A 72,089-nucleotide genomic window follows, 5' to 3' on the forward strand; every position below is an offset into this window, starting at 1 on the left:
GAGAGTGAAATAAGAGGGGAAATAGATCTTCGGTTCACTAAATTAATTTAATATTTAGTATATAAAATTTATTTATTCAACCCGTGTAATACACGGGGTTATAACCTAGTTTACGACATAAAAGAAATTAAAAATACCTTGTGACGTAAATTACAGAATTAAAACGTTAGTATTTTTGCAATATAACCTATAAGTATGATATAATTATCATATAATTTTCACTCAACTAATTTCCCATTTTAAATTCTCCATCCTGTCCATCTCAAAACTCAAACCCAACTTAAACTTTAGGCTTACAAGGGAAACATCATTTTACACACCTATAGATAGATTGTACAAAATAACCGGTTAATTAACCGTAACCGTAACCGATTAATAACTGATTTAGGAATAACCGGTTAGTGGTTATTTTTAACTCTAGGTTAGTAACCTGTTATACGTATTTAGTATAGGAACCGATTATTAACCGCTTTTTTTAACCGATAGACCGGTTAACCGAAAAAAATACTGAAAAATTTTAAAAAAGGCAAAATAACCGGTTAATTAAACGAACTGGTTAAAATTATTAACCGGACCAGTTAAAAAGTGACTGGTTAAAGTAATAATCGGTTAAAGTCAAAAGTCAAATTAACCGTTATAACTGATTCACCGGACCAATTATTAAAACTAACCCGTTTGTCCACCTCTACTTATAGATGCATCCACTTTTCAATTAATTTAGATCAAATTCAATGAGCTGGATGGGCCGGCCCCGGATGTTTGATTTATTGGGCCATCGTAGGTAAAAACATTGGGCCATTTCACAAAAGATAATTCTAGAAGGTTATCTCTGGACGAATCTAGCTTCTTTCTCATAATTCTAAAAGTTCTCCATAAACCCCTCTTTCTCCGTTTACCAGTCCACTTCACGCCTTTACCAAAGTGTTGGAACATACCAGAACCTCTTTTTCTCTCAACGTCGTCGTCACAAGGTACGATCTGTACAATTTGCCAGATCTGATTTCGTATATGCCTAATTTGTTAGCATCATATTTGTAGATTTCATCGATCTAAGTCTGTTGTATCATTAGCAACTTATTTGTGATTTTGAGCTTTGAAGAATTTAGATATAGTATAGATTTAGCAGGTTTTGGTGGTTTGAGTGTTGTTGCGAACAGAGATCTATGTTTGTTTTTCAGTTTTTGAAGGTTGCTACGCCTGTAGAGCTAATTGGATCAATGTATTTGCTAGAGGATTGCTTGATTTGTTGTTTAACATATGTTATTTTAAAGGAATTTGATCTTCATTATTGAAGCACAACAGAACTTACAGTTATTTTTTTTTTATTTTTTATTTTTTTAATATTTGTAATTTTAGCTTCATTCTGCGAGTTAATTTGTAAAACGTTGAACCGTTTGTATTACATGCTATTTTTAGCTGTAACCGGCTTAGAAGAAAGGTCAAGGTTGAATGTTATCGTTTAATAATTCGTAATGTAGAGGCTTGTTACTTCGATCGATACCAAAAATAAATTGTGTACTATGCATTATTAATTGCTTGATTAGTGGAAGTGCGAATTTCGTTACATGTGTTTGCATATGCTATGTAGATGACTAATGGCACATTATGACAAGTTTGAATAGCTTGCTTATACACAGGACCTAGGTTCATATGACTTTTACTTATTTTATGCTATGTAGTTAATACTGGTGATATCATCGGCGATGTTGACCAATATTTTACCAATATTTGACCGATATATCACCGATTTTCCTGATATCAGTACCTTTCTTCTTAGTTCTACCATTTGTCTTTCTTCTTATTGCTGTTGTTAGTGTTTTAAGTCTTAATCAGTTCTTACATGCTACAATTGTTAGTGTTTTGCAGGTTGTAAAAGGTTAATTTGTTAATGGTAGGAGAATATTCTAAATTGTTGGTGTTAAATTGCTATATTTATGAATTCTGCATGATATTAAAATTACCGATATCCCACCGCGATAACCTATATCTCAAATATCCGATTTTTTTTACCGCATTAACTACATAGATTTTATATGTTTCAGGTTGATTAGGTTGATTTTTGCGTAAACAAGGTACACTACTAAGCAAAGATGAGTGTGGTAGGATTCGATCTTGGTAACGAGAGTTGTGTTGTGGCAGTCGCCAGACAAAGGGGAATCGACGTTGTTCTTAATGACGAGTCAAAGCGTGAGACCCCGGCTATTGTATGTTTCGGTGAGAAACAGCGGTTCCTTGGAACAGCTGGTGCTGCAACCAGCATGATGAACCCGAAGAATACTATCTCCCAGATCAAGCGGTTGATCGGCCGGCCTTTCTCTGATCCTGAGTTGCAACAGGATCTTAAGGCATTGCCGTTTTCTGTTACTGAGGGACCCGATGGTTTCCCATTGATCCATGCTCGGTACCTTGGGGAAACGAAAACGTTTACTCCAACACAGGTTATGGGTATGGTTTTCTCAAACATGAAGACAATAGCAGAAAAGAATCTAAATGCAGCGGTTGTGGATTGCTGCATTGGGATACCTGTTTATTTCACTGATCTTCAAAGAAGGGCTGTCATGGATGCAGCTACTATAGCTGGATTGCATCCTTTACGGTTAATGCATGAAACAACCGCAACTGCTTTAGCGTATGGAATATACAAGACCGACTTGCCTGAGAACGAGCAGCTAAATGTAGCCTTTGTCGACATTGGGCATGCTAGCATGCAGGTCTGCATAGCAGGCTTCAAGAAAGGCCAATTGAAGATATTGGCTCATTCGTTCGATCGCTGTCTCGGTGGGAGGGATTTTGATGAGGTTTTGTTCCAATACTTTGCTGAAAAATTCAAGACAGAGTACAAAATTGACGTGTTTACAAACGCAAGGGCTTGCCTCAGGCTTCGTGCTGCATGTGAAAAGCTGAAGAAGGTACTTAGTGCAAATCCAGAGGCACCGATGAACATAGAATGCTTGTTGGATGACAAAGATGTTAGAGGTTTTATAAAACGAGACGAGTTTGAACAAATTAGCACCTCGATATTGGAACGTGTAAAGAAGCCTCTAGAGAAGGCTCTTTTGGAGGCTCAACTCACAGTTGATAATATATATGCTGTGGAGGTTGTTGGTTCAGGCTCTAGGGTTCCAGCTGTAATCAAGATTCTGACAGAATTCTTCGGGAAAGAGCCAAGGCGTACCATGAATGCAAGTGAGTGTGTTGCTAAAGGCTGTGCCTTGGAATGCGCCATTCTTAGTCCCACCTTCAAAGTTAGAGAGTTCCAGGTATAATCCGCTTTTCTTTTTATGCATATCAGTTGTGTCTGTATATATAAAGGACCTAATTTGGATTGTGTTTTGTTTTGAAGGTCCAAGAAAGCTTTCCTTTCTCAATTGCTTTAACATGGAAAGGATCTGCTCAAGATTCCCAGAATGGAAATGTGGAGAATCAACAAAGCACTATCGTTTTTCCAAAGGGAAACCAAATTCCCAGCGTGAAAGCTTTGACTTTCTACAGGACTGGCACATTTTCAGTTGACCTACAATACGCAGATGTCAGTGAATTGCAGGCACCGCCAAAAATTAGTACTTACACGGTACAATAAGCTGCTTTAAGACTCAAATTTTTACGAGTTTTTTTTTTCCAATATTTTTCATTGCCAATTTTTTTTTGTGGATGGTAATTTGCACAGATTGGTCCATTCCAAACAACAAAAGGTAACAGTGCAAAGATCAAGGTAAAAGCGCGTTTGAATTTGCATGGAATTGTCTCCGTGGAATCTGCACAGGTGGGTTTTATACTTTGATGGAGTTTTAGCCGATTAAGTTTTTGGTTTTCTTGTTCATTTGTGCTTAAATCATGACAAACATTTCTTTGACTTCCTTCACTGTAGCTTATTGAAGAAGAAGAAATTGATGTTCCGGTGACAAAAGAACCAACAAAGATGGAAGTGGATAATACTCCAGCTGATGCGGCTACAAACACCGAAACTGATGTCAACATGCAGGATGCCTCAGGGGCTGAGAACGGCGTTCCGGCTACAGGAGATAATCCTGTTCAGATGGAGACCGATGTAAAGGTTAGTGAAATACATGCTATATATATCACTGCATATAAAATTGTGGTTGCAAAAAGTTCCTTATGGTTGTGGGCTCTGTTGAAGTTATTAAATATTGGACTAGTGGTTATTGTAGATTTGCTGTTAGAATTAGGTTACTGATTAGCTATGCAGTTAATGCGGTAAAATATCGGATATCGGTCAAGGACCGATATTTGAAATATAGGTTATCTCGGTGAGATATCGGTGGGATATTGGTAACTTTAATATAATGCAGAATTTATATATATAGCAATTTAACACCAATAATTCAGTGATATATCAGTGATATATCGGTCAAATATCGGTGATATATCGGTTATATCGGTCAAATATCGGCGATATATCGGTTATATCGGTCAATATCGCCGATAATATCGGTACCGGTATTTTGACCGATATTTGACACCGATATTTTACTAAGGGACCGATATGACCGATATAACCAATATATCACCGATATTAACTGCATAGCTGATTAGGTATCTTGGTTTATCAGAATGTAAAACAGTTATGTTTTGGTACTTTGGCGTGCAGGTTGAAGCTCCAAAGAAGAAAGTCAAAAAGTCAAACATAACCGTTTCAGAGATGGTTTACGGGGCAATGCTAGCTGCTGACGTGCAGAAAGCAGTAGAAAAGGAGTTTGAAATGGCGTTGCAAGACCGTGTAATGGAAGAAACAAAGGACAAAAAGAATGCTGTGGAAGCCTATGTTTATGACATGAGGAACAAGGTATTTTAATATTTTATTACTCACTTAATTTATATTAAGAGTTAATTACTGTTTTCGTCCCTGTGGTTTGTCAAAAATCACTATTTCAGTCCATTAGTTTAAAAATTGCGATTTCAGTCCCTGTGGTTTCACTTTCGTAACCATTTCAGTCCCTGTGGTTTCACTTTCGTAACAATTTCAATCCATATTCTGTTAGGTACAACGTCTGAAATGGTTACGAGGCGGACTGAAATGGTTACGAAAGTGAAACCACAGGGACTGAAATCGTAATTTTTAAACTAATGGACTGAAATAGTGATTTTTGACAAACCACAGGGACGAAAACAGTAATTAACTCTTATATTAATAAGTATGTACTTATGGAAATACTGACTCACAATCTTCATTCTTTTCAAGCTTCATGATAAGCTGCACGAGTTTGTTACGGATTCAGATAGAGAAGCATTAATAGCTAAGCTTCAAGAAACAGAAGATTGGTTGTATGAAGACGGGGAAGACGAAACTAAAGGCGTATATATCGCCAAACTTGACGAGCTCAAAAAGGTTTACTTTCCACACTTCATCTTTCGCTTATAATATTTTACTTCTAACTCTGCATCTGACACCTGGCAAAACAAATTCAGCAAGGTGACCCCATAGAACAACGGTACAAGGAACACTCAGAAAGAGGATCCAATGTTGACCAATTGGTTAATTTTGTCAATTGGTACAAACAAGCTGCAGCATCTAGTGATCCCAAGTATGAGCACATCGACATGAGTGACAAACAGAAGGTAAATACTGTAAAGAGTAAAATGCCATTTTCGTCCCTGTGGTTTGGCCAGTTTTGCGACTTTCGTCCAAAGGTTGGTTTTTTAGCATTTGGATCCAAAAGGTTTGAAATCTTGTCATTTTCATCCGGCTCGTTAAACTCCATCCATTTTCTCCGTTAAGTCATGGGTATTTCCGTCTTTTTTGTTAACTTGAGGGGCAATTCGGTTTTTTTCACTATATGTACAAGCATTTAGCATAATGTAACATAAAGTGAAAAAGACCGAATTGCCCTTTAAGTTAACAAACAAGATGAACATACCCTTGATATAACGGAGAAAATGGATGTAGTTAAACAGCCCAGATGAAAATGGCAAGGTTTCAAACCTTTTGGATCTAGATGTGAAAAAACAAACCTTTGGACGGAAGTCGCAAAACTGGACAAACCTCAGGGACGAAAATGGCATTACACTCTACTGCAAATATTTAATCTTTTATGTGGAATTGGCATGATTCATCTTCTCGGTTATAACTCGCTACCATTTCTCAGGTCTTGAATGAGTGTTCGGAAGTTGAAAATTGGTTAAGGGAGAAAAAGCAAATTCAAGACTCACTTCCGAAGCATGCTGATCCCGTTCTTCTATCATCTGATATAAGAAAAAAATCAGAGACACTCGACAGGTATATTCTCGTTGGTGTTGATGTTTCTTTGAAGGAGAATACTAACCTAAGACTCTGGTTTTATGTTTGTGTTTACAGGCTCTGCAGGCCGATAATGACGAAACCGAAGCCGGCCCCACCAAAGGCGGCCGCACCTGAGACACCATCCTCACCTGCACCGGCTCAGGCAGGTGAGCAGCAGCCTTCTCAAGAGGCGGGGAATGGCACGAACCCCGACACCAATAACAATGTCGAGAATTCAGATTCAACGTCAGCTATGGAAACGGAGAAGCCTGAGGCTGCTGAATAAGGCCAGTGCTATTTTTATTTTTGTTTCTTTTTATATCTTGTGTGTCGTTATGCAGGAGAAGGTACTTTATTCTATTTGTATACTCGTCACGAATATAGATTTTGGTGGGCGAAAAGGGGAAGTCTTGTTAGATTTTGTTAAAAATGAGTAGACAGTTTCCCTTTGCCTTTGAGATTTAAAAGTCTGTTATTGTACTTGAAGGTGTTCTTGTATACGTTTGCGACTTATTTATTGGATTATGTAGAGATGCTGCATTTCATGCATAATTTCACAACTGTGTTGCATGTAGATTGCAATGATTGGTCGGGTGGGTCTTTCGGTTAAGCTTGGCAAATTGAGTTGGGCTGAAACTAGTTTGGGTCAAAATGGGCTCGGGATTTGAATGTCTCAAGTTGAAATGGGTTAGGAAAAAGAGTTGTTCAAATAAATTCACACTAAATATTCTTACATCTTGGGATGAAACGAGATTTAAAGAATGCAAAGGTGGTGGCGGTTGTGATAACGGAGATGGAGATGGTGGTAGGTGGTGATGGTAGCAGTGATTGCGTTGACGGTGGTGGCAGCTACAACCATTGTGTAGTCGGTGTGTTCGTTTGTTTGGACCAGTTATAAGTTAGCAAATTGACCTGAAGATCAAAATGTCTCGTGCAGTTTTTTCTTACCCAAATCATCAATTATTTACTTGGTGAGTCATAATTGTACATATTTACTTTGATTTGATCTTTGCTCTAGATTTGCCTCTCGTAACCATGGGTCAAGAGTGTGAGCTCATGTATTTTGACGTCAAAATCCAACTTTAGACTAAATCATCTTCGAGTGATGATTACAAAATATTCTGTAGGATGGCACAATAAGGATCGTCTAAAAATAAATAAAAAAATTTGTGTCCGGTGACGCGTAATTAATCAATCTAGGCTTGCTTTTTCATATGAAATTTTATACACCAATAACTGCCAGTTATTTCTAACACAATCATATAGAACTAGAGTATTTCTCCGCGCGTTGCGGCGGTACATTACCGCGAGCATTCAGTCGATATTGGTTCGATTTGTTATACTACATGTAAGATACATGCACTCGGTATAGAAATCAACGTTTGTTTCACATCGACCAAAAACAATAAAAACGAACGCGGATACCGCACCGATAATCGAATGATATCGATCGGTTTATATCGTTACAGTACTGGTACCAATATTCACTTATTGGCCATGTTCCTCATGAGGACCCAAAGCTCACCGCTAGGGGCACAGCCGAGCCGACCAGGCCAAACACTGATCGGCATGCACATCACACACGACTTTGCTTGTGTCGGTCTTCCCTTTCACGACTGCAACGACTACTTTTTTTCCCAACGCCCTCCCGGACGAGTTACCCGAGGAGTAGCTGGCCGCGGCAAGTGGTGATGCTTATGACGATGATGATAGCGCCGAGCCAAGCGACGCTCATCTAGACCAAGAGCTTACACCACCGCCACCGTAAAGGGTGCCTCAGTACTCCCAGCACATCTTGTACGACAAGCTACCATCGGCTGTCACGCTTGCGGGCGATCACGCCCGTACTGAGGCCCTTATGATGCGGGCGATCCAAGGCGACATCCAGGCGTGTATCGAGCGTGGTCAGACCCCCTTATCGATGCCGACGTTGTCGCCTCGACCTGGACATGATCCACAGCCGCTTGGCACCTTTCAGGATCCGAGGCCGTCATGGACCACTCAGGATCCGGATCCGACGGTTTAGGATAGGTTGTACTTTTTTTGTATTTTGACTGTTTACGTATTTTCGATTATGTCATGTATATACAAACTTATTATATAGCTAAATTTACAGTTTTAGTTTATTTATATTTGTGATTGTTTATTTACAATGTTTAGATTGGTTGTTTGGTTATATATAATGTATAATATGATATGACACATCATGATACGATACAAAATACAACTGCGATACGTCACGATAAAATATAATACAAAATACAGATACGATACAATACAATACAATACAAGTACGATATGATATAATACGATACGTCACGATACGATCAATACGATACAATATCATACCATAAGTCACGATAAAAATATAATACTAATTATAAAACACATATAACCACAAACAAACATCAACAACCACACCCAAAACACCAAACTTTAAACTTAAAAAAAAACTTGGTCGTAATACGGATCGTATAGCCCTATTCGATCCATATAAGTCCTGCCGCCAGACAAAGACACACCCTGTCAGTTTGTGATGTCTAAAAGTTAACCCTATACAGATCGTATAGAGCTATACATACGATCCGTATTGAAAAAGTAAAGTGTGGGGATAGATCTCCCGGTGTGCCAATAGACGTTCCTTTATAAAAAATATTCCCCTTAGCTTAATACTTAAAATCTTTGCTTTAATCAGACTCTTACCTTTATGGCTTTATCCGGTATTTAAGTATTTAATGTGAAGAACGATAAACACACATCCCATATCCTACTTATAAATTCACATCATTGCACATCATGGGGTGGGCGTGGACCATCAACTTCATCGAATGGGATACACCTTAATGTTACTAGACTACAAACCCTTTAGTAATTAACACTATTGATCAAGCATGATCGATAATTGATGAATGTTTTTTAAAGCTTTTGCGTTTGATGGAGTATTCAAGGGAGCATCATCATAGTTCTCATATTATATACACACACACGTCTTTGCATATTGTATTTCTAAATTAAAAAAATATTATTAATTTTGTAAAAAAAAAAAATAATAGTTACACTTTCTAACAAAAACTATAAATCTTGTTTAGATATTTTACAAAGTCTATACAAGTTCCCTTGTTTTGTGAACTCTTAAAAAATTAACAAATTTTATAAATTTTTAGAAATCATATATACACACTTTTTTATAATAAGCATCCCTTATACATACTCTACTAGAAAAGACACTCCAAAAATGAAAATACGGAAAGAAAATAAAATTTTGAAAATACGGAAAGAAGATAAAAATTTGGAATTGTTTCTTCGGTTATGACCGTCCACACGGATGCCATACCCACAGATGTGACTACACAACACGACGTTCATGGGTCTCTCGTCGAGTAACTACCCAGGGCCGTACCTAGAGGCTTCTAAATTTAGGCAACAAACTAGTGTCTCCAAAAAATAGGGCCTCCAAATATTTTAAAAATCTTTATATAGCATGTGTATTATGTATTAGGCTCAAATAATAACTCATTTTTAAATAAAAGAGTCCAATTCCAACTCCAACCACTATGCAATTCGTATTTAATTTAGGCCGCCATCGTTATTCTCACTTACCGTAACGTCGTACATGCTCATTTTGCTCAATGGTGTCGCCGACTGGGGAAAGGTTAGACGTGAAGAAATTAGGGGAAATTAATGGTGTCACAAGGATAATCCAGGTTGGTTAATGATTACTTTTTTGTAGTAATCTCTATATAATGCGATTCACTTAATCATTGTTCTCCCTAAATTCCTAATTGATACTTTGAATCTTTGAATTTTGATGTTGTGCTTGCGACTGATACTTAGAAGGAAGAGAGCAGAATCGATGATTTCTTTATACCCATTCAAAGGGCCCCACCTTTGAAGTTTGCTTAGGGTCTCCAAAACGTTAGAACGGCCCTGTAACTACCTGTGTGTTGTTCGCCGCAGTCGGTAGGATCCCACTACGGGTGTTCTTGGGCAGATCGGATTGACTTTACTATTGATTGTTTATTTCTTGACAGGTCATTTCTTTTTACTATACCCTCTACCCTGTTCAGTATTCACTTAACTACTTGACTATTAAATACAGTGGCGGAACTAGAAGAAATATTCAGGGGTATCCCAAATTTTTTTACGATACATTTATAGAACATAATTTTTTTTACCTGTATTACGGGGCGGGGCCGATCTTGAAAATTCAAGTGCCCTCGGTGAGCCAAAAAAAGGCTCTTAGGCCTTACCGAATTAAATTTTATAAACTAGTTTTTTTTTTAAGTTATTAGTATTTAGGTTAACGAATCAATATTGAGCATATCACATTTGGGCTAGGCTTTATGAATTAATATTGGCAATAAGTTTTTAGATATTAGATTGGGCTAGGTTTATTTTTAATTTTTAGATCGAAATTAAACAATTCAAGAACTCAAGAAGAAAAGAAATAAAGAATACTCACAACTCACAATCACAATTAGCACAACAATCTAATACACTATTGGGTTATTATTTGGTTATTTAGGCTAATTACTATTGGGCTATCATTTGTTTTTTTGGGCTAATATAATCAGTATTATTTGGGCTTGATTTCAGTTTGTAAATTTTTTTTTCAGGGTTGTCCTAGTATTTGTTGAGGGGTGTCCTTAGTATAAAAATCGAAAAAAAAAATAAAATTTTACACTACCGGAAAAAAGTTGAGCCGTAGCCCGTGCTACGCCCCAACCTACATTAGTTCCGCCCCTGATTAAATAATTGATATGCATAAAAAATTTACTTGTAAAATGTATCAATATAAATAAGTACTATTATTTTCAGCCGACTGCATGTTTCTGCTAAAACCTTTGAGTATTTAATGTTTGAATTTGGATTAGAATCTTAATCATGTTCACAAATGCTCAGTATCCTATGAACTTTGGACTAGCATGCTTATATAATACTCTCTCAACATATTATTCAATAACTAAATATACATATATTGGATTGGGTCTAATTGGAAAACTCATTGAAGTTAAGGTATTAATCATTTAATATGGTGTTGTTCCTCTTGAGATCAAGAGTTTGAGCCCCATCAAAGACAAATTTATAGGGTGTTTGGGATTACGTTTTGAAGTGATTATTTGATTATTGCGTTTGTAAAACATAAATAATCTAAAAAAGTGTTTGAATGAAAAAGTGATTATCTGCCTCCAAAATGCAGTTTTGTAGAAGGGTGTACATACATGCTTTTTTAAAACGCAGTTTTGAAAACGCAAAATCTATTTTAAAAACGCAACACCAAACACCCCCTTAATATAATTTAAGCCATTCAAAAAAAAAAAAAAACCTAATATGTGTGTGTATATATATTATAAGTAATTACTTAAAACTTTCATTTATACTTACATAATTAATAAGGTTTTACTCCATACATTTTAACCATGGTTGTAAAACAAGGTCTCCAAGGCCGAGTGCTCCCCGAGTAGTCGCTACAAGGTAGGCTACTGAGGCGACTTTCTTCAACTCCGCCTAATTACTTGGAATCGATCAAACGCGGTCAACCTCTGCCAGAATCGAATCTAGTAGGTCAACTAGGGCCGAGTTTGGCTTAAAAAATAAAACATAATTTCTAGGTCTATCACATTAAAGAATGGATATCATTTTCACGTATTTTTTATAAATATTAGTAAATTTATGTTATTTGACATATATTTATTTTCTGAAAACTAATTTCTTTATAATTTAACATGTCCGAGTACTCCCTGAGTAGTCTCTGCCTAAGCCGAGTACTCTTAACTCCCCGGTCGACCGACTAGGGAGCGCCTAGAGACTTTTGCAACCATGATTTTAACTACACATAAGATTAAATGCTAATAATATTTACATTATTTTATTTTGATATTACTACAAATCAATTACAACTAACTATTATGGACACGTTTTGTAAAACATATAAATTTTTTTTTGAAGAATAACTTTCATTAAAACCACTAAACCAAGACAAGCTATCACCAAGGCGGAAATAGCAAGCCGAAAACCACAAAAAAACAAACGTTCACAGTTACATTACATCAAAATTACACCATCTATCCCAATCCACCACTCCTTGTTTGAACCTAAGCTTGTACCATAGAAATCCCAAGATCTTGATATCAGCAATGATGTCCACCACATTTGGCTCCTTACGCGAGAAAACCTTGTTGTTCCTAGCCCTCCACAAGCGCCAACACGCAATTATAATCACCCTGTGAAGCACCATTTTCTTATTCCCCGACACGCCGCTTAACTCGTGCATATCCACCAAATCTTTAACATGAAAAGCAAAAATATCTCGGATTTGACACCATCTAGAAATCCCATGCCACACTCCCGCTGAAATACCACAACCTGTATTATATTTAGAAAAAAGAATCTAAAATTTACATTGTCTGTCTTATATTTAGAAAATTTAGAACCTTTAATAGTTTTCCATTATTGTAAAACAATTCATAATTAGTTAGGAAATAAGTTTAATTAGTATTTAGGACTCGCGCTTTGTGGCGAGACCGTTAAACCGACCAAAAAATAGACGTAAAAATGTTGAACCACGCACTTTAGTTTCGTTGTGTTAACTTGCAAAGTTAAACAAAAACGTAAAACGTATAAAAGAATAACCAAGTCGACATAGAACCCATGCATTGTGATATGAAAAGTACAGAGAAGCAAAGCTGAAAGTAGAAAAATATTCAGGTTAGAAATGAAAAAGAATTTTTGACAAATTTGTAAAATATGAAAAGTTTGAGGTTAACAGTAAAAAAAAGTTAAATAAAAAAATAAAAAAAGTCAAGAAAACATGAATAGTAAACATGTAAGTGCGAGAAAAGTTGTTAAATTATAGGTAGGTGATAATCGGTATTTTAAATATACTCAAAATTAACACTCATGATAATTACGAATCACTTTAATAATCAGTTACAAGGGTTGGGATATAATAGGAAGTTTTTTTGGCTAGGAACGTTAGTAAGTAATCTTGACCATCAATTGATTTAATCAAGGGCTAAGATTAAATGAGTGAAATTGAAGAGAATAAAAGAGGTGTGTGGATTAGTGTAAGGGCATTATAGTCAATCCAGAACAATAGTTTCTCTCCTCCAATTCCCCTTCATTTTTGAAACGTTAATAACTTTTTCATACGATATTATTTTTTTATAAAAATTGTACCAAAAAACGAGCGTTTTTTATCTTTAAAACGAGTATACTATTGCTATATTTTTGAAGTTTTTTTGAAAACTTAGTTGCGTAAAACGTAATGGAAAAAACCCAGTTGCGTAAAACGCAATGGAAAAAAAACATAAAATTGACTTTTTTCTAAAACGCAATGCACAAAAAAACACAAAGAAATGTCTTATTTCTAAAACGCAATGGCTAGAAAACACAAAGAAAATGTCTTATTTCTAAAACGCAATAGCCTAAAAACACAAAAGAAAGTATACTTTCTAAAACGTAATGGACTGAAAACACATAAAGTGTGTTTTACCTAAAACGCAATGCACAAAAACACAAAGAAATGTCTTATTTCTAAAACTCAATGGCTAGAAAACACTTAAAAATGTCTGTTTTCTAAAACGCAATGGCCTAAAAACACAAAAGAAAATGTACTTTCTAAAACGCAATGGCCAGAAAACACTTAAAAATGTCTTTTTTTTTTGTAAAACGCCATGGACTGAAAACACATAAAAATGTGTTTTACCTAAAACACAATGGACTAAAAACACTTCAAAAATATGTATTTCTAAAATGCAATGGCCAGAAAACACATAAAATGTCTTATTTCTTAAACGCAATGGCCTAAAAACACAAAAGAAAGTGTTTTCTCTAAAACGCAATGCACTATAACTAAAAACACTTAAAAAATGTGTTTTTTTCTAAAAACGCAATGGCCAGAAAGTGTTCTCTCTGTCTATGAAATGAGGCAGCTCGACCCCCGCCAAGGGGGCGTTGCCCCCTTGGAACCCCCGTAGAACGCAATGACTCAATTCAAAAACCCAGATCATAAAAATGCAATTTAAGAATTTCTTACATGGATCGAAGCCGATTTCTTCAACGATTGAAGAAATTTGAATGATAGAAACACTTATTAGCATCGAATCGAACGGATCGAGTGATTCGCTTCAAAATCACTGGAAAAAATGAGATATTGTATGAAGTTAAACTTGGTTTCTTCAAAAAAGGCTGAAGAACACGTTGATTGGGTGTTTGAATCATTGATTGGTGACGAAAACCGTACTATACTGTAGTGATTATTGAGATAGAAAGTGAAGAAAAGGTTGAAGATGTAGGATTTTGAAGTTACTGGAGGAGAAGAAAGAAGAAGATTGAATATGATTGACTAAAATACTCTTCCTCTTTATTTTAAGACAAAATTACACAAATTGTCCTTTAGTTATCAATCAAATTTCATCCTCTGTCCTTTGTCTTTAAAATGCACACTCCATGTCCTTTACGACTAAATTAAGCACACTCCATGTCCTTTAAGACTTAACCTCTGCCATGTGCCACTCATGTGAGAGGGCAAAAACGTCATTTTCAACTATTTATCTTCCCAAACTTCATTTATACAGACTGATTACCAATTTTTAACCAATTTCGCTACACTTTTCGCTGCACTTTCGCTGCACTTTTCGCTGCACTTTCGCTGCACTTTCGCTGCACTTTTCGCTGCACTTTCGCTGCACTTTCGCTGCACTTTTCGCTGCACTTTTCGCTGCACTTTCGCTGCACTTTTCGCTGCATTTTCGCTGCACTTTCGCTGCACTTTTCGCTGCACTTTCGCTGCACTTTTCGCTGCACTTTTCGCTGCACTTTCGCTGCACTTTGGCTGCACTTTCGCTGCACTTTTCGCTGCATTTTCGCTGCACTTTTCGCTGCACTTTGGCTGCACTTTTCGCTGCACTTTGGCTGCACTTTCGCTGCAAATATCTGATGCAGTATTGGCTTCACTTTGGCTGCAAATATCGGTTACATTAGACTCTTTAAGCATGCCGCAGAATCTGATACATCACTTTGGCTGCACTTTGGCTGCAAATTGCTATGATGATTACTTACATATACTGAAACACATATCGTAAATAGGAATATGTATAATATAATAGCATAAAATTGCTGAAACACATATCGTAAATAGGAATATGCAACCAGTTAATTAAGAAGCTAAAGTTATAATATAATAGCATAAAATTGCTGAAACACATATCGTAAAGAGGAATATGCAACCAGTTAATTAAGAAGCTAAAGTTATAATATAATAGCATAAAATTGCTGAAACACATATCGTAAATAGGAATATGCAACCAGTTAATTAAGAAGCTAAAGTTATAATATAATAGCATAAAATTGCTGAAACACATATCGTAAAGAGGAATATGCAACCAGTTAATTAAGAAGCTAAAGTTATAATATAACAGCATAAACTCATCACAGATAAATGGTTTAAACCAACCAAAAGACAGTTTTAAGCCATACATAGAAAAAGTTTTTAAACCGAAAGACATACTAAAAGACTACGGTAACATCCAAAACATGGTTTAAACCAACCAAAAGATAGTTTTAAGCCATACAAACTGCAGTAACATCCTAAGACTGTTCTTGTCCCTTGCAGGTCCTGCTATTATGCCTTGCTTTGCCACACTTGGAACAAGTCTTTATAGTCCCCCTCTTTGAAAGTCTTCCACCTTTTGTTGCCTCTTCCAACTCAATTGTTGACTTCTTTCTGGCCTTTTTGGGCCTACCAATAGGCTTGTGATACTTGGGTGCTGTCAGAATGGTTGGGATATTAGTCTTAGGCCACAATGTCCTGCCATTGATTGGATAAATCTTGAACCTATACACCTGCTTCCACCTCTCCATTGTGTAAACTGGATGAACATATGTCTCTGGCAGTTCTATTCCTCTACCACCATACATATTCTTGTTCCATATAGCAGCAACTACATGTTTACATGGCAACCCTGTGATCTCCCATTTTCTGCAAGTACAAGATCTCCTTTTCAAATCCACCACAACACCAAAACCAGTTGGGCCTTTAACCCGATAATGGTCTTCTCCATTCCAGATGACTGAACACCTACTTGCTTGATGTTTTATCTCTTCAAACTTTTTGTTACCATACGGTGTTAACAATCCATCACAACCATCTTGAACTCTAAGTACATTCTACTATCTAATTTATCATTATCTAACACATCTTCATCATGGTTTTCCACAACTACATTGTTATTGTCCTCAACTCCCTGATCAATGTTAAGCCTAAAATCTCTAATGTCTACCTCTACATCATCCTTCCCTGTATCATCACCTACAAAGTCACTATCACTTTCATCTTCATCATTCATTTCATCTGAACTCTGAACTTCATCATGTATAACAGTTGACTCAACAAAGTTTTCATTGTCATTGTTGATCATGTTTGTTTTATGACCTAATAAAGGATCAAATTCATTCATGAAATCTGAAAAGAAATTTGTACCTTCTTGTGCTTCCCTCTCTTCTGCAGTAATACATCCCTCGAAATCCTTTTGTGACTCACCATAGTACTCATCAACTTCTTCTTGTTGAATGTTTGTACGAGTGTGACTCTCCATTTTCGTCCAGCTCTCAGAATGGTTGAACTAGGTTTTTGTGGAGTATTAATTGTGAAATTGGTAATCAGTGTATAAATGAAGTGTGGGAAAAGAAATGGTTGAAAATGACGTTTTTGCCCTCTCACATGAGTGGCACATGGCAGAGGTTAAGTCTTAAAGGACATAGAGTGTGCTTAATTTAGTCGTAAAGGACATGGAGTGTGCTGTCACACCCCAACCGATGGCGGAATCATCGGGGCGCGGCACTGAGCGAAACAGATTGTTCAGAAGTTTCCACAACAACTATCATACAATTCAGTTATATAACACGTCCCATACCGTGTCCCAAACAATAACCAGTTATCATAGAAAGCAACTAAACAATATGGGAACTGTTCCGACCACTCGGATACTTAATTATTACAGACCAAATGTAAATATTGTTTTAAGACCTCTAGACGACTACTGTGGATCTTACTGACTACAAGTGCCAGTGCAAGATCTACAGATAATTATGGCCCTGGAACAGGTACGTGGACACCGTCCTACGGACACAGACTCCTAGAAGTTTATTATGGTCTCGCTTCCCTAGCACGCTAGTAGCTTAAACACCTGTCACATACGTTAAAATAAAAGTCAATACATATAATGTAAAGGTGAGTACACAAGTTTGATATAGCATATAAAGTTCGGATAGTTTACGCATAACCAAGCACGTACACAAGGGCAAACGATGCACGTAAATTATCAACATGGGACCATCGATACCAACGACTTCGGGTTGACTGTCCGAGACAGTTCGCAATGCATGATTACCACCGTAATCCATGCAAGTAATTGTCCTTAGCAACCCCCGTGTGAACGGGTGCTGAGTCCAAACTATAGTACTATGTTGCTAAAGCAGGTAGATAGCACTCCACGTGTAAACATAATAAACAGCAATCATTTAGACAAGTAATACATGCAAATAGGTTAGCGTTCAAATAGTTGTATTGATTGTGATTTTGATAGTTTACGTATGTAACACCCAAAAGTGCTAAAAGCAAAAAGGGATCGAGTATACTCACAGTGATTGATTGTGGATTGAAGGGAGCACTGAGAATAGGTTAGCCTGAATAGTTCGATAACACAACGATGAGTAACGCGGAAAAAGTAAACAAAGGGAAACTGGATCGGATAGGCCAATCGATCGGACAGCAGTTCGATCGAGTGGGCTGTTCGATTGGTTTGAAAGTCCGTTCGAATATCCATTCGATCGGCTGGCTGGCTCGATCGGCTGGTTCCTTCAAGTGGATTGTTTCTTCCTTTGATGTGAAGGATGTGTTTGTGTATGATGGTTTGTACTACCTTTCAAGTTGGTCGATCGAACTGCTGTTCGACCGGTTACCCCAACCGATCGGTTAGCACTTTGCTGCTTTCAAGTATGTCACTCGATCGGTTGGTATGTTCGATCGGGTGACATTCCAATGCTTTGAAAAGTCTAAGTGTTTTTAAAGTATAGTATCTCATGATCCGAGCAGTAATGATTACAATCGAATGGCGTAGCCGATCGAACAGTACCTCGTCAATACTACACTTTGTGAGTTGGTGAGTCTAAGTGCTGGTCGATCGGTTAGCCTAGTCGATCGGCTGGCATAGTCGTTCGGTTGGGCTGTTCGATCGAACAGCCTAGCCGTTCGGCCAGCTTCTCGATTTGGTTAACTTATCACCTAACACTTGGTTATTCCCGTTGTTTGTTGGTGTTTTAGAGATATTTTGACTACGAGTTGAATCACAAAACTGAAGTCCCTATTTAGCCTACTGACTTGAGCAGGAATCACCCAGACTCGGTCAGAGACGGTTTGGAACCCAAGTTTAAGTTTAACCCGGAATCGGTATATCTCTTGGTAGAACTCGAATCTTGAACCATGTGTTTGTTTAGGTTGATTTGTAAATCGGTTCAAGTCTCGTTTTCACCTTCTTGAGTGTAAAAGAGTTGAAAGATAGATGAAAACCCATCTTCCAATCCTTTTCCACCGTGAAATGTTAAGATCTATGGAAGATTTTAGGTTATTGATGTAGAAATCGGTCAGATCTAGCTTATTCATGGTTGAATGAAGTCAAGAACATGAAGTTCTTGATGAACACCAAGAACACCATGATGACATCACTCAAGAACACCTAGATCTTGGTGATTTCATGGATGAAAATCGGATTTTGAAAGATAGAAAGATGGAGAATCGATTAATGAACAAAAACGTACAGAGATTGGAGTGAAATACTTACCGGTTTGAGAGAAATCTTGGATTTAGTGAGAAAAAGTGGCTGGTCGGTCAGAGCTTTTCCAAAAGTGGAAAGCTTGACAAGGACAGCCCTATTTATAGGCTTCCAAAAGAGGAAAGGTCAGCTGATCGAGCAGCATTCCTGATCGAGCAGCTGTCCGATCGAACAGTCCTGTTCGATCGGCTAGCCTGTTCGATCAGGTTGCCCTGTTCGATCGGCTAGCCTGTTCGATCAGGTTGCCCTGTTCGAACGGCTTGCCTGATTTTGAGTGTTTCGCGACGATTTTCGATATTTCGAGTTCGATGAACGATAATTTGAGAATGATAGAATTCCTAATCAAATTACTTTTAGTCCTAACTACTATATCTAACATACAAGCATCCTTACAACTTGTTTCCAAAGTCGGTCTCGATTGAGTTTGATTCACCTTCGAGTCTTGATTGATTTGATTGATTCACCACACACTTTAACATAAAAGTAAACATGCACAAATAACACATAAGGCACACACACACACGTATAAAAAGTACTAAAATCCCCACACTTGAGTTTGATGATTGATTTGATTAGCTTGATTATTGATTGACTAGCTTTATTGCGTTGTTACTTCCTATCACACACAATCGGTCGTTGATTCACAGTTCGATTATCGGTCGATTTGGTTTAATTATACAACACTTACTCCAAATAATACGAAAATCAAAATGAAACTAAAATGAAATTAATCTTTATTAATCTTTAATTCCAATAACAGTCAACACTTGATCTTGACTTTGACTTTGGAAAACACGGGGTGTTACATGTGCATTTTAAAGACAAAGGACAAAGGATGAAATTTGATAGATAACTAAAGGACAATTTTTGTAATTTAGTCTTATTTTAAATTTTGCCACATGTCATAACCATATTGCTTTCTATCCAAAACAAACTTCCTATTTGATCATCTCCTATTTATCAATAAAAAGTTTATTTTGCCTAAGTATGATGAGAAGGAATCTTAGCTATTCATTTTTCAAATCAACGGTTAAGATGAAAGTGTAGGAGAAAGGAGAATTGAAGGGTATCTTGGGAAAATCCTATTTATGGATTTTCTCTATCCACATGCAAGGCACATGCATATTCTACCCCTATTTTTTAAACGTTCATAACTTTTTATACGACATTATTTTTTCATAAAAATTTCACCGTAAAATCGAGCGTGTTTTTATCTTTAATTCGAGTACCATATTGCTATATAAAATATGAAGACTAAAAACACCCACTAAAATGTGTTGTATTTCTATGTTGTATAACATTTTTTGTGCTGGATTTTTTTACTATATTTTTGTGCTAAATATTTTGTGCTGAATTTTTGTCTTAATTTTTTTTTCTCAACTTTTTGTGTTGGATTTTTTTGTACTGCATTTTTTTGCTGAATTTTTTCGTGTTATATTTTTTTGTACTAGATTTTTTTGTGCTATATTTTTTGTAATACATTTTTGTGCTATATTTTTTACTAGATTTTTTTCTACTAGATTTCTTTTGTTGTATTTTTAAAAAACAAAAGGGGTGCCACATGTCATTTTCACTTCTATTTATAATGACCAAAATGTCATTCATTTCTACTTATTAGGAGTGCCACGTGTCATCATCACAATCCTTCTTTGGCTACTTAGGCAAAATCGATGGATCCTTCCTCTTATACATATACTAGTTTTTTTTATATATACACACATATATAATTTCATCATTTGTGTTGTAATCATAAATATGTTTATACAGCTACATTAAATAAAAATGTTACACTTCTTTTCTAAACTAGGCATAAGCGCGTGTGTTTGGACTAATCGGTATGGTTAGGCTCATCCCCAAGGGGATGGGCCGTCACGTCATCGAGAGTGAGGATGGCCCTAAAGGGGATGGACCAAAGAGGTGGAGGATGGGGCCCCACACTATTTATAAAAACAATTAAAAAATATAATTGATTTGATTTTTTAGAGAGAGAAAGAAGAGAGAGAGAGAGAATGGTGGCCCGTCGTGCTCGTTGCTGGGGAGACGGAGAAGTCGGGACGCTCCAAAGGGGGGCGGTGTCGGGGTGCGTCGCCGGGCCAAAGCCGGCCCCCCATACCATTTAGTCTAACTAGTCAGTCTTGAAAAACTCAACAGACTCAACCCATTTCCGCAAGTACAATAATGCCAAGCATTATATTTTTTTACAAATTAATAACAAAAGATATAGAAATATAAATAATAAAATATACTCCCAATCAATGTTTAAAAATTTCGATTGCCTCAAAATCGATCCTAGATTGGTAGGATTAATCAATCAAATCACCAACTATATTCAAACCGTTACAAGTCTCCCAATAATTAAAGGAATATTATTTATTATTTCAAATTTTTTATTCTACCTATTTTATTATAATATTTTTACAAGAAAACTGATCTAGTACACACCATGAGCGCACGAAACATGTCACATGCCTTCACACATGTTCACTCACTTGCCTGAAATGATAAACCGATATCAACATCTTTCATAAACCATACGCTTACAAAACATGATTAAAACTAAACGATACATTTTAATTGCATAATTAATTTTGTTCAAAAAACAATCCATAAATTCTAAACCTTCCAATCTTTAAATCAATCATCTCTTGCGGTGAAACATTGCAGAATTAGGAGCAGCAAAACGGGCCGAAAACGACCTCGATAAATCATCCGAATCGTGCGACATTAACCCGTGATCAAAGTTTTGTGCATACTCACCAGCCTCATAGCGAAATCGCGTCGAATCTGAAAATCTGTAAATATTTTTCTTTGCTCTCTTAATTTTTCTTAACAAAATTCTCCAAATAATACGTGCTTTGGAAGTCGAAACGGTCATTGTTACGAGCTCGTCGTAGTCGGTGGGTCTTCGGCTCCAACAGCGGCTCAGGCTACCGGAGTTGTACCAGCTGACGGTGGTTTCCATTGTGGAAATGGGGTGAAGAAGTGGTATAAGAGGGATGTAGGGGACTAAGAAGAAGTAACAAACTTGTTTACTTTTGTGGTTTATGAGGAAAACATGTTGTGGGTCATGTGGCCTTTTATACGGAGTTGGTGTGGGTGAAGTTTATCGTTATATGTCGTTTTATGTATTGAATAAAAATATATATTACTTAAAAATAAAAATAACATTTAATACTTTAGATTGTGTTATGTTATAATCATGCTTTTCATAATTGAACCGGATTGGTGGGTTGGACTAGAAACCGGCTAGGCTGTATGGTGTGCTCTCAAACAGTGTGCTCTCGTTAGTTGGCCGGTCAATCACATTCCTCTTTCTTTAACGCTCGTTAACCTATTCAGAATCCCACCTTGGCGCCCTTGTTTAGTGGGGCGGTGTTTGAGCTTGTGGTAGGGGCGTCGGACCACACCGTACAGCCTAATGGTTGCGGTTGAGTTCATTTGAAGTGTCATTGAGTGTTGGAACGAAGTTCAATATTTTTATTTTCTGTTATTTAACATCTTATTTTTTGATTTATTTACTACTTAGCTTTTATACTTGTTTCTTTCAGACTTGATGTTTTGTAAACATTGAAAATCCATACGAGAAGACGAAATGACTTGATATATTAGTTTGAATTTTTTATATATTATCGCTTTAATATAGGTTGTTATTTGGTTTTTGAATTTTTGGTATAAAAATATCGGTTTTAATAAAACTTTAATGTAAGATTTTTTATTTTAGAGAACGTTTCTTATGCAAATTAACAAGGTGATCTAGTTTTCTATTTATAATATGAAGAAATTTTCTTGTCTAGAATAAACGGAAATAAAACTTTATATTACTTCTATATAAAAAACTAAATTACCTAAAAGCATGATTTGTTTCTTGTATGTGGGAACAATTTACCGTTAAGAAATAGAAAATAAATAAATAAAGTATAAAAAAGGTTAACTACAGATCTCAAATTAAATTACTTTTTCTTTGGTTAAAAAGGTGTAAACTACTAAAAGTTGATTATTTTTAAGACTAAAAGCTTAACGTGTGTTTTAAATACGAACTAGAATTACGACCCGCCGCAATGCGGCGGAGATTCTTTAGTTATAACTAAATCGATTTAGGATAAGTACGTTATGTTGAACCCGTCAAACGGGAAAAACGTAGATGATGTAAAAATGTTCACCCACACACGCACGTTGCGTCTTGTTAACTCGCAAAATTTAGAACGAAACGTAAAAACGCTAAACCAAAGACGCACGTTGCGATGTGTTAAGTCACAAAATTTACAACGAAGCATATAGCGAAAAATTTGCGGAAAATGAAAACTATAAAGGACCAAAGTTGAAAGTAAAAAAAGTTGTGAGGATAGATTGCAAAAGATAAAAAGTTTTGTGTTAAAAGTAAAAAAAAAAACAAATAGTTTTGGGTTAAAAGTAATTTATGAAATACTTTTGGGTGAAAAGTAAAAAAATCAATTTTTTTTAAAAACCTCCAAAGCCAAGGTTACAACAACCATATGTATAATCATTTTTTCTTTGAAAAAACCTCCAAAGTCAAGATTACAACACATAAGTAAAAAAAAAATCAAAGTGGTTAAATCGCAAAAGATGGAAACTTTTGAATTAGAAGTAAAAAATCAAATTAATCAAAGGGGTTAACTTACCAAAAATTAAAACTTTAAAGTTAAATTGTCAAAGATTAAAACTTTAGTGTTAAAAAGGAAACAAAGATTAAAAATTTTAAACTTAAATTGTCAAGTATTAAAACTTTAGGGTAAATTGTCAAAGATTAAAACTTTAGGGTTAAAAGAAAACAAAAATTAGAAATTTAAACTTAAATTGTCAAACATTAAAACTTTAGGGTTAAAAAGAAAATTTTTCCTTTTTTTTTGAAAAACTCCCAAAGCCTAACTTACAACACATATATGCATATATAACTTGCTTCTTTATAGTGTGTTTAATGAGTTTATTTCTTGAAAGATTAGAGACCCTGAATATTGTTTTAATATTAGTATAATTCAACATGTTTTGTAAAATTCAATAAGAAATAGTTCTTAATATGTAAATCTGTTTTATATTCAAAGAAACAAATTTAATGATAGTTAAATTAAAATATATATTTACAGATTAAACAGAAAATAACCACTTTGTGCAATTTTCCATTTTTTTTTGAAAAACTCCCAAAGCCTAACTTACAACACATATATGCATATATAACTTGCTTCTTTATAGTGTGTTTAATGAGTTTATTTCTTGAAAGATTAGAGACCCTGAATATTGTTTTAATATTAGTATAATTCAACATGTTTTGTAAAATTCAATAAGAAATAGTTCTTAATATGTAAATCTGTTTTATATTCAAAGAAACAAATTTAATGATAGTTAAATTAAAATATATATTTACAGATTAAACAGAAAATAACCACTTTGTGACAAGTCATGAGAACAATACGCAGTGTCTTATAGACAAGTTTGTCTATACAAGTACAAATACGTTTTATACTTGTATAGACAAACTGGTATAATATATAACAATATAAAATACTTATTCCAAGCTTAATAAGTCTAAATGATGCTTTAGTTTTTTTTTTTTTGATTAAAAAACACCTTGTGAACCTTGATTATACTTGCAAAGTTACATCAAAACAGAAGGTAGACGGCCAACAAGTTGCGTCGTCACCCCTTTCTGAATTGCAAACCTTAATCTACCAAAGACAAAACCCTCTCCCCTGAGGCTGAACAATTGCTGTGGATGACCTGTTGGACCCTGGTCAGAAATTGGATAGCCTCTGGCGCTAGGGAGCTAAATGTGTCAAAGGCAAAAGGGACAAAAACATGATGTTTTAGTTAAAATAGAACTTTTTAGACTAGTAGAGAAGTAATGTAAATTATTTTATTATCTGTAATTATTTATGTTTTGTTTGTAAATTTATTTGAAATTTAGTTTTTGTTTGTGTTAATAATAATGATAATTCTTAACAAGTAAAAGACAAAATGAAAAAACACAAAACAATTAAAAACTGAAAGGATAAGAAAGACAATAACAAAAATAATGTTAGACATGCTAAACCTAATTTAAATTATTTGATCAAAGAAATATATAATATAGACATGTTATATCGAAACTTAAAACAAAAATTAAAAGGTATATTAAATGTCATGATAGTAGCATTAGGAGAACGAAATAGAAATACTATTTGCCATGACATATTCAATAAGTGGAACATGGAATGAGTGTGGTTCTCTGGCAATTTATTATGTTTTATTTAATAACAATAATAATTAAGCGGCTTAGAATAAGAGTTTAATTAATACAAATAAAAAATATAATGTATGAGTCGTTAATTTTTCTTTTCTCGTATTGGCGGATCCATAAATTATTTGCTGCGGTGCGGATGATGGGTTTCTTTTTTAACGGTAAATTTCTTTTATTCCTTGTTGTCAGTGAGACTGAAACTCAAGACCTTCCCCTCTCCTAAAGTGTTTAAAGGTTTTGCTTTTGCCAATGGACCACCACCCATTGGTTTCGGATGAGAGGTTTAACCATATTTTTAAGGGGTGCGATAGAGTTTTTTATCAAAAAAATACACTAATTTTGTTTTCAAAGGGTGCGTCCGCCCAACCAACATAACACTTGGGTCCGCCCATTCAACCTTTTTATTTACATCAATTGCTTAGTAAATCTTATCATGTACTCATAGTCTCATCTAAAAACAACTTCTCTATCTTTCTAAATAGAGACATGGTTTACTTTTATCTTCGTATTTAACTCTATCTAGGCCTGACTTTTTGAACGGAGTTCTAGCTGATACGTTTGTTTATTTATTTTTTTATTCATGCTTTAAATCTTTATACCACCACTTTATTTTAGTTTTAAAAAAAATTGAGTTTGACTAAGATGGTAACTTTGAATTTGACATCCAAGTGGCTGTGCACATGACATATTCAGAACACAAATCTTATCACGTGATGACTACTACTCGATCTACATCTTTTTCAAAAGAAAGTCAAGTGTTCTACTGGTTTCCTGTAAAAAAGTCACAGTTATACAATTTAATATTTTTATCACATATTTAACTTTTACGTATAATAAAAGATAAGATAAAATGAAATGACAATACGTAAAATCAATTTTAAACTTTATATAATCGAAATCAATTTTAAACTATATTATCATCGATTGAAAAAATAATCAAGATTAAAGAATACATAGAGAAGTATTCCATTTTTTAAAGGAAAGGTATTAACGTTCACAATTCACATAACTACAGTAGAAACTCGATAAATTAATACTTGATTATTTAATAAACTCTCTAAGATAATATTTTTGCCGATCCCGACTCGGGGATAGGGTGCTAAATAATAATTCGCTAAAATTATAAGATAATACATTTTTGATAATTTCTTTAAACCCCATATAAAATATAAATTAATAATTCCTTATATATAGCATATTACATGAATGACTTATGAAGGTTTCTTGAAAAATGACTCAATTGTCTTTTGTTTTTTTGTTGAAATCAATTTCCCCTTGAATCTCGTCTCTAATTTTCCTTAGTATGGTAAGAACTTCTGGTGTTGTTTTCTCATAGCTCAACAAGAAATTGTTCAATGTGATGACGCTTTAATAGCTTCGTTTCGCGAAGGGGGCTCCATTGTAGAACTTTCATCATCTTCTTCATCGATATCATCTTTATTAATTCCAATAACGCTTTCAATAATTTCTTCATCAGTCGTCAACAACTGTGCAACTACATTTTCTTCTGGGTGAGTCAGAACATCTTCGACATCCATTGCATTGCGATAACCCAACTCTTTGATTAAATTCTGGAGTTCTTGAGGGCTTTCACCACCTTCATCTGAGTTCTCAAAAGTCATGTTATCTGTTGATCGAAGTTTACAATGACGAAAGCAGTTAGCAATTGTATTTGCACGAACATCCATAGTCCATGCTGAAATTGCAAGATTCATTGCATCTAATACATTTATTTTTGCTGGATTTGGAACCCCTAATTCATAACCCTCCAAAAGACTTCTATAAAATCGACGACGATAATGCATCTTAAAAGCTCGCATGATCCCCGCGTCACAAGGTTGAATTTTTGAAGTTGTGTTTGGTGGCAAAAAAGTAAAGTCTGGAGTGTCTACTGGATACATATCTTTCATGAACTTTTTCGCCTTCTCGATGATTAGTTCACCTGTCATATTCACATGTTCTTGATATTGAAGAATCCATTCATAAAGAGATTTTTCTAGGTCAGGAAATTTTGCTGGTTTGTGCCGCTTAACATCGCCTCTTTCGGGAGCAAGTGAGAGATACTCTAAAGACCGCTTAACTGTATTCGATATTGTCGCTTGACTCACCTGCAAACCATAGTTACTATGAACCCATTCTTGCAATTGCTTTTGAGTGAGACTTGGATTATCCTTGTTGTGCTTGCATAATGCTCTTCGAATCTCGTCTGTCATTGTTGTTTTTTTCACACCTTTAAGATGGGAAGCCATGTTGTGTGTATGATTTGTTTGTGTTAAGCTATTTTGATCTTGTATTTATATAGAAAATATTTTTAATGCCCATAAAGTGATACATTGAACACAAGAAGCATAATAAGGTGGGAGATTGAAGGTTTCTTTCAAATTGGGTCGTTCATTTGATATACATGCATTGTATACAATAATTAAGTGGAAGCTTGAAATGTGTTTGTAAACTAAGTATTCTACTATAAATTAATAAAATATTAATTAATATATAAATTAATAATTATTAATTTATCGATTAATTAATAACTCTTTTAATTAATAAATTTTGGTGGTTCCAAGTGTATTATTTTATAGAGTTTCTACTGTACATAACTTGGGGATTAGAATCAAATACAAAGGATCCTAATTGTAAGAAGGGTACAAAAGCTCCTAAAAAACCCACTACAAAAAAAAAAAAAAAAACCTTAAACATCCACCACCACCCAAACACCTAAACCGTCACCCCCACCCACCCCTCCCCCATCACCGCCCCCCCCCCCCCCAAAAAAAAAAAATTGCCGAGGGGGTGGGGGGTTTAGGTTTTTGGGTGAGGGTGGGTGTTTAGTTTTTTTTTTAGATTCTTTTTAGTTTTTTTTTTTTTTTTTTTTTTTTTTGGGGGGGGGGGTTAGGTTTTTGGGTGGTGGTGGGGGGTTAGGTTTTTTTTTGGGTGATGGTATCTACACATCCCCTAAAATTTTTGTACATCCCTCAATAGAAACCAATCAACCATATAGGCCAATACGCTTCCTATAGGGTTTGAAGCATTAAATGGACACCAATAGGAAGCGTATTGGGCAATACGGTTCTATGACCCAATAGGAAGCGTATTGCCCAATACGATTCCCATAAGTTTAATAGGAAGCGTATAGGGCAATACACTTCCCATAGGGCTTGGGTTGGTGAACGCATTAAATCAATAGGAAGCGTATTGGGAATACGATTCCTACTGGTATAATAGGAAGCGTATGGGGCAATATAGTTCCCCTAGACCCAAAGTATAGGAAGCGTATGGGGCAATATGGTTCCCCTAGACCCAAAGTATAGGAAGCGTATGGGGCAATATGATTCCCCTAGAGCCAATGTATAGGAAGCGTATGGGGCAATATGGTTCCCCTGGTCCCCTAATCTGAATCATTTTTATAAAAATGTGTCAAAAAAACGTTTATATATTATTTGTATAACTTAAATTCTTTTAATTTTAAATTTGCAGATATGGCGTCAGATGATGAGATGGATCGCGCGGGAGATTTCGATCCATGGGCCGGTGACGATTGTTCACAATATCTATATATGATATACCTTTCCCAAACGTATGAAGCGAAACGGTTCAATAAACTTAGGGAGATGAAGGTAGGGTGCATGAGAGGGATACATTGGGATTCGTTAGAGACATGCGGGGTGGCGGACACTGTTCGACAGGTATTTGAGATGTAATGGGTATTTTGTTTAAATTCTTATAGCCTTACGACCCGTCCTATACTCAGCCAGACCTTTCCTTGCCACATTTTCCTCGGTCCGGCCAGACCATGCCGCTCTTTCCTCTGTCCGACCTTTCCATGCAGGTATGTTATTTTGTTTTATTTCATTTTCTACGAACAATTTTAATGTTATGTAATGAGTATTTTGTTTGAATTTTTTATAGGCTCCAGGCACGTCCTATAGACGGCACAGCCCGTCACCCTCTACTAGGTGTGGCCCGAACTTTACAGAGGAGGAGCTCGCTGAGTCTGACGAGGAGTCTGACGAGTATTGATGATGATAGTGGTTTTTATTATCATATTATGTAGTACTGTATGAATAATTGAATTTAATTTTAAGTATTTGTAATATTTGTTTAATTTGGATATGTTTAATTTGTTTGGATTGCTTAATTTCACTACGTCTTTTATAAAATTTATAACAAAAAAACTAACATCATTTTATAACAAAAACACAACTTAATTAATGTTTAAAAAATAAAGTTCAAAAAGATACTAATAACAATATGCTGTTCTTGCAAAAAAAAAAATAAATAAATAAAATTCCTCCAGGGAACGTATGGCCCTATATAATTCCTCTTGTCTTTTGAAAAAAAAAAATCATTAAGGGAGCGTATGGCCCTGTACAATTCCTTTTAGCTGACCATCTTTTGAAAAGTTTGGTACACATATATGAAGTGTATTGCTTAATACGCTTGGACCTAGAGGAACCGTATTGCCCTATATGCTTCCTCTGGTCCCCTAATCATTAGCTGACCATCTTCTGAAAAGTTTGTACTTCAAGTATACATATAGGAAGTGTATTGCTCAATACGCTTGGACCCAGAGAAACCGTATTACCCTATACGCTTCCTATAGGGTTCAAGGGATGTGCAAATAACCAAAGGGGATGTGTGAATAACCAAGCCCTTTTTTTTTGGGGGGGGGGGGGGGGGTTAGGTTTTTGGGTGGTGGTGGGGGTGGGTGTTTAGGTTTTGGGTGGTGATATAGTGGGTTTAATTTTAGGTTATTGGACACTTGTCATTCTATAAATCTTCTTACACTTCTTACAATTAGGAGCCTTTATAGAATAACTTAATCCCTGGGGATAAATACACAAATGAATTCAAACTTTAATGACTACGTATAAAAGAATTGTGAATTCTCATGAGCATTCACAATAATGGTTAAGTCGAGACGTTACGCAATTGTTACTTAAAAGAGTAAATAAAAGAATAAACATCATCGTTAACTTTTTATCTGGTTTCATATATTTTAAGGCCAAATGTCTATGAAAGCCCTAATAGGACTAAGTATTAGACGCCAAAGAAATGTACCTATTGATTTCAAAACACACGTTGGAGCCAAGTTTTGTTCACTAGACAAAGTTATTTTCATGTACGAGGAGTATGCTGAGAGAGCTGGATTTTGTACGCGGTGGGTATTACAAAAAAATAAAGAAATTAAAAGAAGGAAGCTTGATTTCGCCACACGAGAGTTTATTGCTAATTGTCGCAATGCTAACATTGACTCTACAAAAGCTCACAAGCTTCATGTGGTTTTAAAGGATGGCATCATAATGTCCAAGGTACGGTAAAGGACTAAAAGAATTGGGGTAGTGATATATACGATTTTATCGGGATAGAGACGCTCAGATGAAAGTTGATAAATTCACACCGCGGTCCAAGAAAGGTTATACCTTTGAATACTGAATAGTGGGCACTAGCACTGATCTTCAGTATTTGTTATGGGTGGGTAAGGTTTCGAAAACAAATTAAGAGTCATTTGGTGATGTGTTAGGCCTTTGATGCTACATACCACACTAACATGCAAGTATTTTAGTCATATTATGTGATCCAATTGGTTGTTATTTTTTAACACATATGAAGTTTTTAATTAATGTGTAGGTACGAATGATCTTTGTTTCTTTCACCGGCGTTGATCATCACAAGAAGTGCACCATTTTTGGAGTCGGGTTGTTGCATAATGAAACCGTTGAGCCATACACATGGCGTCTTCAGAAGTTTTTCGAAGCTGATGGAAAACAACTCACTTTGGTTTTAACTAATTCATGTGAAGCTGAAACATGCTATGAATAACGTAATGGATAGGTCAATTCCTAGATTGTGTATGTGACACATTATGAAAAAAAAAACTAACAAAGGTATGTATTTCTAATGCTAAATAGATTTGTATTTTCTTCAAACATATATTAATTGCATCAACGTTACATATGTGAGGAGAATAATTCTTCAGTTTCTAATGTACACATTTGTACAGTCAATATTTACATATGTGTTTATATATTAAAAATAACATTCTTTACATTTCTCAATACATACAACTACATTGAGGGAGACAAATTAAATAATCTAAAGCTTCGTCAAAAGATCCACAAGCTTTTGTGGAATGTTTTTATAGAACCGACTAAGGGGCTGTTTGACAACATCTGAATGGTTAAGTGCTGAACCAGTAAAAGGTCTGAACCATTAAGTGCTGAACCAGTAAGAGGTCTGAACCATTAAGAGCCTGTATAATGCTTAACCGTTCAGAGGCAAATGTCTGACCAATTCAGATTATAGGTCTTAACCATTCAGACTCTGTATAATGCTTAACCATTCAGAGGCAAATGCCTGAACCATTCAGACATTTGTTCATGAAACAAACAGTCTGAATCATTAAGTGCTGAACCAGTAAGAGGAACCATTAAGAGCCTCATTAAGAGGTAAACAAACAACCCCTAAGATTTGAAAAAAAAAGATGGAATTTATTGGTGGCATAATATTGTTTAGAAGACCATGCATGGATGTCTAAAGTGTATGCAATTCGGGGACAGTGGATTCCTTGTCATTTTCAAAATTTACCTATGTGTTGTTTAATGAAGACAACATCTAGATGTGAGAGTGCCAACCATTTGTTTAAAGCAAATTCTAATGGGGCAAATACATTGATACAGTTTATGTTGTGTTATGTTACATTTATTGAAGGAATACGTCACGACCAACATTTACTCGAGCATTCAACAACTACCAATCCGACATTTAAAACAACATTACCCATAGAGCATCACGCGAACAAGATTTATACCAAGACAATATTTACAACATTGTGTTAAATTGCAGAACGAGGTATTGTCAATGGAATATATACACCTCGTTCTGCAATATAACACAATGTTGTAGATTTGTATAACTCCTTTTGAACATAAAAAATGGCCCTCATATAAATCTCATTCATGTGACATTCTATAGGTAGTGGAGTTTTAATGTCAGATTGGTAGTTGCTATTGAATGCTCGAGCAAACGTTGCTCGTGCCGTATTCCATCAATAGTTGTATCTTAACATAAACAACTTATACCAACGCATTTGCCTCGTTAGAATTCGCTTTAAACAAATGGTTGGCACTCTCACACCTAGATGGTGTCTTCATTAAACAACACAGATAAATCTCAGAAATAACAAGGAATCCTCTATTTCCAGATTGTATACATTTCAAACATACATACATCGGCTTCCAAACCATATTCGGCCATCAATAAATTCCATCTTTTTTTTTTTCAAATCTAGACGGTTCTGTATAAACATTCCACACAAGAAAGGTGTGTATTATTCAATTTGTCTCAATCAATTTAGTTGTATGTATTAAGAAATAAGGAGAAGGTTATTTATGAGATAAAAAAAAAAAAAAACCTAATACGTAAAACTAGTGTACATCTATATAGCATTAAAAAAACCTAATAAAAAAAAACCTAATATGTAAACACATATGTAGGTAAAGAGTATGGTACAAATTACCTAATCGCACATTACATACGCGGCGATAATAGCCATACACGTGTCCTGATTCGTTTTTTCATATATAAGGTTAAATCAGGCAATTAATTCAATCAACTGAGGGCAAATTCGTCTCTTCATTCAATCAACGAGCGAGAAGTTCGTTACACTAATATCCTGGTAATTATCATTCGAATCAGTTTCAAATTTTTCATAATTCTCAAATTGCAGTTTTCGTTTTTCTGTTAGGGTTTCATTCAATTGTTTTTTTTTTTCGATGGATCCACAGAGCAGCACTGGACGAGCAAATGTTGATTTTGAAGAAAGTCGACCGATCGGTGATCATGCTCAATTATCTGCATATCAGAGAGTTTCCATTGAGGATGTTTTAAATCCGCGACCTGCAAATCCAAATCCAATTGCAAGTTCAAGTGTTGTAAACGATTGTTCTAATTGTAATTATGTTAATTCAGATCTCTAAATTGTTCGTATACTTGTTTTTTGTTTAATCGTACCACTGATTTTACATTGTTGTAACTGTTTTTGAAGTTTGAATGTTGAGTATATTTTTCACATGAAAGCAACATGTACAAATTCGCATGTTATGAGTCTTTCAATTCGCATTTGATTTTTATTTTCTTTAAGTATTTCGCATGTATAAAACAGATTTATCAAAATCATCAATTTCATATTTTTTCCCATAGATTTCGCATGTGTTGGCGTTCTTTAAAATGAAATTATCTTGTTATTAATATATCGCATGTAAATAGTCCGATAATTCGCATGTTTTTCTGTTTTGATTCATTTAGATGAAAGGGTTTACACTCCGGAGGTTCAAGCATCAGCTACACCTGTTGTTGGAATGCAATTTATCTCTATTGAACAAGCATATGCGTTTTACCAATCATATGCTAAGTTAGCTGGTTTTTCTATTCGGAAAGGTGGTGAAGTGCACAGTGGTGGTATAATCAAAACTAAGTATTTTGTTTGTTCTAAAGAGGGACATAAGCCACTGTGTATTGACGATCGTTATTCGAAGTCAAAGAAGCAATTCAAAACAAGGAACAGGGGGACTATTAGAACTGGATGCAAAGCTCAACTTATGATTTGCACTGTGGATGGTAGATTATATACAGTAAAGAGATTTGTTGATGGCCATAATCATAAGTTTGTATGTCAAAATGATATTCACATGCTGCCATCTTACAGACAATTGTCAGATGTCCAGGAGGAGATGGTATGGGAACTAGGCACTTTAAACCTTGGTCCTGTCAAAGCTTTTCATATAACGATGAAACGTTATGGTGGTCTCGAGAACGTTGGTGCCACGGTTGATGATTGCAAACATTTTAGGAAGCGAATTAACAGCTATATAGGAGAATATGATGCTGATATGGTGATTAATAGGATGACTGACAAAAAAACAGTATTTAGCTGATTATTCGTTTAAATATTCTGTTGATGATGACAAACGGTTAACTGGTTTGTTCTGGGCTGATGGTTTATGCAAGCTTAACTATATGGAATTTGGGGATGTGATATCGTTCGATGCAACTTTCAAGACAAACAGGTTAGTGTTTCAAGACAAACATGTTTTTTTACTATTTTCGCATGTTATATGTCTTCATGAGCTTGTAATATCGCATGTGTAGAAGTGGTGTTGAATATATCGCATGTTATACTTTTTGTTTTCGCATGTGGTTTTTTATAATTAGCATGTTTTCAACGTGTTTTCGCATGTGTTGTTCAGGTACAAGATGGTGTTTGTTCCGTTCACTGGCATGGATAATCACTGTCGAAATGTAACACTTGGAGCTGGGTTGTTGGCATCGAAGAGCATTGAATCATATAAATGGCTTCTGAATTCATTCTTAAAGTCATTTGGTCAGCAGCCAAAGGTTGTAGTGACAGATCAAGACCCTGCTATGAAACAAGCTATTGAGGAGGTTTTCCCTATCAGCAGACACAGATTGTGCATGTGGCACATAATGAGAAAAGTGGCAGATAAGGTATAGCATGCTATATTGTCTTCTGTTAGCGTTATTTTTTTATATTATATATTTTTGTCATAGGCTGATATAAAAAACATTTATTGTTTAGGTTGGACACGAGTTGTGCAATAACGATGAGTTTAAAAGGAGGATGTGCGACATTGTATGGACTGATTCGATTGAGCCCGAAGAATTCGAGAGACAGTGGAAGTTGGTGATGATTGAGTTCGGTCTCACAGAAAACAAATGGATTGATGATATGTTTGTGATGAGATCCATGTGGATTCCGGCTTTTTACCGTCACGAGCCAATGTCGGGACTTATGAGAACAACTTCAAGATCAGAGAGTGAGAACCATTTTTTCTGCCAGGTGGCTAATTCACAACTCACTCTCGTAGAGTTTATGAATCATTTTGATGGTGCAATGGATGTCCAACGTTTTAATCATAGAAAGAACGATCATATTTCAAGATATACTGAGCCTGCTGATTGGAGCGAAACTACTTTGGAAAAAGATGCTGCCAAGAGATTCACCAGGTCTATATTCTTTGATCAGCAAATAGAGATTTATGGTACAATTTCTGAATGTCTGCTGATGGACACCAAAATAGAGGGTCCACAGATCATGATAATGTTGAAGGACTTTAAAGCCCATGGAGATGGTTTATTGGAGGCATTATAGCATATTTATTTTAAACATGCGATTTTTGATAACATACATGCGAATTTCTTTTTTTTTTTCAGATCATCATCTTGAAATATGCGATTTTGGTTTTTTCTCATGCGATTTTAAAATTTATTCATTTGCATGATTTTTTTAGACATGCGAAATTGTTATGTTACACATGCGATTTTAATTTTTATTATATATATATATATTTGGTTTTTCCTAGGTGTGGTTCAAGAATCTTGAAAATGATGTAACTGCACAGTGTAGCTGTTTGCGTTTTGAGCAGTATGGGCTGCTATGCAAACACATTTATTTTCTTTTCAAGATGTTTGGTGTTAAAGAAATACCAAACAAATATGTTACGGACGAAGGATGTGGTGCCGAATGAGTTAAATGTGAAGTACAATTTAAATGTGGGTGGCAAGGATGTGCAACACAAGGCTAAACGGATTGCTCATGAAATCATCCACACAGGGGAGTATTTGGTTAGTAATTTGATTTCTGACCTTGATCAACTTGTTTTAGTGAGGGATCAAATGATGCAGCTTAAAGAGAGAGTTGATCAGAGTCGAATAACCAAGCAACTTGATCCAAAATTTGACCGATTTTCAAAGTTGATTGGTTATCAACATCCAGTAACTAATGCTCCTGCTACTGTCCGTGTGCCGGCTGGTATAAGAAACAAAGGTCGCGGCTCGCATAAAAGGATTAAATCTAAGAAGGAACAAATGATCAGCCGCAAAGGGAAAAGATCAAGGACATGTAGCGTATGCAATGAAAAAGGTCATAACATTCGGACTTGCGAGGAGCTGAAAGCCAAACAAGGTAAACAACAAAAAAAGAAGACGAAGGGCGTCCAGATCGAAAATGTTGCCAGAGACAAAGACAATGAGGTCGAAGACGACGAAGAGGAAGATGAGTTTGAAGATTACAGTAGTGATAATGGATCTGAAGAAGAAGATCAGTGGGAGGAGGTTTCGGAAGATGATGAGGATGAGTAGTTTTTTTCTAAATGAACATGCGAATTTATACGAAACACATGAGATTTTTATATTCATCTGTTTATATCATTCTTACATGCGATTTCAGTATATAAACATGCGATTTTATAAGCTTCGGTTTATAATCATTCTTACATGCGATTTCACTTTTATTACATGCGATTTTTGAGTTACCTTGTTTTGTTCTGTGACAATGATGGCTATATCATTCATGCGATTTAATATTATAAGCAAGCATAATATGTGTTCAAAACATGTACCCAAAATATAAGAATAGTTGTTATTGTCTAACACAGCCACAACTACAAAACGATTAAAAAGAGATTTTAGTTACTTGAAGCAAATATTTTGTCACGTTCAGAAGAGCTGAACTCCATCTTCTCCTTCACAGTGTTCAGAGCATCTGTCAGGAAAGAGAAGGCTAAGTCATCAGCTCGAGATTACTCCTTTATGTGATCCAAAGCTCTGTCTCTGAAGCTTGATGATGGTTCTTGAAGTAGTTTTTCCCATACATCTTGATTTTTCTTGATTTGTTCAAGAATTTTGCCCTCCACATCAAGAACCAGATGAGAAGAGGTGATATCAGTGCTTATTTCTGTCAACGTGCGAGTTGACAATAGCTCTTTGATTGCAATGTTTTTGATTTTTTCTGAATCTTCAGATGCCATTTTTGTTGGTCTGGTTTTTGTGTGTGTTTTTTTCGTCTTCTATGTCTTAATATGGAAGGTAGTTATATCTAGGTTTTTTATATTAATATAGTAAATTTATTATGTAGGTAGGGTGGTAAGTTCAGTAGTATTTATTGTAAAATTGATAATTACATGTCAAATTACAGTCACATCGGTAATAAATTAAGTTTTTTTTATATAAAATACTTCTATTTTTAGTTTTTAAGATTCGTAATTTGTTTTTTTTTTTGTTTTTTTTTTTTTTTGCATTTTTAGGACAAAGTAATTTTAAAGTATTTTGCAGTGTTTTTATTCAAAATCGCATTTGAATCGAAAATAAATTCGCAAACTTTAAGAAACCTAAATATAATTATCTTTTTTTCTGATATCGCATGTGTAAAAGCATGAATTCGCACACTATATGAAATTTCAAAGAATTCTTAACTTTTTACTGAATCGCATGTGCATTGTCATGAATTCGCACACTATATGAAATTTCAAAGAATTCTTAACTTTTTACTAAAATCGCATGTGCATTGTCATGAATTCGCACACTATATGAAATTTCAAAGAATTCTTCTTTTTATTGAAATCGCATCTGCATTGTCATGAATTCGCACATTATATCACACCCTGCATCATCTTCTTCGATAGTCGGTCCATCGATTTGTTTCAGTTCTGAATTTCCAAATTCATCGGAAGTTCAATTCACAGAAGGATTTGGTGAATAGGAATCGATCGATTTTTGATTAATTGTTATAATTTCGATTACGGTTTTGATTTAGAATCTTACGTTATGATTTTTAAGGTTTTGTTTGCTGATTATCAGGGGTTTTGATCTCGCATTTGACGATTTTAACCTTGGCGGTTTCTTTTTATTAATTTTAATTTGATAAATTTAATAGTAAAACACGCTGTTTAAATGAGATGATCTGACGGTTGTGGATGAAGCGTACATAATGTACGATTAGTTGATTTGTATGATAACCGGCCTCCACATATGTAATAATGTGTACATATGTGTACATCTAAACTGAAAAATTATTCTTCTTATACACATATGTAATGTTTATGCAATTTGTATATGTTCAGGGGCGGAACCAGTGGGGGGTCAAGAGGGTCCACTGACCCCCCGGACATAGAATTTGTAAGATTTTTATATGTACAATATGAGATTTTTCTAGGGAAAAACATGTTTTAGGCTCTCTAGTTGTAGCCGGTAGAAAAGAGAGTCTTATGATGACCCCCTGAAAAAGAAGTTCTGGTTCCGCCACTGTATAGGTTAGAAGAAATACAAATCTATATAGCATTAGAAATACATACCTCTGCTGGTAGTTTTTTTTGATAATCTGCCACATACACAACCTATTCACAACTTGTTTATAGCACCATCCTAATCAGTTAAAACCAGTGGGCTGTTTTCCATGACCTTACTTCCGAAGAAGCCATGTGTATGACCCAAAGGTTTCATTATGCAACAATCCAACTACAAAAATGGTGCACTACTTGTGATGATCAACGTCAATGAAAGAAACAAAGATCATATCATACCTACACATTAATTAAAAACTCCATGTGTTCAAAATAACAATGAATTGAACCACATAATATAACTGAAAGACTTACATGTTAGTGTGGTATGTAGCATCAAGGGCTACACATCACCAAATGACTGATAATTTGTTTTCAAAACATTATCCACCCAAAACAAAGACCGAAGCTTAGTGGCCGCTATTCGGTATTCAATGGTATAATCTTGGATATTCTTGGACCGCGTTGTGATTTATCAACTATCATACGCTAGGTTCTCCCTATGGCGCTACGCATCGTTCCCTTCGGTCGAGAGAGCGTCTCTAGCCCCGATAAAATCACGTATATCTTTACCCCAATTCTTCTAGTTTGTTATCGTACCCCGGACATTATGATCCTACCCTTTAAAACCACATGAAGTTTGTGAGCTTTGTTAGGGCCAATTTTAGCATTACGGCAATTGGCGAAATATAGCTTCCTTCTTTTACATGTCAAATCGAGGATGTCGGGGAAAACAAAATCGTGGTTGTGAATTTCAACAAAACTGTAAACCTCATAATCTGAAGAAGACTTTTTTCACACGCCTGATTTTAACACAAGCTTTGCAACCAACTACCTTAATGTTTGTGCGACAAGAAGGGGAAGTAGATAATGTAATTTGTTTGATGTCATTATTGGGCATGTAACAGCAATAGGATTGTATATTAAAACAAGGGCAGAGCCTTCCAGTGAATAGATGGATCATAGTATAGTAAACCAGGAGAACAAAAAGGAATAGAAACCAAAAGAGCCCATTCACGATTTAGACACAACAGAGAGGATGGCTAACACATTGAGACCAGCACAAATCTCTGTCTTTGGATCGATTCTTAATCCATTCAAACAAAGCTGATAGTGTTTTCCACCGTTTTGTCGACTGAGCTCTGTACGTGTCTAAAAATTCTGCCATTCCGTTCAATCCAAATGCACCAAAGAGACGTGTAAATAATTCCCATCATAATCTTCTTATTAACTTTCTAAGAACTCAGGCCAAGGTTGTTGTGAGATGTGGTGGGCAGTATGGCTCTGACAGAGAGAAAAAAGGTGACAACAGTGCGGTTTCACGGTAGAAGTCAGTCTACACGGACAACCATAGACCAAAGAGAAGGGAGATATCCTTGGGGCTTCTTCACACGTACGAACGTAGACGTCTGTCGACTTAAAACTGTCTGCAGATGGCAGATTCCCCAAGTCTTAAAGATTATTAGTTGTGTTCGTTTGCTGACGCACAGCAAGAAACCACAAGCAAAGAGAAATGTATAAAATCTCCTTTTAGTGTTAACAGATTAATTTAGTGGGAGCTCTTAATATAAGTTTATTATGTTCTCGTTTTTAGGTACTCTAAACAACTCACCCACACATACATTAGGGCATTAAACATGTAGGCAGACGATCCAAACCTATGCAGTTAATATCGGTGATATATCGGTTATATCGGTCATATCAGTCCCTTAGTAAAATATCGGTGTCAAATATCGGTACCGATATTATCGGCGATATTGACCGATATATAACCGATATTTGACCGATATTGGTGTTAAATTGCTATATATATAAATTCTGCATTATATTAAAATTACCGATATCTCACCCAGATAACCTATATTTCAAATATCGGTCCTTGACCGATATCCGATATTTTACCGCATTAACTGCATAGATCCAAACATTACGGGGCTCTTGGCCGGCACTCTGGTTGACGGGCTTTAAAAAAAAGCTCTTGTATATAGGTTTAGCATCACCATAACCGACAAGAGCTCGATAGCATGACAAGCCTTGGTCAAGGTCATAAGACTCCGCTCAAGTTCTAATCAACCTTTTCGAGCATTGTGTGGCTGTGTGCTATGCAAATACTTAAATATACCCTATACATACAGGAATTAGCTATATGAAAATTATTATAAACTATAGCAGCAAACAAGTCGAATTTTTATCAAGTTATTCAAGTTCAAGTTCACTCGGAACGAACTACATCAAGCTCTCACATAGAGCTTATATCGAGCTTGCATAAGCGAGCATAGTTTTCTCTTACAATATCTAAAATATCCGAGCTACTCGAAGTCTCAAATCAAGCTTGAATCTTCCTCGAGACAAGCCCAAACTTGCATCACAACGGTTCATCAAGCTATTATGTTGAGTTCAAGCGTAGTCGAGCCTTGTCGAGCTCGGTTCTAGCCGTTTGAAACCCTAAACACGACTACACTATCCACTAACAGGCGGTGTGATCAATATTCACAAATCTTATCATGCAGGAATACATATGAATGATTAAGACGACTAGGAATCAGTACCGTGTAAACCTAATAACAGCATATAAACCAGAGTGTGTAATGTTATATTTACATCAGTTATCATATGAAGCAGATGTGAGTCAATGATCACCAAAGAACAGAAGCAGAAATGTGAGACTAATTTAACGAACATTTACCGAAAAACCTTAGCTTATAACATAGCCTGATTCTTTGCCGCCACAATAGTCTTTGCTGGTGCATCACTGATCACAAACAAGACTAGCATTAGCTCACTGCAAAGGGGAAGCTCAGGATTATGTTCAAAGCTGAAAGGAGAATTTAATATGATGAAAGTTGAAAAAAAGGTTTCATTTTACCGCGGGATAACAATCTTGTCGTTCAATTGTTGAATTGTGCGCGTTCACGACAACCTCACATGATAACTTGGCCTGTTCATCAACAAGAAGTTGTGTAACATACTTAGAAACAAATATTTGCCTCATGATGATCAATGATTAAATATGGAACAGAATAGTAGATATGCATGAATCAAACTAGCTAAACTTTCATCGAAAACATGAATATCCACATTCCACTATGATTTAAAAGCTAAAGCGATTCCTTAACAACAAGAACCAAAGAAATGCACAAGCTGGCATGCACCAACTGCAGATTCTTTTCATGTAGCCTGAGTATACATTAAAGTTCAAAGATCATTGCAAACCTATGCTAGTTCGAGAATAGAGACTGACAATGAAATCCCAATTTCTACCAAAAAACTCCTGAGCTTAATACGTACCCTACTACCCTGAAATTTCAATTTTAAACTGGTAGATAGTTCACCAAATCCTTTAATTACTCAAGAGTGATAAATGTGATTATAAAGAATGCAAACATGAGCCCAAAAACTAATCATTATCAACAAACAAACTGCAATGAGTTGTACTAAACCGTCCACGCGTCTAACCTCCAGTAGATTAGTAGATTGGCTGACACGTAAAACAAAAATAAAAAACCAACAGGTGAGACCCTAATTATGCACTAAATACTTATAAGTAATAATACGTGATATTAACTACTAAAATTCGGTTTAGATAGATTATAATGGCATAGATCACACCAGTGGTTCAAGTTTAGATTACATCGATGGTCACATCAGTAGTGCAACATCTCCGACAATCAAAGACGAGCTCACATAGAGCAAACCTAATGGGATGTAAGCTCAATACTAAGCTCAATAATAAAAACTCTAATCTGATGTATATTCCAATACTTTACTTATCAATAATAAAACACATAAACTACCAATATGATACTGTTCTATAACATAAATCAAACAGGAAACTCACACAATTTCACAAGGCATCCTAATTAGTACCTACAACTTACAATTAACAATAATTTGTACAGATCAATCATCAATCAACTATACAATTGGTCAATTGCTTATAATACGATGCATTCACACATTATATGTCAATCAAAGAAACACTATCCATACCTCAATCGGAAGATTAAAGAGCAGAATTCCAAGACCACCGCGAATCTCCGAAGTCGTCGTAAACGGAATCGAACCTTTAATCAAATCCTCAATCAAATGAATCGATTCAGAAATCACTTCAACTCCGTTTAACACAAGCGTGGCATCCACATACGAAGTACCAAACGCCTTCACGCTTCCGTCATCCGACGTCACAAACCCTAGCTGTTCACCTCTATACTCAACCGAAACATTAAGCGACTTATAATCAAGCGAGTAAACATCTGGATTCCGCACCTTGATTCGAACACCTAGCTCGATATCGAGTGAGACAGGAGCCGCGTGTACTTTGAGGCGATCGAGGCGGAGGTTGACGACTTTTATGTACGGATCGGATGGCCAGAGGAAGTAGATGGCGGCGGCGAGGAGGAGGACGGTGATGGCGGAGGAGATGTAACGGCGGCATGTGCGGTGGCCGGAGGTGGAGGAGAAAGGTAAGAGGATGAAGATTTGTGGTGGTTGTGGTGGTTGGGGAGATGAAGGAATAGCGTCGTATGGGTAGTTAGATGACGACGGTGGCGTTGAGGGTTTTGCGGATGTCATGGTTTGAGAGATTGATTAAATGTTATGTTGAGATGGGAAACAGGGGATTTTATAGGTTGTGCTGCCTTGTTTTTCTCAATTTTTATTATTAGGCCTATCCATTTCATACTTTTAAATCTTAAATTTTGAACGGTCTTTCGATCAATAACTTATAACTTACAAACCTATCACGAAATTTACAAGTTTGAATTTATATATTGATATTGAGAATTGATAGATCTAGTAATACATTTAGTTAAACAAGTTGTGTTTTGATCAACCTAGCAAGTTTACATGTTTATTTTATAAGTCACAAATAAAGATGATTAGATATTTTAAACCAAAAAACTAAAGATAAATAAGCATATATGCTCGCGTGGGTTCATACATCTAACAAGATTTTCAGGTTTGTATCAAACTAGTAGATGCCCCGCCCGCGTTGCGGGGCGATAGCCGAATAATTCCCAATCAATTAAAAAAACGACTACTATAATTTTGCTATGGAAAAAAAAAAACAATGATAAGACCGTAATTTTGGGGTCAGGGCAAAACTGTAATTTTTCAGGACTAATGAGCCAGTGTTAGGCAGCTAGAGTTATGCGTCGCCCGCGTTGCGGAGCGCTAAACTGAGTATTTCTTAGGTTAATATCATGTACTATGTCGGTTAGTTATACATGCTACCTATAACACGATATCAAAAAAGATACATCAAGTTAACCAGTTAAAGAAAAAAAGTACCATAGTTATGATAAAAAAATTTAACTAAAACGATGACAAGCGTGTAATTTAGCAATATTTTAGCTGCGGACGAAATCATAATTTTTAGCTGGATGCAAAATCGTAATTTTAATCTGGGAACCAAATCGTAATTTGGCAGGACTTTAGCTGTTGGCAAAACCATATTTTTATTTTGAACTGAGAGCAAAAGTGTATTTTTTAACTGAAGGCGAAATCGTAAATTTAGGCTGGGGGCAAAAGCAAAATTTTATTTTGAATCAAGTGCGAAATCGTAATTTTACACCTGGGATAAAATTGTAATTTGACATCACCTATAAATAACTATTATATGGAAAAAAGAAAAAAAAAAAAAAAAGTCAAATAGCCGCCCAAAGGTGGCCAACCATTTGAGACAACTATTCCCTGACGTCATCTGAAGTTGAGATTGTATATGTTGATAATTACTTGGTCGTGTCAAACGCCTCATTTTTCACCCTAAATTTTAACTTGTTCGGTTTTCAAAAAGAAATACAACTCATGTAACAAAACTAAGAGATGAAAGTGAGAAAACGACGACTTCATATATCAAAGAATGAATAACCAAAAGTACAATGATTGAATGTATTTTTTAAATAACGTCAAATTTTATCTATCATGTTTTCTTTAAAAGGATTATCAGTTTTCAATTAAATTAATAACCGAAACCCAGCTATTAACTCAATTATTTTCAGATGTGATACAAGTTTGGGATATTGGCCTCTAATAGTCCTAAGTAGACGTCATTGGTCATTCGCAGACCCACCTTTTTTTATTCCCCCTGTCAGTCCCGTCTTTCAACTATCTTTCCTCCACCGGTCCTCAGTTAAAAACTTACCTCGAAACGATGCTCCAAACGACTAGATTTTTGTTAATTGAAGTTTAAACACCCGGATTGAAACACCGTTTTCATTGTTTGGAGCGCCATTTCAAGGTAAGTTTTACATCAGTTTGTAATTCGGAAAAAAAAAAACTTAACTCTGTAAAGTTTTTTTTAACTAAGAACCGGTGAAGGAAAAATAGTTGAAAGGTGGAACTGTCAGGGGGAATAAAAAAATAGGAGACTGCCAATGCCAATGACGTCTATTTAGGATTATTAGAGGCCAATGTCCCTGTAAGTTTTTGCCTTTTTGGCAAACTATGCACATCTAACTTCTAAGGAAATACTACACATCGAGTACCAAAAGAAATCGCATTTGGCATGCAACTTTCAACAAACATATATTAAAGCTTATACATAAAACAATTAACATTTACCAAAACATTACAGGCAGATTATACAATGACAATGCTCACGAATTTACATCATACCTCATGACATACTTGCCTTTGATTGTCTCGTTTTGGTGCGAGAACTCAAGCTTTTATACATTTGTGAACAAGCCCCAGAAAACTCATACATGGCCCGGAAAACCTCGGGCAAACCCGTCTTCAAATTCATCAAAGATTTATCCCTCACTTGAATACACTGCCTCTGGTACCCTTCTTCTTCCTCCTCTAACCTCTTCTTCAATAACTCAACTGTAATCTGCTGTTCAGCAATCACTTCTTTATCATTTTCCATCTCCTCATCAGCTCTTTTTTGCATATATTTATTGTACCAATCTTCAAATTTCCGGGCTTTTCGTTGCAAGTCCCTTCTTGTTTCTTCGCAACTCTCTTTCATCTTCATTTCATCGTTTTGGTACTGACAAATAGTGTCCATGACCGCTGCAAAGTTGTGAATGGCGGTTCTTGCACCTTCTTCCGGAAGCTTCTCGAGAAAGTCATGCCATGTTCTTAGAAGTGTTTGAATCGGTGGCGTTTGCGGTCTTTGAGGAGACGATACCTTTTCTCTTAGATTGTTGTCGATGGGAATAAGGTTAAGTTTTAGCCAATTGTTTAAAGATTTGATGTATTCTTTCTGGTGTAGCATGAGTTTTTCAAACTGGCTAGCCCACATTTGAACATGAACATGAAGCTGTTGCGTGTTATTGTAGTGGTGCTCGCTCGTCTCTTTTGGTGAATGTGAGATGTCGAGAGATCTTAGAGCCTGCACGATTTTTGATTGGTTATCATGTTGCACTCTCATCTGTTCCCACATTGACGCCATCCTGTATGCAAGTGTTTTCATCAAAAACAATTCTGAAATAACGATGCTAGAGCACATGTATACAAATTGAAAACTTACCCGTCAACAAGTTGAACAAGTTTTGGGTATAATTGTTCATCGCGAAGGCGGTTAATCTCTGAAACAGTGGAATCCATTGACTGCATGTCTACAATGTATCTTGTGTGCAGGTGACTTACTGTTGCTTTTGTTCTCTCCAAATGATCAGTGCTCGCCCCGCGTTTCTTGAGTCTGTTTAATGACGCAATCTTTTTTTGATACTCGAATTTCATCAGTTCCCCTGCCTGTTGATCATCAGTCATAAAGTAAGTAACACTTTGGTCAAAAACCAAATTCTTTAACTGAAAAAGCATTATAACTTTGAACAAGTATTCCGGATCAACCCGACTAGCACCAAAACAATTACTTGTTTTGACATGTTACCCAACCGCCATGTGCGTCCAGTTTGATACCCTCTAATTTATACTTTTGCATATCAACAATTATAACTTTGAACAAGTATGTTGGCCGACAGGTACCAAAAACCTGCTTGTTTTGACCCATTGCCCAACCTGCCATACGCATCCATTTTGATACCTCTAATTTATACCTAAGGGTGGAAGGGCTGCTCCCCACATGGGGAGTGGTAAACTCTCCACCTAGCCAATCAACTCATGTCATGTCAACTCCCCCTCTCCACTCCCCATTTTGCACTCAAACACAAGGGCTGCTCCACCCAAACATTTTTCCTTTAAAAAAAGGATAAATGTGTGATTGGTTGGAAGAGAGTGGGGCCCACCATTAAACCCCCCTCTCTCTCCTCTTCCCCAATGCGGTGACTACTCACAGATAATCAAGCTTCACCAACTCAAACACGGGACCGGCGGTGTTATGCCCGCGCGGTGACCCCCATCCTCGCACCAACTCACCGAAGGCACCCCTTCCACCCTAAGTGTATCAACCCAACAAGTACAAAAAAGTTACTTGCTTTGACCGGTTACCCAACCTACCATACACATACGTTTTGATACATCTATATTATACTTACACGTATCAACAATTATAACTTGATACAAGTATATCAGCCAACAAGTGCCAAAAAACTACTTGTTTTGCCCTGCTACCCAACCTGGCATACATGTCCATTTTGATACCTCTAATTTATACCTACACGTATCAACAACTATTACTTTGTACAAGTATTTCAGCCACCAAGTACCAAAAATTACTTGTTCTGACCAGTTACCCAACCTGCCATACGCGTCCATTTTGATACCTCTAATTTATACTTGAGCGTATCAACGATTCAATTCAAAACATTGATACAAACATCAACAGATTATTAATACACTGATAAGTGCACATTATCATAAGGAACCCACAAGAGACAGTAACATACCTTCACTTCATCGTATAACTTCTTCTCCCACGCAAGCATCTTGTCCAAAACCGTAGCATGTGTTTCATTCTCTTCAGAATCAAAATCATCATTCTTATCATCAACTTCAGGTAATCCTTTAAACGACCTATTCCAGGTAATGACCCGCATAACTCTCGCAGAATGATCAATGTGACCTGTAAAACAAAAGCATTACAATCATATATATCAGCTAAGGAAAAACAAAAACAAATCAACTGATCTTGTTCATAAGTTCATATACCTTTACTATCCGCAAAATTGGAGTGATAATGTAATCGATTAGCCTCAAGCATCTTCGAAACCTCACTCGCACTCTCCGACGCTTTCAAAAAACAATCATCAAGCTCAGTAAATATCTGCAACAAGTTCAGACTCTGTCCACCTTTTCCAGAAGATCTCCTATTTTCCGCCGGAACCGGCACCGAAAGCCTAACCTTTTTTTCAGGTTTAGGCAGCGGTGGCGGAGGCTCCTCCACCTCCTCCACCACTTCCGGTGCCACGTCATCAACTTCATGAACACTACCGTCTTCCTCATCCTCATCCTCGTGATCCACTTCCGGTGCCACGTCATCAACTTTCCGGTGATTTTCTTCTCGATCAAATCTGTCATGCTCATGATCGATCTCAGATAAGCTAGATCCGGCGACCTGCTCCATCGAAGGGAAGAAGTAGTCCCAAGAGGACATACCGTGAGACTGCGGCGGAGGTGGAGCAGCACGATTAAGCGTACTCTCCGTCGGCCGCGGCGGCGTCGGCTGCGGCGGCGACGGCGGAGGCAGGTCTACTTTCTCCGCCTCTCGTTTCGAACCGCTCCTACTAGCACCACCGCCACCGGACTTTCTAGAACTACTACTCCGATGCTTCAAACTCCGATCATCAATCTCATTATCCTCATCAACTTCTTCAATAATCGGATCCGGATGCGAAAACTCCGGTTCCGTGGCAGAAAACTCCGGCATCGTAGACGCGCGTTGGAGCGGAGGAGGCGGTGGCGGTGGCATAGTTTCGAACAGCGGCGGTGGTGGTTGCGGTGGCGCCGGAGGGAGAATTGTCGACGACGAAACCGCGTCGACGGATGACGGATGGCGGTGGTCGGGAAACTCAACTTCGCCTTGAGCATAGTCACTTAAAGCAGCGCCGGTGTTCTTCAACGCGGCGGCGTAGGAGAAGTGTGCGGCGGCGAAAGCGTTGCGTGCAGATACTGATTCTTTCATAACCGTTTTTCGTTCTTTGCACCGGTTCACGATTTCTTCATTTTCGATCTTTGATTGTGTACAGCCCATAGTTGATTGATCTGTGAACCGGTTTTTTTAGGAGAATTGTTATTGTAGAACCGGTTTTAACGACTGCCGGTGTGGTGTGCACGGTGGAATTGAGGGTACTGTGAACGGAATGTTAACGCGAATGAGTATGATGACTATGATACGACGTCGTGAGGAAAAACCGACAGGAAATGGAAAATTCTTGATGAGAAAGTCAAAAGAGTTGTTCGTATTTTCTGTTTCGGTCCTTGAAGTATTGAAGGTTGTGATTATGGTACTTAGTGTACTAGTACCTTCCACTAATCACTACAGCTTTTTTATTTTTTAATTATTTTTTTAAAGTTAAGGTTATATTCTATCTTTATTAACGAATATCATATTCATATGGGTTTGCTGTTGATTCTTTAATTAATAGTAATAATGAATAAATATTCACGTAGATTACATCATAACGTATGTATTAAATTATGAAATAAATGTTGGGACGAGGTAACATGTTAAAGATGATGTAAAATATTGTATGAAAAAATAATTATAGGTTTATGTCTTTGAAATTTTAAGGTGTGACTATTAATTTAGTTTATCTTAGAACATAAGCAAAACATTATCATTTGGTGTTTGAATTGATGGTAAACTGCCATCTCAATTTATATTGAGGGAATGATAAATCATTGAGTCAAACAGATTATTAAAGAAAGGATAGTATAAATAAAATGTGAATTACGACTAAATTTAAAGGTTCGTTGTAAGTTTTAAAGAAGGTATTAAGCAATATTTTAAAAACCGGTTCAAACCGGCGGTTGTATCGGTTAAACCGTCCGGTAGATATGGTTAAACTGTTCAGTACACCGGGTCTAATCGCCCGATACACCCGTTTAAATCATTTTGAGTCAAATCCGGTATAGTATAAAAACCGAATTTTTAAAATATTGGTATTTAAGTATGGTGGAGTTCAATTCCTAAAGAGTTAATTACATAGTTAGTCCCTGTGGTTTGCAGAAAGTAACATACTTAGGTACTAATAGTTTAAAATCACATTCTAGGGTATTAACTTTTCATTTTGTAACATTTGAAGGTATTAACGTTATTTGTAGGTTTAAAATCACATTCTATTAGTACCTAAGTATGTTATTTTGTGCAAACCACAAGGACTAACTATGTTAATACCCAACAAATTAATACCTCCAAACGTTACAAAATGAAAAGTTAATACCCTAGAAGGTGATTTTAAACTATTAGTACCTAAGTATGTTATTTTGTGCAAACTACAGGGACTAACTATGTAATTAACTCATTCCTAAATTTTCGGTTATGATCGATCAAGATTACTTAAATAGTTCTAAATTTTAGTAGAGTCAAATAAAATATAGGAGCATGAGATTTAGTTGTATTTTGGAAGAAAGAAACATTTTTTTACTACATGAATATATGATAAATTTGAATACAGTTATTACATTAAACACAATGTTTAGAAGAAGTAATATATATTTTAACTATCTAGTTTAGAATATGGGTTATTGGATTTTATCATCGCCAATTAATATTTTTTGGCAACGATAAAATCCAATAACCCTTAGAATATTGTGAAAGTTTTTAACTATCTCGATTTCAATAAATAAAATTAAGTATTGAAAATAAATATAAATCATCAAAGGTATTAGATATTTTTCATTCAAGTCAGGGCTGTGTGTTTAATTCTTAATGGTTCAGACTTTATGTTTCGCGAGCAGGTGTTTGAATATAATCAGACATTTGTCTCTTAATGGTTAAACATTATACCGAGTCTGAATGATTAAAACCTCTTATTTGAATTTGTCAGACATTTGTCTTTAAACGGTTAAGCATTATACTAGCTCTTAACGGTTCAAACATTTCACTGGTTCAACACTTCCCATTCAGAAGTTGCCAAACAGACTCAAATTACCAAATAGTAATGCAGCAATAAAATGACACATCGAGTAGTAAGTATGGAACGTTTCCTTCGCATAATGTTTTCGAGAGGATTGTAATGTTATAACGGAATTAAAAACTCAATGAAAATGAAACAACTTCTAATTAAAAATAGATGATGTTTTGGTTGATAAACTGGAATGTAAATAGCAATTTTAATAAGAAAAGTAAAATCCATCTCCTTCGCCACTCCCCCAAATCAATCTCTCAACCCAATTTGCTCCGTTAACACAATGTCAACACATCCATGGTGCCCCGGTTTAACTGATTCAGTATGGGTGGTGGTGCCCCGAGGCGCCATCGGTGGTGAGGTAGCTGGGGTGACGCCCACCATACCCTCCAGCCTTAGAAACTTGCTTGTGTCAGTTATGCTCTTTGTGATATTCTTCTTATCTCGGTCCTTAGTTCTATGGACATCAAATGAATTCAGTTATGGTTCTTCGTGGTCTTCGCCTTGGATGATCGTTTCCTCCATTATTCTTCACCATTTATTTTGCCTTCGTTGTTCTTATCTGTTATGCTAGTTTGAGGTGTTTACTGGGTTCATCATTCATATTTTTGTCGATTGGCAATCGATCATTAAACCTTTCATTGAATTAATCATGATTGTTCTGTGTTTTATTCTTGTTTTTCATTGTTTAATTGTTTTTATTTAAGATATAATAAAAGTGAAAGAAATAGGTTTGTTATATGAGTTGGGAGATGAGAAGGAACTGAGTCATATTTGGGGCCTACCCCTTTTTCAAGTATCCAAAGTGGCTTTACAAAGGCAGGCAGGCAGTAGGCTAAAGATTCGGTGGTTTGCATGTGTTTGGTGGAACGGTGGGGCAAAGTAAGTGTGCCCCAACCCAACTAAGCCCGAATGCCATCATATACCTTTATTCCCTCTAACCCGTGACGGTGTCTTGTTTGCCAAGTCAATCAGTTATTCTGTGTTAAAATAAAATAATGACTCCACTCACTGACTCACATTCGAGACATACATGCTTTGGTAGAAGAAGAATACTTAATCCACGTATATAACGTATTCTGATTATTGTGTTTGTATCACTCCTTGCTGACCCGTTTATATATATGTATATAGAAGTTTTTTCGTTTAAAGAAACATATTTAAGATATTCCCTATATGAAAAAAAACATACATGTATAAATAAATACTAATGGTGTGCCCGCGCGATGCGACGGGGCGACACTTTGCATTGCGGCACTCGTTTCTGCTGGTTTTCTTATTCGTATAATATTTATGATAACATTATTGTGGTGAATATATGTTATAAGTGTTACACATATGTAAAGTTCTGTTTTTTTTATAAAAACTAATAATCAAAAGACAAAAAATAAAAGATAAGTTGTTATAATTGTAAAGTATGTTTATTTTATTTATTAAATTATAAAGTATAATTTTATTCTTTAAAGTTCATAACTTTTTTTAAATATCCACATAGTACTCATCTAATAAACTTTAAGTTTAAAATTTTTGTTTTTATAAAAATAAAAAATAGTATTTGACTCGTAAGTACGTTTTAGACCTTTAACTTAAATTATTAAATTTTGTTTTTTTACAGATATAAAAAATTTATATTTTATAAAATTTTAAGAATTGTTTTTATAAAAAAATGATGTTAAGAGTTTATATTTTTATTAACTTTATATCATACTAAGTTCAGATTTTTAATTCCTAACTAAACTTATTTATATGAGTCTACTTTTAACTTATAATCCCTAAAAATATGCAACACAATCTACTATGTGTCTAGTCAAGTTGGTAAAGAATATTTTTGAAACTGACTAATATTATCTATATCACTATAGTTAACTTATAATTCCTAAAAATTTGTAACACAATTTAGTATTTATCTAGTAAAGATTGTAAATTTCTGAAGTATTTTATTTATATTACTTGTTACAAAAAAATGTTTATAAAAGAATTATTTTTTTATAAAAACAAAATGTTTTGTTTATAAATAATGTAAAAAAATTGTTTTACACATGTAAAGTTTCGTTTTTTAATAAAAAATAATAATCATGACAAAAAATAAAAGATAAGTCGTTATAGTTGTAAAGTAGGTTTATTTTGTTGGTTACATGATAAAGTTTATAATTTTATTCTTTAGAGTTCGTAACTTTTTTTAAATATCCACATGGTACTCATCAAATAAACTTTAAGTTTAAAAGTTTTGTTTTTTATAAAAGGCAAATTGGAAATAAATAATCCCAACTCACTGTTAGTGGTCAATAATAATCTCAACTCATTTAATCACCAATAATAATCCGAACTATTCACTTTTGTTTGTAAAATACTCCCACGTTAAAAAAACACTAACTAGGTTAAAATATTGTTGATGTGGCTTAACATGTGTGGATTGACGTGGCTGGTTAACATCTTACATGTGTATAAAATGATTATCAGCCTCATTTGCACACACAATCGCACTCTCCATCAAAACCCTAATTCTACAAATTGGGCAAATTCAGTCGATTGTGTGTGCAAATGAGGCTGATAATCATTTTATACACATGTAAGATGTTAACCAGCCACGTCAGTCCACACATGTTAAGCCACATCAGCAATATTTTAACCTAGTTAGTGTTTTTTTAACGTGGGAGTATTTTACAAACAAAAGTGAATAGTTTGGATTATTATTGGTGATTAAATGGGTTGGGATTATTATTCGCCAATAACAGTGAATTGGGATTATTTATTTCCAATTTGCCTTTATAAAAATAAAAAATAAAAAATAGTATTTTTTACACCTTTAATTGTTAAATTAATTTTTATAAAAAAATAGAATGTTAAGAGTTTATATCTTTATTAACTATATACCATAGTAAGTTCAGTTTTTTAGTTTAGCTTTAAAGTTTATTACTTTGTTATTTTTTAATTAAAAAGTACAAATTGTTATATTAATATCCAAAAATAACTGCAATATTTTATAATTTCAGCTTGACTATATGTATATATCTAACTGTAATATCTATTTATTGCAACTTTAGGATATTAACTTATACAAGTTCAGTTGACTTGTAAATTTAGGATACTAATTTAATTTTGAATTTTATTAATATGGTCAATAACTACAATATATTAACACTAAAAATAAAGTTCAAATATAAAATAAACTTTATTCATACGTCTAGATCAAACATAACAACTGAAAATGAAAGAAAAACATAAAAACACTTGATAGATTTCATATTAGACTGCATGAAATCTATTTCGCTTCTGAATTGACACTTGACTACTCGAGGTATTTTTAATCGGGTTTTCTGGTTTGTGCTTGAATCGACAATATCTTCTAATTCGACAATATCTTCTAATTCCTCTTCTTTGTCATTGTCCTCAGAATCGTCTAAATTAATAACCTTACTCCATTTCCATTCAGAGAGTCTCTTGGATCTCTTCTTTTCAGTCTCAAACTTCTGATCCTTAAAAAGGACAAAAATTGAATACAAAAGTTAAAAAAATATTAAATAAACCTTAAAATTACATCTTCACTATTCATGTTGAAGATTAGACTTATATGGACTAAACATTGCACCATAATAAATAACATCAACACTTTTATCACCATTATCCTGCAATAAAACACACATATAATAACCTAGCGAACATGTTAACATGAAAGATATATGTAACAACTCTCATTAAAATTTATAATTAGAATGATAATTAGTCAATAAGGAAACCCTAATTGAGACACCCAAGTAATTCTGCACTAACCCTAAAAATTTTCAGGACAATCGGAATTAGGATCAGGGCCCCTAAAACTCAGGGGGATAAAACCCTAATTGATAATTATCTTTAAATTTCGTTGTCTAAACTGAGAATTTTCGAAATAGTTGATTCATCAAGCCTATACCACTGACTAGGCTACTCTACAAATTAGACCGAACCCTTACGGACCGTAAGGGTTATGGTTTACGGTCCGTAAGCGAGGCTATTTTCTGGCTATAAATAGCCGACCTTGGGACTTGAATTTGGAAATGAAAACGACGTAAAATTGCTGTCTGTACGTTGAGTTACAGTCGTTATACTACAATTAAACACACACTGCTTTTGAATTGCTGCCGCAAAACAGGGTAATCACTCGATCGCTATTACGATTCATTTTCCGAGATCAATATATCCAAAGAATGTTTAAGTGCCGCCCACATTGGGTTATACTTTGTCATTCGTCGTTAAATCGATGAATGTTTAAGTATTGCACTTTGTCGTTCATTGTGAGAATTTGATTTCGTGAGTTATCGTGACTGCTGTATTGATCACTAACCCAGTTTTGTGTGCATTATTATCGAAATTAGGTTAACCAGGCTAAATCATATTCTGTCCGTGTTAAATCTGCAATGTGAGTCATTCTCTTTTTATCAACTGTTTTACAATACTCCAAATTATTTTCAAAGTTATAATTACAGTGATTAAATTTATGTAATCACCAAATTACAGCCAGTATGTGGGGTATTGTGCACATTACTACAGTTTTAATCACATTAGGTGGGCGAACCTAAAATTAAGTGATATACGTCATTCATTGGGGCAGCCAATGGTGATATGACCACAGTCACAGATCCGGTCGAGTGACAAATACTGTGGGTAGTTGGTAGATAATAAACATATGTAAAAACTCTTAATACTGTGAATTATAACAAATGTGTCGTTTTCAGTAAACTGAATGATTCACTCAGTATTTCCCCGCTGACAAAACCTTTTTCAAACATGTTTCAGGTGATCTACTGTAATTCAGGAAAAGTGCCAGGGAGCATTTCAAGCTTAAGATAGTGGCTCAGTATAAAATAAAGAAATATGTTTTAAAATAAAGATTTATCAGAAAAATCTTATTATTGTAAATTATCGGGGTTTTATCCCGAGTTGTGAAATAAAATAATCGGGAAAAGTTTTTAGCTTTATAACGATCCTAATGTTAAAATTCCGCTGCTAAAATCACATAAATAAATATCACGGGATTTCTGTTCCGCGGCTCCTGAAACGGGTCAAACCGGGTCGGGGGCCGTGACAGAAATAAGGTGGTATCAGAGCCACTGGGTTAAGCTAATTAAGTATTTAAAAGATACTTAATTTTTCCTGATTACTATTATGTGATTATGTGTTTTATTAAACTGACTATTTGTTAGTTACAGTATGGGTAAGTAAAAGTTGCAAGATATCTATCTTAAATTAGATAGGTCAGTCTACGAAGAGGGAAGTTCATCCAAAACTAAATTTTCAAAACTCCCTACAATTCCTGAAGAAGGAATATTTGTGCGAAAAGCACAATATGAGAAACCGCTTTCTCCTAGAAAAAGGAGTATGATTATTAAGAAAAGTAAAGAGCAAATCCGAGAAAAGAGGATTAAAAAGGAAACCCAGGAATTACTTAATAAATCACCCTGGGAAGACAAGCTAGATGAGAAATGAGCAAATTTGTATATGCTAGCTACAGTAGCAGAACATGCAAATCTTTAAAAACCCTAAATCTAGTAATAGCACATCCCAGTAAATAAATAAATAAATCCGAGCGTGTTCTTTTCTGTATTTTGTACAAATAGTGTGCAATAAAACTTTGATGTTTATTTGTTAAACTTTGTTCCAAAGTTTTAACTTAGTATTTTTGTGCATTTTGCATATATGCTACACAACATGAATGAGATATCTGAAGCCTTTCAGAACCTCGATCTTTACCCGGTGAATGTAGAAGTTTCCCAAGATTTCACCGGATACTTTGCTGATGTAGAACAACCTGTAGAATTCAAGGCTCCACCCTTGACAAAGCCAAAACGAAAGAAAAGAAAGAATTATGTATGGGGTAGTCGTATCCGTAAGAAAAAGCCAGCCCCCAAACTTCCTAAAATAAATAACCCTTTAGGAAAAGGAAAAGAAATGGTAATTAAGGAGAGTTCTAAACAGCAAGAGATGGAAACTGAAGTCAAGAAAGATTCTAGGCAAATGGAAAAACAGTTTGAGGAATATTCTAAAGATATAGAAATGGAAGTAGGACAAGGTTCTAGACCAACACAGATAGAAATTGGAGAGAGCTCCAATCAAAACCAAAACCAGGGAATAACTTTTCAGGATGAAATAGATTTTCTATTGCCAAACTGTGAAACTATTCAGCCTGTCAATACGAATGTTTTTACCTATCCTGCTGAAAATCCACTTCCTATGAACTTTGAACCAGCAATTCCCGAACCAATAGTCAACTCTCAACCTGTAGAAATGGACGAATGGTGGACAAATGATTGACAATTTCAAAATATTGTCAACGACCCTTATTCCTTTTTTCCACAATTCGATCCAGAACCCCTACCTAATCCACCAATGAGTAACGAAAATATGGCGGAACTTCGTCATTACGGTGAAGAATTGATTGATGCAGGAAATAGAATCTGGGAGATAGGGGGACAAATTGCCTGGAAATATGATGAAAGGGAAATGCGTTTTTAGAACGACAAGTGGTGAGAGATAGGAGGGTAGTAAAACTATAGTTGTGTAAATAGTGAAATCAGTCTGTAACATAACTACCGAATAAAACTTTGTAAAATATTTGTGTGTAGTGATGCATACTATAACGGATATAAAATGGAATCGAGAAATCGATAGTTTTGACTATATGTGTATTGTAAATTGTCTGATTGTTTATGTATGATTGTTATTTATCAAATACTAATAAAAATTATATATATATTATCAGATGGCAAATATTGATAATGAACCGGTAAATGAGGTTAATCAATCGGAGCAACATCCAGGGGATCAATATATGACTAGACAAGACATTGAAAATATTGTCGCTCAAGGGATAGCCAATGCTATTCCAGCATTCGTTGCTGCTGTAAAAAGTCCAATCGAACAGCAACATATCGTTCCTAGTAAACGTACTTCTGAAGATAACTTCAGTAATAGTATAAATGGGGGTAATAATCATGATAATGAATCTCAGCACACGCCGCTCCCTAAGAAACAGAAAGCTGCAACACCTGGTTGCACTTTCAAAGAATTCCTTGCTTGTAAACCCACTGAATTTACAGGCAATGAAGGAGCAACTGCATCACTGCGTTGGTTAGAGAAAACCGAAGCAGTAATTGCAATAAGTAAGTGTGCCAAAGATGATCAAGTCATGTACGCATCAAATTTGTTTAAAGAAGGAGCACTCGAATGGTGGAACACAGTGCTACAAGCTAAAGGAAGAAATAGGGCTTATGCTATGACTTGGGAGGAATTTAAGAGTCTTGTCGAAAGAAAATTCTGTCCCGAATATGAAAAGGAACAAATGGCAAATAAGTTCCTAACTCATCGGATGTTAGGTGTGGATTGTCGTAGTTATACTTCGACATTCTTCGAATATGCGAGAGTAGTACCTAACCTGGCTTCGCCAGAACCGGTACTCATTTCTCGCTATATTTGGGGATTAATTAGCGAAATTCGAAATATCGTTAAGGCTGCGAGACCTCGCACTATGGACGATACAGTAGAATTAGCTAACACCCTAACCGATGAACTGATACGCACAAGAGATGAAGACAGAAAGAAGGAATTAGCTCAGAAAATTACCCAAGGATTTAGGGTGGGTAATAGTAGTAATTTCAAGAAAAGAGGAGCAGGGCAATCTTCAACTCAGCCATTCTGCAAGATTTGCAAAAAGAAACATTTTGGAAAATGTAACAAACTTTGCAATTTTTGCAAAATGATAGGACATCGTGAAGAAAACTGCAGAAAGAAATCTATAATTTGTTACAATTGTGGAGAAGTCGGACATTTCAAAACAGAATGTCCTAAGTTAGTCAAACCAGTAGACAACAAAACCAAGGCGACTGAAGGAACTACTAAGAAGAATGCCAGAGCATTCCAACTAACCACTCAGGAAGCAGAACTCATCCCGGATGTGATAGCCGGTACGTTTTTAGTTCACAACATTTATGCAAAAGTATTGTTTGACTCTGGTGCAAACCAAAGTTTTATAAATACTTCATTCTGCCAAGCTCTTAAGTTACCCTTAACTACCATTAGGCAGATTTTTACAGTTGAAACCGCAAATGGGAATTCAGTAAAAATCAATCAGGTTTTGCAAAAAGTAGGAATAGAACTTGCAGGTCATAAATTTGTTGCAAACCTATTACCTATGAAATTAGCTGAATTTGATGTTGTGTTAGGAATGGATTGGTTAATATCCAACCATGCTCAAATCATTTATGATAAGAATTCTATACAAATTCAATCACCTACTGGAGAAATAATCATGATTACAGGAGATAAACCTCGAAAGCCACTGAAGTTCATATCAGTAATGAAAGTTGCTAATTATGAACGAAAACAAGGAATAATATATATGATTTCAGTAATCATTAGTACTAAAGGTAAGGAACTTAAGGAAATTCCTGTAGTCTCAGAATACCCAGATATATTCCCGAAAGATTTACCTGGGTTACCACCAGATAGGGAGGTAGAATTTAGGATTCATCTAATTCCAGGAACTACACCGATAGCCAAGGCACCCTATCGATTAGCTCCTACCGAAATGCTAGAATTGAAGAATGTGACAACCGGTAACTAACGGCTTCTAATGACGCGATTAACAAACGTTTAAGCCGATAATAAGTAGTGTTTAGGGCACGAATTAACATAATTAGGCTCTTGATATGCCTAGGAACGCTGATCGGACGTTATAGGGCGCGTATGAGGATTTTCGTGAAATCTACTGAATATTAAACGAATACGAACTGTCATCGTACAAAATACTGACAACGCCGACAAATACAAATTTTGAACATATAATTTATATATAAGGATTTCGTGTTGTGAAATATTCATGCTTTCGAACGACGCAAAATGCAAACGTGAACGTGAACGAAAAACGCGACTGAAGGAACGCACCGACAACGAAACGGAAGTATCGGACGCGTATTATTTTCAAAATTGAAATATTATGACGTATTCAGCTCTGTAATCGAATTTTACCATCATTAGTTGAAAACGGATCGCAAAACGGACACGAAACGATGAACGACACGTTTTACGCAACTTAACGCACCGACAGCTTACGCGATTGATATCGACTACCGACATCCTTTTTACGAAGTTTTGACCCTAAAATGTTATTTTATGACATGTTACGACGATCGTGTTCGAAAACGGGTTTCATAAACATATCGGGCCACGCGAAACGGGCTTGTGGGCCTTGGGCCCAAGCCCACTACAAAACCCTAGTATATAAGTGTAGTAATACCCTTATCACTTATTTTGTTTGAAAACTCAGATCAAAACACGCATACAATAACAGTATCCATCTTCTCTGCATATTGTGAAGAAACCATGATACCTCATCTTCAAATCAAAACACACAGAACTTCATCTACTCTCCCTCTCTCGATATCTACTGCACACAAAAGTGAAGACACCACACCTTCGTTCATCACTTACCCCTCCTACATCTTGCAACCACACCACCTCCTCCCTGCAACTTGATGAACGACCACCACCACCACCGTCTGGTAACGGCGACGACGGTACGGAGAGGCGGAGAGAGAGATGATGCAAGAGAGAGAAAGAGTTCGGGAGAGAGAGATCACGGCGGAGCAAACCGGCAGCGACGCCGCCTAGAGCGGCGGTGGTTGTTTCCAGCAACGACACCCCTAAACCACCCTCTTTTACCTCTCGAACAGACGCCGACGACTCCCCTTTCCGGTGGTTTTTCCGATGAGGCACCCCCCCCTCCGGCGACTCAGATTTGCAAGAAATATGGCTGGAATGTGAATATTGCACACCAGAAACAACACATGAGCTCCGATAAGGTTTTTCCGGTGACTCACTTTCGACATAATCGGTGGGTTATCTTTTCAGGTGTATTCGTACGTTTATTTATTTATTTATTTATTTTATTTATAACCTGATTCGGTTGTTTTCCGATGATTGGATACGATAATGATGTTGAATAGGCAAAGTGATGGTTGTGATGCAACTGTAACGGCAACGGTGGTGGGGTCGGGTTGAGTTTTAGTTCAGGTGTAACACCCTCAAATTTTTCCCTTGATTTTAATAGTAAAATACACCATCTTATCCAAAATATTGATTAAGTGACAAAGCATTCGTTAACGGAATTCATAAGTACATCAACCTTAGTCAACTAGTGACTAAGTTAAAACATTTCAAAAGTAGTTTAATAATGCTTACGACCCATACATAATACTACTAAAGATTTAAAACATTGCGGAAGCTTCAAAATGTAGTGTTCGGTTCTTCATCATGTGCTTGATCGCCATCCGTAAGATCCATCTTGTTACCTATGATCAAAACCGTTAAAATCATTAGTTTTAACGATATGATATAACATAATTCCAAGGTTTGACATCACATTAAAAATAACAAAATATATAAGTTATTCTGTGTCACACCCCCAAATTCCACGTGTCACCGGTGGGCCCGGTGTGGGGTACAGTGACGTAGTTGGCATCGTCATAGACAATCAACACAATATAATAATGCACAGCGGAAGCAGAATAGAAACATTTCAACTTTTAAACAAAGTGTAATAATAAATATCACAGTAGTTGAAATGGATCCACAGGCGGATCAAATAAAAATAGAAATAAATAGTTCAACAGATAAATGTCGTCCGAGTTTGCGAGACTATTGTGGACGCTTTCTAGGAAACAGCCAGCCTATTTCCGTATAGTACCTGCACTTAATCTTTTGGGAAAAATACGTCAGTTTACACTGGTAAATACAAATCGACTGACTCATTTTGAAAATGATTTAAAATTTATTTAAATGCACAAGGCATAAATATTTTATTAACTTGGGATAATTATATAATATAAACTTGTGAACGAATTACATGCACTTATATCTCTGGTGGCCCGGGATCTACTGTCCGGGCTAGAGATTTAATTGACACACCACATCAAAGAGTTATACACGACGGGTGTACGCCTACACCCCGTGCTCTGGTCGTGGCCATCTCGTAAGAAAATGCCAAGGATATCCGGGACATGGTCAACAACCCCCCAAAGCCTTTAAGTAAGACAAAACTGTTTAAACGAAATCACACAAGCTATTCAAGACTGAACACCCATAGGGAGCAGGACTTGTGCGCCCGATCAAGCGGTATTTTAAATACCGTACCCCAAGCCCGTATAGGGAAAATAAGTCAAAATGTATTTACCTGAGCAAGTATAAGTCACAAACGACAAGTGGTGGTAGCTTTTACCGGGCTTCCTAATCTGGAACAAAGGTTTATAATTAACCTATTAGATTCCTAACGGCCTTTTATTTAAGCTTGAGCTTTGACCGGTTAGTTTTAGGAATGATACGGTTTACGCACGATTAAGCGAAAGACCGGATAGAATGTGATTTAGACCCGACAAGTTTGAATACTTGTATAATATGGGTATACTAAATACATTCTGGATTTTGAGATAAAAATGATATCGTTTGACCCGTTTCGGTCAATTTACGCAAACTAGTTACGTAAACCGAACCGAACGCGATGAGGGCGATACGGGTAGCCAAAAGATTCAAATGCAAGTTTCCTGAAGTAATATGCTTAGAATATGATACTATATCAGTAAGTTATGTTCTATATTGCCCGGGATAATTTTAAACTCAATTTATGCCTTAGAAGGGCATTTTGGTCATTTAAAAGGAAATAAAAGGGTAAAATTAGAAATCTGAGTTTCGGGTCTGGTTCATACAGTAAATATACTTAATATAACATATTATATTAGTAGGGTATGACCCATATACCAAATATATCATTTAAAACCAAACTATGCACCGTAGGGGCAATTTAGTAATTTCACAAGGGCTAAAAATGCCAAAACTGGAAACCTGAGTTCAAAATATCATACTTACTGTTATTATATGAAAATATGTGATTTACATCAGTAGGTATAAGTTTTATAGGTTTAAAACAAGTATAACGCTTTACTATGCGTTAGAACGCTAAAAATACGGTTTAAGGGCGTTTTCGGGTTTTCACAGTAAATCTGAGATTTTTATATTTCCAGAAGTCTTATAATAATTTATTCATCATACAAAATCAGTAGAAAAAGGTTTCGGGTCAAACGGATGTGTAAAACTCCTTTTATGGCTAAAACGGTCAAAACCGACATAAGCCGAAATGGCTAGGTGATCGAGGATCCGTTCAGCCAAAAATTAATTAAAAAACATCAAAATTCCCAGAATATTATATATAATCAGTTGGTAAAAAGTTTTGTACCAAAACGTGGCCAGAAACGGGTTCTACGCAAAAAGGGCCGTTTATGTAAATTTATAACATAGTTTACGCTAATGGCCATAACTCACAAACTGGACCACCAACTGATCCGAAACTTTCGGTGCAAGTTTATATAATAAAAATAAAGATTTCTATCCTTTCACTTTTCCAAAAATCCCGTTTTAAATCAAAAAGGGCAAAATAGTCAACTTTATGCATAAACCGGAAACAAGCATTCGAATAGGCTAAACATAGACTCAATCAACGAAAATTCCAGAAAGTTTAACTAAAATAAAAGTAGTCAAAAATACTTTCCAATACTGATCTTGTACATGCATGTATGAATCCGAATCGATAGTCTACGAAATAATCGTTTTACAAGACTTTCGGTTCCGATTCGTGGCTATACTATAGAGTGTCGAGTTGATGATGATTAAAACACATTTATATATATGTTACAAGTTATTTTCAATGATCAATCAGGTTGCATGTCATCTATATCATTAATCATGTCATTTTTCACAAAAATCACTTCTGTTGACTTTTTAGAAATAGGTTTGACTCGACATTAAGCATGCATGTAGTGGGAATCAGTTAGTACCCTTTAGAGGGTTTGTTTCCCACATAAATACCAATCTATAACAAGTTTCAATTCGAGAAATTACTGAAAGAAATCCGTTTAATCAGAAAGTCAAAGGTTATGAACACCCAGTTTGACTTTTACTAATAATCAAAGCAAAAACGGATTAAAGAACGAATTGAATGCTTACAATAGTTCTATAGGTGTTAAATGATCACTAGGAGTCGGCCTTGAGGATCAGATTATCTCCAGAGAAGCTTTGAGAGCTCTTGCAAGTCTTGGTGTTCTTGTTTACTATGAAAATGCTCAAGAAATGGATGCAAATTCGGATTTAAAGCAGGTAATTGAGGTTTACTGTTGTAGTAGGCTTGCATGTAATGTTATTGGTGCAAGAGGAGGCAAGACCAGCTGTAATACACTTGAATTCGGACCCAAACCATCCACATTTGCGAATTCTGTCGCTGGGCAACCCACGCGGCCCGCTTGGGCCTTCCCAGGCGGGTCGCCTGGCCCTTGTTTCAGCCAAACAACTTTCCAATGTTGACAGCTTTGACCCCTGAACTTGTACGTGATGTTTCGGCTATTTTTCTCGACCCGTAAACCCCCAATCTTGGTTTTTAAGAACCTTGGGACTTTTACCAACATGGTAATGCCCTCGGATAACTTTGCGCTCAACCGAAAAGCCCTGAATTCGACGTTGACGCTTTTAGTCCCTTAAGTACGGTTTTGGCCATAACTCTCTCATACGTTGACGAAACTTCATGAAATTTTTACCACATATTCTAGTGAGTATATTTTAGCTATACAAAGCTTCGGGTCTGCCAAAAGTTCACTCAGAGGTATAAATTAAACATGTTGACACTTTTGGCCCCTATAGTTTACGATACTTCACTTTTGGGCAATTTCCGCGTCGTATGATCCATGAACCATCCGTTAAATGTTATAAACATTATGTGGGGTTATCATAGAGTCTATTTATCCATTGTTGACACTTTGGACCCTTACGTCCCATAGTTTTCACTGTTTGTCACTTTTAGTCCCTCTAAAGTATGTTTTCACATAACGGAACCTTATGACACGTGTCAAGACATTATTGGCCGAAAATTTTCGAGGTGTTACATCCTCACCCCCTTAAAAGAAATCTCGACCCCGAGATTTATTCAAACAAATGGGGATATTTTTCTTTCATCGTGGATTCCACTTCCCACGTGTATTCGGGACCTCTACGGGCATCCCATTTGACCTTAACAATAGGCACGTGCTTCCTTCGAAGCTTCTTTACCTGTCGATCCTCAATCGACAAAGGTTTTTCCACAAATTTTAGACTTTCGTCTATGTGTATATCTGTATGCGGTATAACCAGTGAATCGTCAGCGAAACACTTCTTCAAATTACAGATGTGAAACACATTATGAATGGCACTAAGCTCTTCAGGCAAGTTTAACTTGTAAGCGACTGCCCCGACACGTTCGATTATCTCGAAAGGTCCTATGTATCTCGGGCTTAGCTTGCCTTTCTTTCCAAATCTCATCACACCTTTCCAAGGCGATACCTTAAGCAACACTTTTTCACCCACATCAAAGTGAAAATCTTTGCGCTTAGGATCCGCATAACTTTTCTGCCTATCCCTGGCAGCTTTCAAACGATCACGGATCTGAACGATCTTGTCTGTCGTCTCAAAGACGATATCTGGTCCAGACAACTGGACATCTCCAACTTCTGCCCAACAAATGGGCGATCTACACTTTCTACCGTATAGGGCCTCAAAAGGCGCAGCCTTTATGCTGGAATGGTAGCTATTGTTGTAGGAGAATTCAATTAGCGGTAGGTTCTTATCCCAACTACCACCTAAGTCGATCGCACATGCACGAAGCATGTCTTCCAGAGTTTGAATAGTACGCTCACTCTGACCATCGGTCTGAGGATGGTAAGCCGTACTAAAATTCAAACGAGTGCCCAACGACTGTTGGAAACTCTTCCAAAAATGCGACGTATATCTAGTATCTCTATCGGAGATAATAGATATAGATATACCATGTAGCGCTACTATCTTATCGACGTATAATTGAGCCAACATATCTGAGCTATACGTCTCTTTGATGGGTAGAAAATGAGCTGACTTAGTCAGTCTGTCAACTATGACCCATATGGTATCATTTCCCTTTTTCGTCTTTGGCAACTTGGTGATAAAATCCATTGTCACCATTTCCCATTTCCATTTGGGAATTTCAGGTTGTTGAAGCAAACCTGACGGCTTCTGATGCTCAGCCTTGACTTGCGCACAAGTCAAGCATTTGGCCACATACTCGGCCACGGACTTTTTCAAACCAATCCACCAGTAGTTTGATTTCAAATCCTGGTACATCTTATCAGCTCCAGGATGAACGGAATATTTAGAGCTGTGGGCTTCCTGGAGGATAACATCCCGAAGTCCTCCATATACTGGAACCCATATTCGTCCGTTTAGTCGTAGCATCCCATCTTTGTCGTGGGATAACTGCTCCTCAGTTACTCCCAACTTTTCTGCAGGATAGTTAGCTTCCAGCACAGCTTCCTTCTGTGCAGCTAACACCCTTTCATTCAAACTATTCCTTATCTCAATGCGCTTGGCATTGATTCTGATCGGTTTAACCCTTTCTTTTCTGCTTAAGGCGTCGGCAACCACATTTGCCTTGCCTGGATGGTATCGTATCTCGCAATCATAGTCATTGAGAGTTTCCATCCATCGCCTTTGACGCATGTTCAATTCCTTCTGATTGAACAGATGCTGAAGACTCTTGTGATCCGAATAAATTATGCACTTGGTTCCATACAAGTAGTGTCTCCATAGCTTCAAAGCAAATACAACCGCACCCAATTCCAAATCGTGGGTGGTGTAGTTCTTCTCGTGCACCTTTAGCTGGCGAGAAGCATAGGCAATGACTTTGCCTTTCTGCATGAGTACACAACCCATGCCCGTATGTGATGCATCACAATACACCACAAATTCATCTATACCATCGGGCAATGTCAACACTGGCGCATTGCTCAGCTTCTGCTTCAGAATGTCAAAGGATTCCTGCTGCTTAGGGCCCCAATCAAACTTAATCTTCTTACGGGTCAACGAAGTTAGGGGCGCAGCAATCCTTGAGAAGTTCTCGATGAATCTCCTATAATATCCTGCCAATCCGAGGAAACTACGAATCTCGGTAGGCGTCTTCGGCTCCTGCCAATTCATGACTGCTTCGACTTTAGCGGGATCTACTTGGATACCACGCTCGCTTACAACATGTCCAAGGAATTGGACTTCTCGAAGCCAAAATTCACACTTCGAGAATTTGGCATAAAGCTTCTCTCGATTCAAAAGTTTGAGAATACAACGAAGGTGTTTCTCATGGTCAGCTTGGCTCTTCGAGTAGATAAGAATGTCATCAATGAAGACGATGACGAACTTATCTAAATAAGGTTTGCAGACGCGATTCATGAGATCCATGAACGCGGCTGGTGCGTTAGTGAGCCCAAACGGCATCACTAGGAACTCGTAATGTCCATAACGAGTCCTAAACGCGGTCTTGTGTACGTCTTCATCCTTGACTTTCAACTGATGATAACCTGACCTTAGGTCAATTTTGGAGAAGTAACTTGCTCCTTGCAACTGATCGAACGGATCGTCGATCCTGGGTAACGGATACCGATTCTTGATAGTAACCTTGTTCAGCTCACGATAATCGATGCACAGACGCATCGATCCATCCTTCTTCTTAACGAACAAGATTGGCGCTCCCCAAGGAGATGAGCTAGGTCTAATAAAACCCTTAGCTAATAGATCGTCCAACTGCGTCCTCAACTCCTTCATCTCCGTTGGTGCCAATCTGTATGGTGCTCTTGCTACGGGCGCAGTGCCTGGAATGATATCTATCCGAAACTCTACTTGTCTATCCGGTGGCAATCCGGGTAGTTCTTCAGGAAACACTTCAGGATATTCTGATATAACAGGGATATCCTCAATCTTCGGCTTCGGCTCATCAATGGTAACTTGTGCCATATAGATGACACATCCCTTCTGCATGCATCTGGATGCTTTGAGCATGGACACTTGCTCCGGCAATCCATGCTGGGTATCTCCTTGAATAGTAAGTGACTCACCAGACGGAGTCTTAACTATTACTTGCTTTCTATTGCACAGAATCTGGGCTTGGTTACTTGACAACCAATCCATGCCTATCACTATATCGAATCCAGCTAGCTTAAAGGGAAGCAAGGATAACGGGAAGGAATGATTCCTAATGGATATAACACATCCATCTAGAACAGTCGAGGCGGTTTCTAAGGTTCCATCGGCTAATTCCACCTCATATTTCACACTTAAGGTTTTAACAGGAAGGTTCAACAGTTTACAAAACTTATTATCTACCAACGATTTATCAGCCCCCGAATCAAACAAAACTCTAGCAAAAATATCGTTTACAAGAAACGTACCGGTAATGACGTTATCGTCAAGGACTGCTTCCTTTGCGTCCATTTTGAAGACTCTCGCATTAGTCTTCTTCCCTTCCTCGGCCTTCTTTGCAAACTTTGGACAGTTGGGCCGAATGAGCCCTTTCTCGTTGCAACCAAAACACGTTGCATCTTTCATTTTCTTGCAGTCCACCGCCTTATGATCTGTGGACTTGCAGATTCCACATCGCTTCTCCGAAGACTGGGATTTTGTTTCAAACCGACACCTCCCAAAGTGGTGTCTCCTACAAAACTTGCATCTGGGTTTTTCACCCGACTGATGATCACTCTTCCTAGACCCCGACCCTTTCCTGTGGTCGTTGTTCCCTCTATGTCGCTTTTCGGATCTTCGTGAGGTGTCCTCCTCACGTTTCCGTTTGTTCTCCTCAGAGCTCTTCATGGCTCTCAATCTAACCGCATCTTGAGTGAGGGAGAGGGATAGATCTGCTACAGATCTAAATGTAGTGGGTCTTGAAGCTTTGACGCTGGCTTTAATCTCCGGTGCCAGACCCCCAATGAATCGAGCAATCCTACGTGGCTCCGGGGTCACCAAGTAAGGCACTAAACGAGACAGCGTGTTGAACGTAGTAAGATACGTTTGACAATCGAGGTTCTTCATAACTAAGGATACAAAATCCGATTCGATTCGTTCGACCTCGTGCTGCGGACAGAAGTTTTCTTTAATCAGGGCCACAAACTGTTCCCATGACAAACTGTACAGTGTGGCCTTACCGGCAGCTTGTAGGAGTGACTTCCACCATGCTAACGCATCTCCTTTGAATGACTGGGACACGTACTTCACGACGTCCCTATCAGCACACCCGCTGATATCAACTACAGTGTCCATCTCGTCGATCCACGTCATACAATCGACGGCTCCCTTTTCCCCAGTGAAATCTCTGGGCTTGCAGGATACAAAATATTTGTACGTACAGGACCTGCTGTACGTGTCATGCTTCAGCTCAATCTCCTGCTTTGGGACGCTGCTGTGGTTGGAGGAATGATTATCACCCTCAACTTTCTTTGGCTCACTCTTTTTAGACGGCGGCTTACTATGAGCCCCAGAGTGAGTCTTAGCTTTGACATGCGTCACTGAACGGGTTCTACTCTGAGTACCACTAGATTCCTTGAACTGCCTATCCATAGCCTTGGCGACAGCATTATCAATCAGTGCTTGCAATTCTGCACCGGTAACGTGAATCTTTGCATTATCTGAGCGTTCCCCAGAATGACTGTTGGTTTCTTCCGATTTGGCCATTGTAGCTTTAAGCTACAATAAAGGACAAGGTCTTATTTAGAACCTAACAGTATTATCGTTCTAGACAATTTATTAACCATGGTATCAAAACCTTAGCAGTTAATTTAATAAATTCCATTCAGGCTCTTATTAGCAATCAAGGAATGAAAATATATATATTGGCACCATAGGCCTAGTCACAAGGACAATCACTAAATTATAAATTTAGATTTTTATAGGACTATAAATTGTATAATTAAACAAATAATCCTTTACTAGACAGGGAGTCATAAACCACAACTGTCATTATATAACATAGTTATAACCCGTAGGTATCAAGTCATTAATAGACTTGTGTACAGATAAAATCTGTAGATATTTCTTTACTAGGCAGGGAGTCATAGACCACAACTGCCACTATATGACCTAGTCATAACCCGTAGGTATCAAGCCATTAATAGACTTGTATACAGATAGAATCTGTAGATAATTTATTAAAAAGGTGGGTCGTGTGATTTTACAGATCACGCTTAGCCCAGAATGTTAACATGTTCTCAGATGTTAACAGGGAGTTGAATCCTTTCAACCAGGTTTTACCATCAGGGCCAGGCCTGTTAATAAGGCATTCAGGCTAGGTTATACCTTACTAAGATTCTTATAAAATGGAAAATCAAATAAAAATTGATATTTTCCATTATTTTAATATTATATTCATGCATATAAATAAAATGAGAAATTCAAATTAATCATTTCAAATTTCAAATAAAATACTAGTACATAATTGCCCTAAACGGGACTTTGAAATAACATAACTAGCATGAATAACATGCCCGCGCAGGGGCTAAACAAGTACAACAATAACCAAATAAAATAAAACAAACCCACGCAGGGGTTAACAGGATAACATACCCACACAGGGGTAGAGAAAGATAGATAAATATACCCACGCAGGGGCAGAGTACTGGAATAAATGTCCACGCAGGGACATGAGTACATGAAATAATAATCGAAGGATTTAACGATCCTTCTTGCTCTTACCCTTGAGCAAATCGAACACCTTCTTAAACAAGCCACTGGTGCGTCGGCGATCCTCTCGCATATTGTGCTGAAACTCGCGTCGCATGCTATCAATCCCCTGCAGGATCTCCTGAACCTGCGGCGGCGACATCATAGGCGCCGGTGGTGGTGGCTGGTAGTGCTGCGGCTGCGGCGGCTGGTAAGGCTGCGGCTGCGGTGGCTGTTGGTAACCCGGAGGGTAACCAAAAGTAAATGGGCCAGCAGCCCAAGGGTCTCCAAGTGGACCACTATGTGGGAGTGAGCTGTAGTTCACAGCTTGCCAATAAGGGTCTCCCGTGTAATCATAACCCTGAGGAAATACTTGCTCGAACGGGTTGAACTGAGCGGCACTAGCATAAGCCGGAATCGGCTCTCCAAAATTCTGCGGCGGCAGAGGCGGGATCGGAACAGAAGTAACCTCCGATACGGGATGCTGAGACTCCCCTGTCTCAGACTCCCCGGGTAGAGACGTGTAGCGGCTGCTACTAACACGTGGAGGGGTGCCTATGCGAATCCCTCCGCGCGTAGACATGCGCGCATTCCTCCTAGGCCTCTGAGGCGGAGGAGGTAAAACTGGCGGCGGCGGTGGTGACGGAGTGATCACGTCACGCCACAGGGCCTCAGATAGGTCCTGCGGTAGAGGCGGCTGCTGCTGGAGCTGCTGCTGCTGCGAGTGGTGCTGTGAGTGCACCGGCGAACCATGGAGCGATTGAAGCATCGGAGTACCATGGAGTGATTGAAGCATAGGAGAGTTGTGGCTAGGGGTGAAGTACCAATCATGCTGCTTGAACCTCTCCTGGAAGCTGTCCACACCATTAAATGGTGATCCTGTGTATGGCGACCCATCCGATATCTCAATCGGGTGGTTTGGTGTACCTGATGGTGGGAGCGACGGGTCCGTCTCCTCGTCTACGTCCATCTCGTGACCACCAGGAAAGTGGTCCTCCTGTCCAAGTGGGTTATGGCCCACTGGCTCCTCCACATAAGCATTAGGGTTATACAAACCATGGTAGACGGGCGCTGGGTGCTGGTGTGGTGACTGGTGCAACGGTATGTATGATCCAAGCGAATCATGGGGCCCGTTCTCCGAATGGGGCCCAAACGAGTGGGGTAATGACGGAGAAGTGCTCGCGGAAACCGAATGCCTAGCAGGCTCGGCAAAAGACCTCCAAAGGTCGTTGGCGGCTGTGTTGTGTGTAGCAGATGGAGCCCGCCTATGCGAGGGACCAGCCTCATGATCATGTGATGTGGGAAATCCTCCACGACCTCTCATCCTTGGCGGCATCCTGATCCTGTCAAAAGTCAAACAAGTTGCACAACAAAATATATAAGACAATGCAATAATAAATAGAAATAAATTAAACGAAATGTTGAACATTTCCTAAGTTTCTTGTCTAGACTCGAAAATCGAGGAATGTGCAATTGTGTAACTGAGATTAAACACAAAGGACCAGTGTTTAATTCACTCAGCGTTGGCTCTGATACCAACCTGTCACACCCCCAAATTCCACGTGTCACCGGTGGGCCCGGTGTGGGGTACAGTGACGTAGTTGGCATCGTCATAGACAATCAACACAATATAATAATGCACAGCGGAAGCAGAATAGAAACATTTCAACTTTTAAACAAAGTGTAATAATAAATATCACAGTAGTTGAAATGGATCCACAGGCGGATCAAATAAAAATAGAAATAAATAGTTCAACAGATAAATGTCGTCCGAGTTTGCGAGACTATTGTGGACGCTTTCTAGGAAACAGCCAGCCTATTTCCGTATAGTACCTGCACTTAATCTTTTGGGAAAAATACGTCAGTTTACACTGGTAAATACAAATCGACTGACTCATTTTGAAAATGATTTAAAATTTATTTAAATGCACAAGGCATAAATATTTTATTAACTTGGGATAATTATATAATATAAACTTGTGAACGAATTACATGCACTTATATCTCTGGTGGCCCGGGATCTACTGTCCGGGCTAGAGATTTAATTGACACACCACATCAAAGAGTTATACACGACGGGTGTACGCCTACACCCCGTGCTCTGGTCGTGGCCATCTCGTA

General features: G+C 36.7%; 4 protein-coding genes, 1 long non-coding RNA gene and 1 pseudogene across 6 annotated transcripts; 2 read left to right on the top strand and 4 right to left on the bottom strand.

The window, feature by feature from the left end:
* Positions 1-817: 817 nt before the first annotated feature.
* LOC110886560 (heat shock 70 kDa protein 15) lies at positions 818-6,793 on the top strand. The gene is made up of 10 exons (XM_022134370.2): positions 818-971; positions 2,043-3,260; positions 3,344-3,571; positions 3,668-3,763; positions 3,869-4,054; positions 4,610-4,804; positions 5,201-5,347; positions 5,428-5,577; positions 6,105-6,235; positions 6,314-6,793. Exons 2-10 carry the CDS (start codon positions 2,091-2,093, stop codon positions 6,522-6,524), a joined length of 2,514 nt encoding a protein of 837 aa, XP_021990062.1. The 5' UTR covers positions 818-971; positions 2,043-2,090; the 3' UTR covers positions 6,525-6,793.
* A 14,633-nt stretch (positions 6,794-21,426) lies between these two features.
* On the bottom strand, positions 21,427-22,130 carry LOC118483224. Its single transcript, XR_004869925.1, has 2 exons — positions 21,691-22,130; positions 21,427-21,564 (listed from the first exon to the last, which is right to left on the bottom strand). It is a non-coding gene; the product is annotated as an uncharacterized LOC118483224 (long non-coding RNA).
* Positions 22,131-26,535: 4,405 nt separating this feature from the next.
* On the bottom strand, positions 26,536-27,516 carry LOC110883303 (annotated as a pseudogene).
* A 2,793-nt stretch (positions 27,517-30,309) lies between these two features.
* Positions 30,310-34,921, top strand: LOC110883300 (protein FAR1-RELATED SEQUENCE 5-like). Its single transcript, XM_035978412.1, has 6 exons — positions 30,310-30,612; positions 30,932-31,081; positions 33,088-33,234; positions 34,226-34,368; positions 34,549-34,807; positions 34,871-34,921. Exons 1-6 carry the CDS (start codon positions 30,310-30,312, stop codon positions 34,919-34,921), a joined length of 1,053 nt encoding a protein of 350 aa, XP_035834305.1.
* A 5,696-nt stretch (positions 34,922-40,617) lies between these two features.
* Positions 40,618-43,047, bottom strand: LOC110886559. 2 transcript variants are annotated; one of them, XM_022134367.2, is made up of 3 exons: positions 42,430-43,047; positions 41,306-41,377; positions 40,618-41,191 (listed from the first exon to the last, which is right to left on the bottom strand). In XM_022134367.2, exons 1-3 carry the CDS (start codon positions 43,009-43,011, stop codon positions 41,189-41,191), a joined length of 657 nt encoding a protein of 218 aa, XP_021990059.1. In that variant the 5' UTR covers positions 43,012-43,047; the 3' UTR covers positions 40,618-41,188. The 2 variants fall into 2 exon arrangements, with proteins under 2 accessions (XP_021990059.1, XP_021990060.1); XM_022134368.2 differs by having other exon boundaries at positions 40,618-41,221.
* Positions 43,048-44,921: 1,874 nt separating this feature from the next.
* On the bottom strand, positions 44,922-48,740 carry LOC110886558 (protein ROLLING AND ERECT LEAF 2). The gene is made up of 4 exons (XM_022134366.2): positions 47,494-48,740; positions 47,232-47,407; positions 45,914-46,137; positions 44,922-45,836 (listed from the first exon to the last, which is right to left on the bottom strand). Exons 1-4 carry the CDS (start codon positions 48,533-48,535, stop codon positions 45,056-45,058), a joined length of 2,223 nt encoding a protein of 740 aa, XP_021990058.1. The 5' UTR covers positions 48,536-48,740; the 3' UTR covers positions 44,922-45,055.
* Between the last annotated feature and the right edge of the window lie 23,349 nt (positions 48,741-72,089).

This window comes from Helianthus annuus, chromosome 10 (genome assembly GCF_002127325.2).
Source record: "Helianthus annuus cultivar XRQ/B chromosome 10, HanXRQr2.0-SUNRISE, whole genome shotgun sequence".
Classification (NCBI taxonomy): Eukaryota; Viridiplantae; Streptophyta; class Magnoliopsida; order Asterales; family Asteraceae; genus Helianthus; species Helianthus annuus.

Bases quoted from the DNA above. Each gene is read 5' to 3' on its own strand.
- LOC110886560 (XM_022134370.2), top strand. From the start codon at position 2,091: ATGAGTGTGGTAGGATTCGATCTTGGTAACGAGAGTTGTGTTGTGGCA. The intron at 3,572-3,667 runs GTACAATAAGCT...TAATTTGCACAG, and splicing joins CAAAAATTAGTACTTACACG to ATTGGTCCATTCCAAACAAC. The intron at 4,805-5,200 runs GTATTTTAATAT...ATTCTTTTCAAG, and splicing joins TTTATGACATGAGGAACAAG to CTTCATGATAAGCTGCACGA.
- LOC110883300 (XM_035978412.1), top strand. From the start codon at position 30,310: ATGTCTATGAAAGCCCTAATAGGACTAAGTATTAGACGCCAAAGAAAT. The intron at 34,369-34,548 runs GTTAGTGTTTCA...TGTGTTGTTCAG, and splicing joins GCAACTTTCAAGACAAACAG to GTACAAGATGGTGTTTGTTC. The intron at 34,808-34,870 runs GTATAGCATGCT...TTTTTGTCATAG, and splicing joins TGAGAAAAGTGGCAGATAAG to GCTGATATAAAAAACATTTA.
- LOC110886559 (XM_022134367.2), bottom strand. From the start codon at position 43,011: ATGACATCCGCAAAACCCTCAACGCCACCGTCGTCATCTAACTACCCA. The intron at 41,378-42,429 runs GTATGGATAGTG...GTTGATGAACAG, and splicing joins TCTTTAATCTTCCGATTGAG to GCCAAGTTATCATGTGAGGT.
- LOC110886558 (XM_022134366.2), bottom strand. From the start codon at position 48,535: ATGGGCTGTACACAATCAAAGATCGAAAATGAAGAAATCGTGAACCGG. The intron at 47,408-47,493 runs GTATATGAACTT...TTTGTTTTACAG, and splicing joins CAATTTTGCGGATAGTAAAG to GTCACATTGATCATTCTGCG. The intron at 46,138-47,231 runs GTATGTTACTGT...GATGATCAACAG, and splicing joins AGTTATACGATGAAGTGAAG to GCAGGGGAACTGATGAAATT.